The following is a 71,399-nucleotide window of genomic DNA, read 5'->3' on the forward strand; positions in this document are numbered from 1 at the left end:
TTTATATTATAATTATGGCGTGCTCATTTTATGTATTTTGATACGTATATTGTTCTCATTGCGTACAAGTAGTCATATATGTTCGACCAAGTGTAATTTTCAATCAGGGGTATAATGGACTATTTGCATGATAACAACCCAGTCCTGCAGCTGGAGCAGAGCTGTGTGCCAAACAATACTGTCTGCTCCACAAACTCCACGATGGAACTGCTCTATGATAGAGTTCGTGGAGCAGAGCTGGAAAAACGGGAGCGAAGTAGTGCCAAACACCCTCTAAAGGACGAGGCCTAAACGTCCCTTTTCCAAACATATTGCTATTTAGAGAGTAGAGCTGTAGCTACCCTGTAGCTTGGAGAAAATATATACTATGATATATCTTAATTTTCTATTTCACAAACATGTAATTATTACTTCTATATACTACTACTTCCTCTGCTAGCTCCAAATTATAAGTAACTTTAACTTTTTAGTATGTCTATTTTACTATGTCTCTAGACATACATTATATCGAGATATATAGTAACAAAACGATTTATAAATTGTAACGAAGGTAGTACTAACCAACTTTTCCTACTTGACGAAGACTGCATCAAAATGACATTATATAATTTTTTTTTATCAGCGAATATAGCTCGTTTATCATGAGAATTACATGACATAGCTACGATAGAACCGTCATAGCACAGATTATAAACCACCAAGCTGGTGAGAAACTAAGAAACAATAAAAAGGAAAGGATACAATAGAGGCAACACCTACAACCTACAAACTGAGCCCGAAAGGGAAAAAAAAGATACAACCAGCGGGGACCAAACAAATTAAAGGCCCATCAAAATTTTCCTTCACGTGCGCTCTTGTAGCGGGGACCAAACAAGTGATTTATATATATGATTCCACTTCAACGATCGATTAATTCAACACTGCCAAAATCTCAATCGACGTGGCTTAAACGCCAGCGTTGCATGATCACAAACCAAGGTTAAGGTGCTCTCTGTTGCCATTTGGCAGTCATGTCGCCCTCGGAATTAAGTGAAGAAGCTCCTGTTTTCTCTCAACATTGGTCGATCGGAGTACACGATTCAATTCAGTAGGAAGAACATCACCTTCTCCAAGATCCTAGGCATTATCACAAATTGCCATGCATGGGGGAAGGAAAAGGTTTCCCCTCTTGGGTGCATGCAAGCTAGTAGAACCCTAGCTCGCTAGCTAGCCTGTACTTCATGTCTCTCTTCTAGAGTGACAGATCATGCATGCCTTGATAGTTCATTAGGGCGGGCTAACACACATGTCACTGAATTCTAAGCAAAAAGTTTAAATGCGGCGTGAGTGAGAGACACTCAAAAGATTTATTAAGTGGTGTGGGGCACCGCCATGCCACGGATGCATGATACTCCACGCTGGGAGGTGGTGCTGTGGATCACAATCTATTTAGATTAGTCTTAAGGTCAGTCTCAATGCATAGTTTTATACCACAGTTAGCAAGATTATAAACTAGGTAACCGAGCCACATGAGTTTCATGAGAATGAAACTCTTCTCTAATGTGATGAAATTCTTTTATTTAATGATCATGCCAAGTCAGCAATTTTGCTTATGTGGCACCCTATTTAATGTACAGGATACTTTTATGAAACATGTATTAAGACTAGAGGTAATTTGGACTAAACCTGGCTGGGTCATGCATTTTATTTTATTTTTTTGAGCAAACCTGGTTGGGTCATGCATGCATGCATGTTTTCCTGCTGGGCCACACGGCAACACAAGCTATGATGTGGTCCAGCCCAGTTGCACAAAGGGTTTAGTATGCTTTTGTTATGGCACTTGGTTTATTTCTTATATTTAGCGTTTCTAAACTGATGATACAGGAAACGCATTGCACGTTTAAAATTCCCCTGAAAAATTCTAAGTGGAGAATACAATAGCCGACAGTATATAGAATTAAAATTGTCATTTTGAAACATTATTAATGATCTAGTTGATTTTTGAATGTCGTCCCTACCAACTCAATACAAATGGATTTTTCGCAAAACTAGAATGGGTAGACATAGAAATTAAAATCCTATACCAAACAAAAAATACTTTTAGACTAAAAAAATAGGGATCTTTTGTAAAATATGACCCAATTCGACCATCCTGTCAAGATTCTATCGTTCTGATGATAACGTTGCATTGACACCTTCACCCTCTCGTCTGTTGGTAACACCTATATATATAGTTTAGAAAGTGTGCCATCCAAAATTTATATTCTCACGATTTGAGTTGCCTGGTTTTTTTTTATGCTGCAAAGACATTTGATTTACGGTAAAGCTATATGTCACTTAAGTGTTTCTCCTGTTGTTTGCCCTCGATTTCTTCTTGGCCATCAGATCCAACGGCAGTTCTTCTTAGCCTTGTTTAGTTCCCAAAAATTTTACAAAATTTTTCAGATTTTCCGTCACATCGAATCTTAGACGTATGCATAGAGTATTAAATATAGATGAAAATAAAAACTAATTACACAGTTTGGTCGAAAATGACGAGACAAATCTTTTGAACCTAGTTAGTCCATAATTAGACAATATTTGTCAAATACAAACGAAAGTGCTATTATTCATATTTTACAAAAAATTTTGAAAGTAAACAAGGCCTAAGTTTGGCGGCTTTAGAAATGAGCTTCACGGTATATATATATAGTCAAGCAGCAAAGACTGTGGCAAGACAATTAGGAGCCCTAGCGATGATAGAGATGTCCATAGCTAGAGCTCGCTGCGAAAGCTAGAGCTCGCTGCGAAAAAAAAAGCTGCCACGACCGTGCAAGGTTGCATCTAAACCCTGTGTGGCCGTAGTAGGAATGAGGAAAAAGATGAACATTAAAAAAATTCAAGTGTTCCTCCTATAACACCCGAACCTCTAGTAGATATACTCTTGATTTAATTTACAGGAGTAGTAGTTAAGCCTTAGATCTTGTTTGGATGTAGTCAGATTCGAATCAATCCACGTGTGTTGGACTGGATTGGAGTGGAACTTGAACTAAATTCCATCTCAATTCACTCCAATTGAGATGAATCTGATAACATCCAACAGCTTATGTGTGTCGTGGTCCGATTTCCAGAAAGCGCCGCCACACATCGCAGCAGCGGCGCTCTGAACGGCCACGACGTACGTTGGCCGTGCCGAAAGCAGCAAGGCAAGCAGCTTACACGGCCGCACGGGGTCCCGTACGACCAGCGCAGGGCTGCTCTCGCCGGAGACGACGACGCGACCCGACCCGGGAAAGCAACGCCGCCGGTCACAGGCGGGGCTACACATCATGGTGTTACCACGTAAGCACCTCCCCCCGCCCCGCGGGCTCCACGTACGTCTTCCGCGAAACACCCTGAGGGACGGCGGTTTTGCGTTGCAACCCTCTGCACGGCGGCCCCTGCCGTTCCTTTTGTCCCCGCAGGACCCGGTGGGGGGCCCAATAGTTAGTCCCCTCTCTCTCTCTCTCTCTCGCCGCGTCGAAGCTAGACTACTCCCTCTCCTCCCTATATGTGCGTGCTCGTCTCCGAGGTCGTCGTCTTCTTCTCTCTCTAATATCTCTCCTCCTCCTCCTTGCTGCGGTGCTGCCCCGTGCCATGCTGCTACTGCTCCCTCCCTTGCTCTTCCACCTCTAGCAACTTCTTCCGCTCTTCCCCCCTCCTCCTTCTCTCCCCTCGCATCTCATCTCATCTCAACTCCTGTTGTAGCTAGCCCACACGAGCGGCCGTCGCGTCTGCGCTGCGGTCGGTCGTCGCTATCTGACGCGCGCGTCCCCGCCCCCGCAGCAAGGCGGAGGGGACTCAAGGAGCGAGTAGTGCACGGAGGAGCAAGCGAGGCGGCGCGCGCGCACGCTAGGCCGGGCCGGGCCGGGGCGGATGGCATGAGCCGGCGGCAGCCCGGATGGTCCCGGCTCGGAACCTGCAGCCGCCGCTCCTCCGCGACGCGCATGCCACGCCCTGCGCCGCCGCCGCCGCCGCAGGCCTCGGCGTGACGCCGACGGCGGCTTCGAGCCACATGGCACAGGAGCCCATCGACAAGCACCACAGCGAGCCGTCGACCAAGCCGCCGCCGCCTCCGCCGCCGCAGGAGAGGCAGCAGCAGCAGCAGCAGGCGGACGACCAACACACGCGCCACGCCCACGCCCACAGGGAGCAGCAGCAGCAGCTGACGCTGCGGCCGCTCCAGCCCGCCGGCAGCAGCCACCAGGAGGCCGCGGGCACCAGCGGGAGCAGCAGCGGAGGGAGCAGCGGCAACGGCGGTGCCGGGGACTGGCTCCGGCTCGGCCTCGCCCCGGCGTCCCCCAGCGCCGCAACGCACCCCGGCGTCGCCTTCGCAGCAGACCGCGCGGCGGGGCCGCCGTCGCCGCTGCTGCTGTCGTCGTCGGAACCGCAGCGGCCGCCGCCGCCGCCGCCGCTGCTGTCGTCGCAACGACCGCCGGGCATGGGCTTCCCACCGGGGCCCTTCCTGCACCAGGCCGCGCACGGCATTCCGCAGGCGTCCATAGCCCTGCCCGTGCCGCGCGCCGGGCCGCCCTGGCTGCCGCCGTGGAGCCCCTCCGCGGTGGCGCCACCGCCGCCGCCGTCGCTGATCCCCTTCGGGTTCGGGCACGGCGCGTTCTACACCCCCGGCGCCGGCTCCGGGCTCGACGCGATCAGGGTCGTCCTGCCGCCGTCGGCCGCCGGCGTCTGGTTCGCGCTCCAGGCCGCCCCGCACCAGTGAGTGTTGCACTAGTAGCCATGCGAGCATTTCATGTGTTCATATGTGTGGGCTTCTGTTGTGTTCGTCGTCACCTGTCTCTCTTTTCTTCTATCAATCTCCCTGTCGGTGGATCCGATAAATCCCTGCAAAATGTGGCGTATTCTTAAGGATTTTTTGAATCGCTTATTACTTTTGGCCGTCATTTTGAATTCGATTATTCTCTTCGTCACTTGCTTTTTCTGTTCTCCCAAAAATTAACTTGGAGCATTGTTGGGTTAATTTTCCTTTGGATTGATTCGTGCAGAGGGAGGGAGCCATTCTTGCCTCAGATTCCGAGAAGCTACCTACGGATCAAGTACTATTTATTTCTCATCTTCTTTAATCTGAATTCGATGCATCAATCAGGCATGGCATCCTGCATTTGGATTAGTGTAGGTTTTGTCAATGCTAGCACAAATTTCATTCATGCAGCACAAAATAAAAATCACATGCTGCATCATCTAGCTGCAGGTATTTCTTTTATTATTCTCTGTATTTATTTATAAAACTAATTGACCTTGTGATGCTGTGTTGCAGGGACGGGAGGGTGACAGTCCGGCTGCTGATCAAATACCTGGCCGGCAAGCTTGGATTGGAGGACGAATCAGAGGTGCGGTTTATTCGTATTCTTCATCACAATTCCAATCTCCTTCCTTGAAGCGTTGTTTGGGCTTTTTTCTTGCTTGCTTGCTTGCTTGTACACATGCATGCTTCTCTTTTCGTTGTGTGGTGCTTTTTTTTCTATCTTTATTCCCTTTTTTCCCCTCTCTTCACACACACTTAGCTCCCTCATGGTGCGTGTTTGCCGTCGGCCCCTTGCCTTGCTTTCCCAACATCGGTGATGAAAGGAACTCGAGAGCTAGAAAAGGGACTAGTTGTACCATACAGATGTGGGACTACACACACTTATATGTTTAATATATATGCATATATATATATATATATATATATATATGCGCCCATATTTTCAGTGTGTTGTTTGTATAAAATATATATACATGTACTCATGTTTTAAGTTTGTGTGACAACATCACAACATATGCATACATGTAAGTGAGTGAGTAGTAGTGAGGTCTTGTTCCTGTTGTAGGTGAGGGGTGTATGTCTTGGGGTGGCACATCACCCCCTTCTCTCACCACCACCACCGCCACCACTTGACAAGAGAGTAGCTCTCCTCTCTCTCTCTCCCCTACTAGCTAATCCATCCTAGAGAGAGAAAGGGAGGGGGTTAGATAGATGGTTAGTTATCACTGGCTAGTGATGGACCTTGGCAGCTTGCTGCTCCGTCCCTTGTGCATTTCTGGGTGCACAAAAGCTTTTTGGAGCTGCGTAGTAGTAGTAGTAGTAGTAGCCTTAGGCAGGTAGCTAAGAGCCCCCCATGAACACGCCTTTCTGTTCTTTCTTTTCCTATGCACCTCTAGGCTCAGAAAAATGGCCTGTAAGCTCATCATTGTTCCCGAGCCTTTTCTCCTCCGTTTCGTTCTCTTTTGCTTGTCTCCGTTCCTCCCCTTCTCCTGTGCACCTAGTAGTAGTGCAATGCAATGCCGCAGATGGTGGCGAGCGAGAGCGTGTGTACAAGAACATGCATGCAACAGAGCTACGACAGGGGCTAGCTAAAGATAGCTAGCTGTCTTCATCATCTCATCGTCCATCTATATATCTGTATATATATATATAGGGTACATGAGTACATACCACGTACAGCTAGTGCATCCTCTGCCGTGTTTCTGTATTGTGTGAGCAAAAGTATATTGCGAGCGAGAGAGAGAGAGTCTTGAGCGAGATAGATGGTGCCCTAGAAAGAGCCTCCTTCACCTACCATGCATCACTGAAAGCTATGCGCCATCCTCACCTCTAGCTAGCTAGTAGTAGCTACCTCACCGTATGGCATCAGGAAGAAGCATCAAGTAGGGCTTTCGAGTGTCTTCCCTCTCTCTCCGGCCGTATGCATGTGTGTGTGTGGAGAGAGAGAAAGAGAGAGTGTATGTGCACGAACAGCACCTCCTCTCTCTCTCTCTCTCTCTCACACACACACCATTTCTTGCTGCTCCATCACTGGGGGATGGATCCTTTTCATAATGGCTTGGAGATCTTGCTTCCTTTTCCACTCGATAGGCCTACCTTGCAAGCCTGCATATGCTCTCTCAGCAACTGCAATGATAGGCTTCTTTTTGTTCAGGACTACACGCGCATGTATATACATACTTACACGCATGACCGTAACTTTGTTTTCTTTTGATTGTCCACATTTGCACTACCATATATATAATACACTTTTCTTCCAAAAATATATACATGCCTGCCTGGCCTTTTTCACTTGCCTAGCTCTATTGTTTCGTCTCCTCGTCTCAGTGTTGATCAATAATCTCATGCAAAGTGAAAACATGAATGAATGAATAATTGTCATATGCACGGAATCTCCTTTCTTGTAGATTAAACCATAAATACTTCTACCTGATAGTGCTACTATATATATAGCTAATATATACCTGCACACACAGCACAGCTACCGGAGAAGTAGAGATGCCATACCCAATGATGAAAGGCCAGCTAACTTTTCAGGTGGCTAATGCGCTTGCTATTGTGCAATGTACGTATCCGACCTTAGAAAAGAGTGTCGTTGGTGTAGACGTATAAGCAACAATTAGATATGAAAGATGCGTATAGATACAAAACATATATATATATATATATATATATATAATAACTATAGGTACGGGCCTGCACGGTGTATATGTATGTGTGGATAATTAATCTATATGTGTGGAGGAATTGATGGGCTAACCACAGGTCTGAAGCTTAAGTACGTAGTATTATCTTATACTTGAGTGCCAAATATATATAATATACTTGTTCTAATGTGTGTGTCAGACTGGCAGTTCATATAAGTATACATGACTGTACGTACATGCATTCACCAGTGACTTTCAGTCGGGTCCTAAGAAGCTTGATTCACAAGATTATTAATTGAAATTAGTGTTCAGTTAAGCTGTATAAATTAAGGTACAAACAATCAGAGTAAAAGACCCTGTAAGTAATGCCTAGTACTAGTAACTGAATCCAAGTGATTACTGATTCGATTTTTTCTTTTCTGAGGAATTATTAGTAGCTCTCTGTGCAATCAAGGTATCTTATAGAGAAAGTGAAAAAAAGGCTCAGCTCAATGAAATTATTGTTTATCCAAGCTAAATGTCAGGGGCTTAATTAAAATTTTGATCATCTGTCAATTACATAATGAACAAAGATGGCATGGTTCCTCAAAACACATAGATGTAAAATTTGCTCACATTTTTGTATATTTTTCAAGTTCTGAATTAAACGCCATGCAAAAGTCTGAGATAAGTTAATCTTTATTATTTTAGTTTCCTAGCTAGGTCAGCCATAGCTCCAAAGAAAAACGAATATAATGCAATAATAAATTGTACCTGTTATTTCATCTGCATTAATAATATGAGAACATGATAATAGTATAAATAATACACAAAATGCAAGTCGATGATTAATGCCTACAAAATTCCTGGTGTCTATCGTCCTAGAATGATTCCAAGAACAAGTTAGATCCATAATTTGACCTTATTAAGACAAAGACCTTGTGAAAAAGGGACTGTAGCATCACTATTCGCTAATATGATACTTTTTCTATTTCAAAAATGAAGTGCTCATAACTCTGGAGTCCTATGGTACCATGCATATTTTTTGTCAAATGTCATCCACGATGGATGGAGTAAATGTTTTTGTTTAATTTTGTAGCTATCATCTGGTCTTGACTAGCTAGCCTAGCAACCTTCACCACCGACGTACGCCATGCAAAGAGAGCAGTTTCTTTTTCCTATACAAAGATGCCATGCATGCAGAATAAACATTTCTAAGGTCAACTTTGTCTCTACAAACCAATTCAATATTATCTAAACTTTTATCAACAATAATTGAGGCAGGAGGAGGTTAGTTCTCCTCTGTAAATTAAAATAAGAAGAGAGGTTCCTGGTTTTACTAGGTTTGAACATGTGTCAATCGTGAGTGGTGAAAGGCCCGCATGACTAGCTAGGGATATGATGCATGTGGATTTAACAATGCACAAGAATATGGAATGTGACCATGCTCTTTGTTATTAGGATATTGATGCGGGGGGGAGGGGTTAGTGACAGGCCTTAGCTAATCAAAAAGATTCCATCTATTTATGCTTTAATATAGTAGTGTACTGGAAATCATAACCAAACGGCTGCTCCCACTTTCTATATGCTTATGAATTGTACTTTCTTCTTTGTCTCTACTAGCTTGATGCTCTTTTTTCCTTAGTTGCTATCCTAGTCGTGAAATTAATGCAGCGGGCATCTAGCCATCACTACAGACAATTCTGAGAAAGGGAATTTGTGAGTGGTAGGATGCATGCATCGACTGATTAGTTTGTGATGAAGTGTGATGTTCAAAGTGATATAAGCATAACTACTCAAACAAAATACTACTATTTCTCCCATATATTAAAGAAAAGAGTATGAAATGATAGTGAATCCAAGGGATCTCATGTCGCTTATTTATTAAATTTTTCCACAAATGACCCCACTAGTAATTAAGTAGTAACACGTACGCCGTAGTAATTACTTTTTTATGCAATGATCGAGTGCAGCAAGCGCCTTTATTTGCATGGTAATATGCTGTCATGCTATCGTTGAGCTTACCTCAGACCTCACTCAGTTGTGAAGCTATAGCAAAATTATGTGCTTGATGTAGAGATGCATGATCAACATATTTTCTTTCACACACCAGACGGCAAAGATTAGATAAAGAGTATATATAGGCTAGCTAGATAGGTTAGATTAACACTACTAGCAGCAGCTGGGGTTATGTGTGTGTGTGTGTGTAGTTGTTAGATGACAAATACAAGGACGTTCAGTGCCGCATTTTGAGTGGAATATATAGTATTAGACACACGCATCTTATTAGCTATGGCCAATGAAATGCATCCACAAGAGCACTGTAGTTTTGTGCCCATATGATTGGCTTCCGATCGAAGTGAGAGATTGTGCATGGGAGTGGGGACAGGCATAGAACGCATGCATAAGTTTGTGTGGAGAGAAAGAGAATAAGGCCTTGTTCAGTTCGCAAAAACTGGTGAAAAACGGCACTGTAGCACTTTCGTTTTTATTTGACAAACATTGTCCAATTATAGAGTAACTAGGCTCAAAAGATTCATCTCGCGGTTTACAGATGAACTGTGCAAATAGTTTTTGTTTTCATGTATATTTAATGCTCTATGCATATGTCGCAAGATTCGATGTGACAGTGAATCTTGAAAAATTTTGTGAACTAAACAAGGCCTAATTAACATGGCAAGTTGCATATATATGGTGAAGGTTATAGGAAGCTAGCTAGAGCTAGAGAGAGAGGGGCATCACACAACATATAGTAGGAGTACTATACCACTACCAGAGAATGAATCGAAGGAAAGTGAGGCAAGACTAGAGACGGGCTGGTGAGCAAAAGCCAAGATAGAGGAGCTGGACCACTAGCTAGCTCCCATGCAGTGCTTGCTTGTACTATATATATTGCAATTCCCTCATGCATGGATCGAGCGGACGTGTCGTCCTCGTTGATTTGTACTGATTCATGCGTACGTGTACGGTTTTTTTTTAGTAATGCGTACGTGTACGATTGGGCAGCTGCTGCGATCTGTTTGGAGGAGCCTGGGTCCGGATGATATGGATCGATTAAAGCTAGCATTTTTTTGTTGCATTGATCGACCAAGCTATATAGCTGTAGCTTTAGAGATAGACAGAGCACTTAGAACAAGCTAGGGAGTTGTGGGCATGACATGAGATGAGGGCACTACTCAATCACTAGCTTTTACGTACGTACTCCATCTCCATGCTCGATCGATTCTCCTGCTTTAATTATAAATTGCATGCCACTTTCTCTCTCATGTATATGTGCATGCATGCATGCTTTCACTTGGGGACCATGCATATATATGCGCTCTCTCTCTCTCTCTCTCTCTTGAGAGAGAGAGAGAGAGTGAGTGTGTGTGTGTGTGTTTGAAGCACTGGGTGCACCTACCAATCAGGAATCAAGATGGAAATTACTAGTAAACCTAACGCAACTACAAATGAACACCTAATATACACGATTAATTAAGCTCACTCACCAGAAAACCGGCATTTATTGCATGCTCAAACGATGGCCTCCAATGCAAGGCCACGATTGTTAATTAAAAATTCAGAAGGACGAAGAAGAAGCAGCTGCATTCTCCATCGATGGATGGATGGATCTGATGTGTGTTAGTTGGAGGGTACTTGTTGGTGGTGGTGGCCGGCCTTCGATCGCCTATCTAGGAGAGTGGAGTAGAAAATATTCCCTGGGGATCGTTGATTGATGGATGCATGTCCATGCATTCATATGCCACATCGATCGCCAAGCCTGGCCAAACAAACGTGAGAGGTGCACTACCTTTCTCATGCATGCCTGCTGGCCTGCCCTGCCTGCCTGTAGACTAGTATACTCCATACTGGTTGGTAGACTTTGCGCATCAATCAAATTTTCATGCAAGCAAACATGCCGGCCTTCTATCTTTTTCTTTTTCTTTTCTCAGTCGTCTCTACTTTAGGTACGTGCATATGCATTACCTTATTTGAATTCGGATGCTTCAATTTTGAGGAATTCTACTAATATTAATTCTTGTTTTCGACAAGGCGGCAAAAGATTTTATGCTAATTTTATTAGGAGGAGAAATAATAAGTGTGGTTTGTCCTAGTTTTTAGAGTGGAATCCGGATTAAAAAAAACACACAAATTCCCTCATACAACTCAACGAAGAGACCAACCCAAACCTAAGACAACTCTCCCAATATCCATACATGTACATGTTTTTCTCCTGGTGAAAACCAAACGCTCATATTTAGGTATAACTCTATGAGCTCATACACTCTACCTATGAACACTAACATAAAAGGAGTAAAGGACTAGGCTCACAATGACTTAAACCAGGGCGAGCAATGCAACAACAAATCTAATTGTGCATATATGTACATAGCATAAATTAAACTAAATACTCCATGTGCAATAATGAATAAAGATAAAATTAATAAAAAAATATTCTTATACTGATTTGTAGGAGACGTATACATTAGCTCGTGAGTGTATCACTTTGATGTGTCTTGGTCGTTCGGCCGGCCGTGATCAGATATGACCACAGGATCGCAGGCCAGGCCAATTAAATTAAATGTAGCCATATGTGTGTGTGTGTGCGTAGGTTAGGACGCTCCTGTAGCTAGGAAATTGCACCCATCCAAAGGAATCAGGTGAGCCACCAAATTGCACATACATAGTATATGACAATAATTGTTGGTTTCGTGCACAATTGTTGTAGGGATGTAACGCATCATCATCTTTGCACATAATTATAATCCACACTACATGACAGCTAATTATTGCAAGGAATCTGATGATGATGATGGCCATATGACATACAGTATGTGTGTGTATATATTCTGGCCCGTGGTCTTTAAATAATTCTGCTTGATCGGCAAAGCGTCTCTAGCACGATCTAATAATACCGTCAAACATATTTACGCACGATCGAGAGCGAGAGATCCATGATCGATGTGATGACTAAAGATGATTCGAGTATTTGTATTTTATTTACTTGTGTATGTACAATAGGTACCTGCTCCTTTCCTTTTGTTTTGATGTGTGGTGCACTGGTGCATGATTAAGTTTTTATAACCCTTCATCTTGGCTTGGCTTGATTGGTGGATGGTATTCCGTGTAGAAAAATGTAGTCCCACATGCATGATCATGTTATACCTAGCTAGCGCTAGGCTTAGTTAATATTATTTTGATTCTTGTCCTATAGTTAGTTTGGGCTTTGCAGGCAGCGTTTACAATTAATGCTAGTTATTGTTTGAGCACTCTGAAATGAACTTTTTACCTAGTTATTCCTGAATAGGTAATTTTAGCTACTCTAACAGAAATGAACTAGCTACCTTAATGCTGGTGAAAATATATCTTTCTGAGGGAGATTTATTGAGTTTGCTGCACTATCTATGTCCTGTTATGCTAAATTCAATGAACAATTTGAATAACATATTTTACAATCAACAATCAACTTAAAGGTAGCAACCATAGTCCATATGCATATATATGCACTACTACATAAAACTTTATAGAGACGGTTGTTTTCAATTTTCGGAGGTGGGCATGCACAACCGCCTCCAACATAAGGTCACAATAAATGAGAATTAATAGAGGCGGTTGTTTGCCCGCCTCCATTAATCGATGAAAATAAACCAAAAAAAAGAAAAAACCTGCACGGGCCTAGGGCATCATGCCGCAACCGCCGATCCGACCGCCATGACGATGTCGCCGTTAATCCGGGCCCCGCGAGTCACTGCCGGTGGAGAGGGAGGAGAGGGAGGCCGCCACGCCTGGAGGAGCAGGGAGGGCCTCGCGCTGCCATCGTCGATCCACCACAAGGAGGAGCAGGAGGGCGGATTCGCCCTCGAGGAGGTGGCTGGATCCACCGTCGGCGAGGAGAGGGCTAGATCCACCACCACCGAGGAGGACAAGGCCGAATCCACCCCCACTGAGGAGGGGGGGCTGGATCCGTCGCCACCGAGGAGAAGGGCGGATCCGCCACCCCTGTGGATGTGGGGGCAGGATCTAGCTCCAGCCACCATCGAGGAGGGCGCCATCACCATGTACTGTCAGGAGAGGGGAGAGGGGGAGGGGTGGGGAGCGCCCCTAGGGGAGGGGAGGGGAGCGCGTGGGGGAGAAGGGAGTGGAGGTGGGTTGGCGAGGAAGAGAGAGGTAGCTGGGGAGCGAGTGGGGGAGAAGATAGGGGAGCGCTGCTGGCATGGGGAAAAGAGAGGAAGAAACGAAGGTGCTGGTGGCCTTCCAAACCCTAAGTCTTCGTATATATGACGAGCGTGATATTAGGCTGAGATATGGATTGTTTGGGCCAGATTTTAAGAGACGGGTCTTATAAAATAACTGCCTCGGTTAATGATTTACCTAGGCGGTTGTGTTATAATGCCCGCTTCAGTTAATGCTCGCCTCCATAAATCGATATGTGTGGCGGTTAATTTTAACCGCCTCGGTTAATCTGAGGCACACGGTTTGAATTGCCGCCCACCTCCGAGGCCTATTCTAAAATGCCTCGCAAAAGATTTTTTTTGTATTAGTGAAGTGTATGCAGATCAGTTGGAGAAGGTGAACAAATATTCTGCAAAGATAGATAACTTACATATATAGAGCATTTCTGGATAATTAGAATGTATTAATACCATATATATGTATACATTTTTAGTCCTGCATTTAATTGGAGAGATCGATGAAGTTAATATGCATTTGGGGTAGTTATTGATTACTAATAGCTTTGCGCAAAGTGAAGGTTTTCAAAAAAAATCTGTGCTATAGTGGAAGCTTACTAGAATTCAAGATTTTATACTTATTCCATTCATAAAGCTCATAACTAAAATTTTAAATTCTTGTGAGGTATTTGCCGCACACATATATGAAAAGACATATAATTTGCATCAGCATGCTATACCTGTATATAGTTTAGTTAATTTTGAAGAGAATAATTGCATAAGTAGTTCTAATTATCTTTGGGTAGGCTGTGATTGTGCTGTTTGTGTAGAAAAAAATCTGGTATGAAGTGAACAATTCAGGATTCAATTATGTTCACGACCAAAATTGCATCTGAGTGCCAACAGATTAATTTTCATTAATTAGACCTCTGTTAATTTGCATTTTCTTGCAAGAGGTAGTTTCCGTGAATCCATTTGAGATATATTTTTTTTATCATTAGCATGCTACAACGTTAACCCTTGTATGCATTTTTTAATGACAGTTCTTGAATCATTTTGTTTAAGTCATCTCGGGGAAGAGCTTAAAACTCACATGCTTGCTGCTCCTTCTCTTGTTCATGTTGCATGGTGTAAATATTTGATTGAAGTAGAGTAAACAGTAGCAAAGGAAAGAAGCTTATATTTACATATAACAAATTTGATTGGTCAACTTCTCTTTCTGTAAAGACTTTTTTCGTGAGTAACTCTCTATGATGACTTGTGTGCACAGGATTTGTCTAGTTTCGTGATACTATTATTTGTTTTTTAGGCAGTGGACGTATATTGGACAAAAATGTAGATCACTAATTCGGTGATGGATGTGGAATAACTATCAAACTCCTAATTTGTTTCTGTAAGACTGTATTGTGTCTATTCATAGTGGTACCATAGTGTTTCCAGTGTACTCTCTTGGCCCCGCATGCAAAACGTAAAAGTAACAATGCTTCCATTTTAGTACTATAAATATAAGCGTACTCTCTTAACAGTGACACATAGATGTTAAGTGTCAACTACTCTTTTATTATAGAATAAATAAAAATGGATAAAAACAAGAATGGGATGGTTTGTACTATAGGTGAATATATATATTGGAGTTGCATTCAAGGATTCATACCTTAAGATATATATTTTAGTCCTGTGGCACATGTGTACCAGAGAAAAACAGCCTTAATTGAATTGAAAACGCCCCATCTGAGTATTTGGAAATCACTTGTTTCTTTTTTTAACAATCGATTCCTGGTGCATGCTTGTAATGTGTATTTGACTCTGATCTGAGATGGAAAAGAGAGAGAAAAAGGAAACATATCAAAAAGAATAAACTTTGCCTTGGAAGATTGAATTGGCGTCGGTGGAGCTAGAGGGGGAAGAGGTTGAGGGGTTGGACTTCTACCTGGAAACATGTCACCGGAAAGGCCCCACTGGTGCATGCACATTCCAAATTAGCATCTGTACTGCAAAATCATCTTTAAAAAAGGAAAAAATATGCAATTTTTGGCAAAAGTTTTCCTGTCCTTGGTACTAATTATGGCTTAGAGTGCAATTATTATGTCAAATGCCATCTATTTTATTTAGTGAGTATGCAGCACGAGCTCTCTATTTTAGGATCTGCTATCAACATCGGCGATGTCGGTGGCGCTATGTATTGTACCTAAAAATTGAAAAAAAAAATCATAGTAGGGCCAGGCGTTGCTGTCATGCCATGGCATGTTAGGTAGGCAAGCAAAGCATGCACGGCCGGAGGAGGAGGCTACTACAACACCTGCACACTGGGGTCACGGGTGTGGGCGCTTCTTATGCTAACCTAATGCATGCATGCGTGCTCAAGGGCAGGTTTGAGGAGGAAGAAACAACCAACCAATCAATCAACGTTAACTGCTCTTGGACCCTGTTTAGTGCTTACTATATATACTACTAGTACTAATAGAAAATGTTCTGAATTTTTTTATCGTGTGGGCCGGTGTTCAGTATAGGCTTGGCGATTCATTGTTTTCAAGACTGTAAGCCATTGACTTGAGCTTGAGGTGTCTGGTTAAACAAATGAGGAGCGTACATGGCCCGTGAAAAATAATACAGTAAAGACATAGGCCGGAGAAAAAAAGGCATACAAGAGTTACATACAGTTTTGCATCTCAGATCTGTGCTTGGTAATTTTGAATAGTACACTTTGGGCCGGACTGATAGCTGTTGAGATCTGTGCTTTGCAATTGCAGCTTTGTAAGCACGTTTAGTTTGCTCTTTCTATAGTTTCTTTCTCCCAGATAAATCGTACATGCATGTAGTAGTAGGTTGTCTGGGCATCTCTCTCTCTCACACACACACATGTGGTTGTAGGGGGATAAGGTAATGCATTGCTATTATCGCAAACTAACAGGGGAATCAAACATCGGCGTCAGGCACCACTTAGTTTGTCTGGGCGTTGTAGCCTTTTGTGTGTTGTCAGGCACCAATCAGCCATGCATGGCCGTTGCAAGTTTTGCAGTTCCTATGGTTGTGTTTGTGTGCAGGGGAGGTTTGTTCACTTGGAGGAAAAAGATCAATCTCCAACCCCAATCACTTTCTCACTATTTTCCCGATTGTATTGGTTGATGGATCTGTGTGGAGTCATTCCGGAATAAAACTAGCGATGCTCTCCGCGCAAGTTTGAGCTTGTTAATTTTTCTGATTCTGATGACAGCACTGAACTAATCTGAAGTTACTGAACTGACGAAGCATGCATGCAATGCATTGTGTCAATCTGTGCAGGTGGAGATCACGTGCCGAGGGCGACAGCTCCCCGCGTTCCTGACCCTGCAGCATGTCCGGGACGGCATCTGGTGCCAGGGCGACGCTGCCGCCTCGCCGTCGGTGGTGCCGGACATGTCATCAGCTAACCACCTCATGGTTTTGCAGTACGGCAGAAGACCCTAGTAGACAGAGAGAGAGAGAGAGAGACAGACAGACAGAGGACCAACCAACCACTCCCCCCCCAATCTCCCGATGACACTCACAGAAATGTAGATTCTGGCACTAACCCTTTTGTCGGCACGGCTAGCTGTTGCCGGACCGGCAATAGGCGGCATGACGGACGACCACAAGCTCCCGACCGCCAGCACGCCACCGCCGCCCCATGATTTGCTGAAGAAGCAAAGGAGAGGGGTGAAGCTTTGCTTTCCCCTCCCCGGCAACGGTCGGCGGCGCGCCAGTTCATCGGCAGATGACCAGGAGGCTGTTCTTTCTCCACACAAGTGCTGGAGAGAACACAACAGCTTGGAAGTTGAGACAAGTTGTACGAGTACTGAAGAGTGGTGACTTGACTTCCAAGCCATTTTGGCTTTCATTCAGTTGACCTGATCTACTAATCCTCACTCAGAGTTGAGCCGTTACATTTTGTTAATCTCATCGCGGCTGCTCGCTTCTCTTCTTTGTTGTGGAAGCAGCATGCACGCATATGTCCCCCGTTGCTAATTAAAACACCTTTGTTTCAGTTTCAGAGGGCCAACTTGACACCTCACTGAGAAATTCATTGATTCATGACTTGACCCCTAGAGGCTAGAAGCTCTCTTGTTTCTTTTTTTGGTTCGTTCATTCAGTGGTTTGTGCCACAGCACTTCAGTTGTAGCACCTTTCATGTCACACAAGATGTGTACGTACCATTTGCCATCCTCTTATACTTAACTATTTATCTTTATTTAGCAAGCAGCTGTGGATTTTTTTCGTGACCAAGAGTCATAATTTTCCTTGAGGCTCCTACTTTTACTACATCTCACACAGAGAGTACCTCTGCATAATTACAATAATAAAATCTAAAAAGGAACAAGCTTTCTTCACCTTTTATTTCAACAAACAAACAGCCAGAGACACAGGTAATAGTACATTACAGCAACAAATTAACAAGGCGAATGGATCAATTAGATGGAACGCCACACATCGATCAGACGTCTAAGTGTCACCAAATCCCCCCAGGCTCCCTCTGGACTCTAGTAGCAGCAGACTAGCAGAGGGCAGAGGCCACTCTCGGGCGCCAGTAGCAGGTCGCCGTCATCAGTAGGACTAGGACTAGGAGCTGAAGCTGAGCCAAGAGTGATGCTGAGGTGAGGTCAAGACCTCCAAGCAACGGTACTACACTCTCGGCCGTATGTATCCACGTGTGTTGCCTTTTTTTTTTGCACTCGCAAGAAAAAGGTCAAAGTTAAAAATACAGGGCAAGACAGGAGATGGTTCAACGTACACTACTGCCACTGACTGAGAAACAATGGAGATGACGACGCATTGGGCAGTGTAATCAACAATCTCTTCTTCTAGATGTTGGAGCAGAAGTGGACTTCAGGATGATGAGGTTAACAGATGACGCTCTTCTTCTAGGCATTTGGAATGGAAGTACAAGCTCTGACAGCAGCACCTCAACAACCATCCGTCACCTGGCATGCACACAGACGATCGACGGGATCAAGGATAATGATAACAAGGCTGCACTCTGATGCTGCCTCGTATAGCACCTACTGCATGCTGCTGCATCAGAAATTCAGAATCCCTGAAAACGTAGTGTACCTGTAAATTCAAGCTTTTCCTTGGCGTCTTGGACCAATGCCATCTCGGGACGCTTGCTTTGCGTTGCTTTGCTTTGCTCAAAGGGATGATCAATGCCATCAGGCTTTGCGTATTTGCAGTGCGCTGCCTGCATCAGCCCAGGGTAAGCTTGACATCATCCATGGACGAACTGAAATGAAATCATCTCTGAATGAATGCAGCAACGGCGGCAGGTTGTCGGTCGATTCCTAGTGTTCTTTTTATTTAAATACAGGACGTAATGAGTAATGACCATGAAGCTGCAGAAACGCAACGCTGACTACTCATGCACCGATCGAAAAGAAAAAAGGAGGATTAGATTCTTCATCAACTGCAGCACAAGCTGATTGGAAGGCTGCTAAATGTGCCTTGCTGCCTGATCAGGAAAAGCCGAGAGGTGTTATAACTCGTTCGCTCACTGGTAATCAGGCAAGGGGATGCTGGCCGCGAACAGTGTCAGTTAAGGTAGATCGTCTTGGACAGACAAGGACCTTCCATCCATCAGCTTTCAGCTCCCGATGCCATGTTATCCGCACCCAATCGAATTGGGAGCTGCGGCAACTGCAAGTGGAAGCTCAAAGTTAATGTCAGGTTGTTAATTAACCCAGGAAATCTGCAGATATCGGCTATTCATTATTCTGATCAAATATAAGCTTCTGATGCCGATCGGGTTATGTATGAGGAATAAACAGGCTGACTTTTCGTCACCGATGAAGTGGAGGTTGGACCATGTAATGTATGCGAGCGCGTCGTCTCGTTCTCGTAGTCACACTCACACGCACTGTTTGGGGGAAGCTGACGGTGCAGCGGCAGCAGCGCACCAGCTGAGGCTGAGGTGATTGCTTGGGATCCATGCAATGGCCACGCAGCGTCGGTGTCATCGTCGTCAGCTCCATCATTGCTTCCAAGGCTAGAGAAGGAAGGAGAATCCATGGCGGTGGGTGCACTCGACGCGAGTGAGTGGTGAAGGCATTGCATTGCCTTGTGAAGTGAACAACTCAGCCATGGTTGACGACGAGACGATGGAACCAGAACCAGCAGAGAAAGATTAATCTTGTGAGAGAGCAGGAATCGAATGGCCACATGTACAAGCTTGCCCTGCTGAATCGACCACACACACAGCCCGTAGCAAAAGCGTATTCATAAACTCTCATCATTGTGGTTGCTTCCTTTCTCCTGCACCTAATTAATACGTTCTGTGTGTTTCTAGTACTTTATTAGTGGATGATGATGATGATGAACCTCAGCAGCAGCAGCAGCAGCTACGCCTGCTTGAATTGAAACCCACCTGAACAGAAGGAAGGCGGCAGGTAGCCGTCGCGAACTCGCGATGGCAGGCAAGCATGCATGTGTCAGGACACCGACGCTTCACTGGCCGCCACGCCACGTCAACCCACTTCCACTTTGTGGAGTCAGCGCCAGCGCGGCGACCGCCGTCGAAACGGCACGCCGCCGGCCGCCGCGCGCGCTCTCTGTTCCTGAATCCCTGATCGGCGTGGGCCGGGAAGGGGGAAGATGGGCCACATCCATGTGTGGGCCGAGTTTTATATGGGCTTTCAAAGTGACCCAAGGCCCAAATCACAAACAAGCCAACGAGATGGGCAAGCAAGCCTACCTTGTAACGAGACGTATATAAAGACGCCCACCGCGGCCTGCCGAAACCCTAACCATCCGCCGCCGCCAGTCCGCCGCCCTTTCCCAAACCCTACCCAGCCGCCGAGCAAGCAGCAGCAGCAGCAGCCATGCCGCCGAAGCTCGACCCGTCGCAGGTGGTGGAGGTCTTCGTCCGCGTGACGGGCGGGGAGGTGGGCGCGGCGTCGTCCCTGGCGCCCAAGATCGGCCCGCTCGGCCTCTCCCCGAAGAAGATCGGCGAGGACATCGCCAAGGAGACGGCCAAGGACTGGAAGGGCCTCCGCGTCACCGTCAAGCTCACGGTACAGAACAGGCAGGCCAAGGTCTCCGTCGTGCCCTCCGCCGCCGCGCTCGTCATCAAGGCGCTCAAGGAGCCCGAGAGGGACAGGAAGAAGGTCAAGAACATTAAGCACAGCGGCAACATCAGCCTCGACGACGTCGTCGAGATCGCCAAGACCATGAGGCCCAGGTCCATGGCCAAGGAGATGGCCGGCACCGTCAAGGAGATCCTCGGCACCTGCGTCAGCGTCGGATGCACCGTAGACGGCAAGGACCCCAAGGACCTGCAACAGGAGATTGATGACGGCGAGGTCGAGATCCCATCCGCTTGAAGGTGAAATTCGTTCAACCTCTCTTGTTATTACTGCTACGGTTTGCTCTTGCCAGGGTTGCAGAGAGATGCTACTGTTATTGATTTGTTTGTTTCATGTCATGGGAAGCTAATTGTTAGTATATATGTCTAGCTTGTTTGCTTGTCTGAAAACTGTTTGCTGATTTGTTGTGAGAGAAAGCACTGCGGAATGGCTGACAGATTTGTTGTGTAGGAACTTCAGCAGGTTCTGCTGTGCTACAACTCTTTTGTTATTGAGAAGACCATTTCAATATCCTGTTGAGTGAGCACTGTTTGTTTTTGCTAATAGTTTTTCATTGAGGCCTAGATATTAATTTAGTTGATCAATCCAATCATTATGGTTCATTTGGTCAATCAATAGTGGAAATAAATGGTTTTGTGCTTCAGTTTGAATGCGGAAATAAATCGTTTTGTCATTCAATTTGAATGTCGATGGATTATATAGCTGCCAATTTGGCCAAGATTTGTTAATGTTTTTTCCTTGTTTAGACATGATTTCAGTGTGGCATTGTAAATGGTTGTCCAAATTTCACCGCCTTCTGTTCAACAATGTATCTACCCTTATTGATCTGCAGAATGCCTCAGTCGAACCACATTGCTTATGTTCTATCATGAGATCCAACATGTAATTGATGTCTTACATTCATTTCTTGTCTACGCAGACTAGGCATCGAAGGAGACTACCATTGGTGCTGCTGAAGTGGTGTTTGTTCTGCATTCTGCTGATGTACCTTGCCAAGCAATGTGATTCCATCTGTTTTTGTCTAGCTATGTTAGTGTTATCTTGTGAGAGACCTCAATTTTACTACCACATCTTTGTTGGATGCAGAGTTTTAATCACTTTAATCGTACCTCGTGTCCCGGATAAGTTTCGTCTTCCTTTTTGATTTGAAGGTAGCCTTTGGTGATTGTGGTCTTTCTTATAAAAGGAATGCAGCCTGTCTCAACTGGTTTGACGAGCGAACTGCTTCAGCTACCGATTTTGGTTCTGTCTGAAAATGCTTGTGGACGTTGGGTTTTGTGGGCGTTGGGTTCGAGTTCGGGAAGTCTGATGGCAAAGGTAGAGGCCAATCGGAAGGCTAGGTAGGAATCCAGGCCGCGAGGATGGCAGGCCCGATGGGCGTGTGAGCCGCAATCGGTTTCCACGCAGGTGCAGTCCTGAGTGCAGGGGCACTTGGTGGAGATCCCCTATAAATTAGGGCTTGGGGAGTTGTTTGTTTGGGGCCCTCCTTTTCAAGGCTTGAGAGTAGGGTTTTTGCGGTTTGTGTCCCTCTTCTCTCGAAAATGTCAACCTTGGATCTTGTTGTCTCCTATCACTAGTAGCCATATCCACTTGTCATGCTCACCCCTTGTTTTCCGTAATTACTCTTTTTTTTTATGTTGCAAGCGAAAATCAAGAGCCATGATAAGCACTCTCGTGTGCTCCCTCACTCCAAACTCATCGATCTCTGTCCTCCTCATGGCGCTCCCTCACTCCAAACTCATCGATCTTTGTCCTCGCTCCTCATAGCAACGTATCGATCTCTGTCCTTGCTCCTCATGGCACGTTGTAAAGTCAACGCAACAATGAATCAATGATAGGAATGCAAGGAAACGGTTTAAGACATTTGACACAAAAAGTGGACATTGAAACAACAATAAGGACATCCACAACGTGTCGGCTGAGACCGTCTCTATGTTGGTTTTCTTGCAAAAAAAAGAATGTGGTCAGGCGTAGAGACGCAGCCCTCGTCGTCTCACAAGATGACAGAAGCGGCTCGATGAAGGAACCACGTGTTGTACGCTTCGATGGCTCGAAGGGCTAGTTTGTCCTGATGCTTGCTCCTAGAACCTGGTAGTCCAGCAAAGATTTCTACTACTGGTCCCTTGGATTTTTGGAAGCCTTTGTCCCCTTGATCATCTTCTTTTTTCTGGTCGTCTTCTTTTTGGTCTCCCTTGTTATTTTTCCTTGTGTATCTATCAATGAAGATGCCACAATCTCTAGTTGTGTGATTATCGTGTGGGTGCCATATGTAGTGCATATTCTCAATGACATCAAACTTCTTAGGTTTGGAAAAAGGTTCCTTTGCTTTGTCTATCATAGCTACATTGTTCTTGGGTCCTTGCTTCTTGTCTTGTTGCCCGTTGCCATCTGTCGGTCAGAGTTGCCTTTGTTGTTTTGATCTAGAAACCTCTCTCTAGTCTTTTCCACTGCAACGATCATCTTTTCCACCGTGTGTTTGAATTCTTCATTGCTCTGCGGGTTCTCTTTGTAGAAATCATGGAATTGCCACTTAGTTAGGATTCCATAGGAGAAAGCCTCGATAACCTCTTTCTTAGTGATGTCGTGTACTTGGGCACGTAATTCACCAAATCATCGGTATAATTTTCTAAGACTTTCACCACTCTTTTGCTTGAGTCCCTTTAATTCGGCTTGATTAATAGGATGTGTGATGATGCTAGCAAAATTCTCACAAAAAGGCTCTCTACAAACTTTGCGACCTCTGATCGATCCGGGCCTCAGTTTGTCAAACCATTGGAATGGCATGACTTCTAGCCTTGGGGAAGAAGAGTGCTTTGATGTCATTATCACCACAGGCTAGTTCAACTGACTAAGAGTAGATTTTGGGCCACTATTTTGGTTGTTTTGCCGTCATACTTGGAATGGTTGGAAGGTTTGAACTTGTCGGGCAGTCATACTAAAAGAAGTTAATTCACAAAGCAAGGGAACATGTCGAGTGTTCTGGCCTCTCTATACCCGGACCCTACTCTGCACTCTTTCCAACTATCACGCGATGGGAGTACGAGTAGTTTCAAGGAGCTATGGGAAACGGTGGTCTTCTTCTATTATCCTTTGGTTGCTCAATTATATTGCTTTGGCTTTGTTCTGCCCTGCTTCCTTTGTTGTTGTTTCCTGCTGGTCCCATCTCTCAAAAGTAGATCTTTGTTGATTCTGGTTGTCTAGTCTTTGCAAATCCTAGCGGGTTGTTCTGAGTGAGTTCTCTCGCCTTGTATCCTAGGGCTGCTGTCCGAATGATTTCTCAAAGGCGTTCCTGTTCTTCATTAGGATGAGAAATAGCCTCGAGTTCTTCATCTTACTCCTGAATTTTGGCATAAGAAGAGTTATGCATCCTTCTGGCTACACGCCTGTCTTTGTCCTCTCGTTTTGCTTTCTTCCTATTGTACTTGGCTAGATTAGACTCGTATTTGGTCCAGACTTCTTTACATTGCTTGCCCTGATGTTGGCATCCCTACTTCAACTTGTTCTTTCTTTCTCTAGCTCGCCTTTGGTCTTCAACTTCACTTTGATTCCCTTAGATCTCATGTGATAAATTGGATTTTAGTTCATCCGTTGACCTAACGTCGGGTGCTTCTAGAAGAATTAATGGTGATCTAGGAGGGCAAACCATGAATACTTACTGGGTACAGATAGCCTTACTTGTTCCAGAGTTGTTGAGGATTTTAGTGGCATATTTTGTGCTGTATAGCGAATCTCCTTCATGGTAAGGTAAGACCATTCTCGTGTTGACTAGCTGGATGTTGCTATCTTCAGTAATTGAACCCTATCAATGGATGATACAATCTTGCAATGTCATCGTTAGTATGAGTCCTTCTTATGCTCCTGTACGTTAGAGGTATTCTTTGCACTGGATGTTGAAGTTGTGCTTAATAAGACGTAGCCGCGTTGTTGAGTCCAACAGGAAAGTACTTGGCTTCTTGAGAGAATCTTCAAAAAATCCTAAGTTGAGTTCCTAGTATGCTGAGGCTATATTCTGGAGTCCTAGTGAAAAAGAACTCAAAATTGTGAGCCTTGAGAACTTCTCAACGAACTGATTTGTCACAATCGTCGAATCGTTGACCACTTCATGGGTCTCTGAATCCTTGAGAAGATAGCTTTAGAGCTTGCCATCACCACTCACCTCACAGATCTAGGACCTAAAGATGAAGACTGATCCCACTGGGAAGATCATGTTGTCGAGTCCATCAAGCTCTCGGATGTAAATCCACCAAAAGCCCATACCTAGCACGCCAGCTATCGATGTTTTACCATTAATAGCCTACCACGGGGGTACCCGGGATAGTTGTTCGGGCTTTTGTATAAGCTAAGTTTGACAGTTAACATAGAAGACAGTCGATTTATAATGGTTTGACCGTTTGAGCCCTCATGATGGAATAACAACCTTTACATCTAGTCATTGTTAGTCTTTTGCATTGGATTGATCGTATTATGTGTTTTGTTACATGGGGTGCTCATAGCCTTTCTTTATCTAGGGAGAGAAGGCTATAGTGCGGTTACAATCCTAGTCACATCCTTAGAAGGTGTCCTGGTTACATTACAGAAGGTACTTTCCATTAGGAATCTGGTAAGTTCGGTCAATTCTACTTGGTCTCGACATCATCTTCAGTCTCGCCTATCCTCCTTGTCTCATGGGCCAGGCCATGACCCATTGTAATTATCGTATCAATGAGGAACCCAGTAGGCCCCATACTGACAAACACCCTCACATATTTCCATAAATACGAAAATAGTGATGCCACAAATACGTAAATGAACACGACAAAAGTAGAAACAGGTTGGAACAAGACAAGATATTCCCCGTTTGTTTTCATCCCTAGTGCTATGAACCATTGGATGCGCATCATGATACGTGTACAAAAGCACCTCATACTGCGCACAATGCACATCCAACAGTCCACAACATAAGGCCATGTGCCCTTAATGGAAAAAAAACTGCGTTTAGGGATGAGGATGAGGACCTCGAGGTGGAGGGCCGTGCTCGGCCTTTATGATGGCACAGCAAGGAGGACGACCTTCAAGGGGGTAGAGTAGGCTCGACCTCGGTGGTGGTGTAATGATGACGAAGGAGGCAGGATTTGGCCACCAAAGATTGAGAGAGGTCGTAGGCCCATCGGTGATGGACCCAGTGGGTGCCAATGAAGGGATGGAGACAACTTGGCATGTAGGGGGAATTCTAAACTGGCGTGAGGTGGACCGACCGCAAAAAATATGTAAGAACCTTCTCTAGATGACCTCTAGGAACGAGGACTTGAGGAGGCGATTTGAGGACCACTAACTTTTGAGGGATCTAATCGGAGGGAGTTTGTTGTAGTGAGTTGTTCGTCCAACAAGATATAAACCTAAATATAATCTTGCTGGAGTTATTAATTTAAGGTCAATCTTTACAAGAGTTTTATTTATATAATTGCATTTAATAAGCTGCCACATAAGTAATTTTGATAATGTGGCAACGTTTTTAAGAAAAGAGAGAAAAAAATGATTTTCATGAGGATAGAACTCTCTTGACACGATTGCCAACTCTAAAATTAAGAGAACTATATATAGAATAAAACTATTCATTGAAAGTGGTTGTTTCTTGAAAATAGCACTACGAAATACACCACTGGTCTTAACATAGTAAGATGGAAGTTTGTAAATCTAAGGCAAAAGTATTTCAACGCAAATTCGTAACTAAGCTAGCTGGTCGTCCACATGCGTGTATTCATTCATGGATGCCTCCTCGCGTGTTGTGTCTATTTTATTTCTCCAGGGACATTGGCAGTTGGAACATGGCTGCCCAAACATGTTGGGGGTATGTAGATAGCTAGAGACGCTACAGCTTGAGGCTCTCGAGGAATCCTTCCCTTTTGGCGAGGGCACTGAACCTGACCTTGAGGTACTCAAACCTCGGGATCGATCTGTAGCGCGGCGCCTCGCCGGCCTTGAGCAGGAGTTCCGGGAGCGGCGTGACCATCCCGTCGACGGAGGCGTCCTGGAATACGACGGCCGTGGTGCGTCCCCTCTCGGCGTTCACCAACACCCTGTGCTGGACGCTCTTGTATGCGCCGTTGGTGACGATGTGGAGGATGTCGCCGACGTTGACGACGAGGGCGCCCGGCAGCGGGCGCACGGGGAACCACCTGCCGCCCCTCAGCATCTGCAGGCCCGGCGTGTCGTCCACGTGCAGCAGCACCGTGAGGCCGAGCCCGTCCGTGTGCGCCGTGTTGCCCATCACCTTGTCCGGGTGCCTGCACGCCGGGTAGTGGTGGATCGCCATGCTCTGCCGCTTCCCGCTGAAGGCGTCCAGCAGCGCCGCTTCGCCGACGCCGAGGTCCGCCGCCATGTAGCTCAGGAGCCGCCGTATGAGACTCGTCGTCTCCGCCGAGTACCTGTCAAGCGCGTGCCTAGAACGTACCAATCCATGGTTGGATCATGGATGGATGGAGCAAAAAAGCGAAAATTGGGATCATGAGCATGACAGACCTAAACGTGGGTGGGTTAGTTGGCCACAGCTCCATGTTCCTGTCTTGGACTGGCTGCGTGATGAGGATGACGCTCTCTGCCCAGTCAAGCTTGGACAACCTGCTGTAGTGGTGGCCGTACCCTTCAAAGCCATCTCCTCGGACTGCCACTGCGTTCTTGCTGTCCAGTGGCAAGCCGAAGAAGTCGGCAGTGTTGTCTTTCATATGCTGTATCACTCCTTCGTCAACTCCATGGTTTGTAAGCTGCAGAGAAAAAAGATCGATCAGCTCCAGGATTATTGGAGCATATATTATATCTCTCTCAAATAAACACGCAGAAAACAGGTATAGTATTGTAGTAGGCATGTTTGCTGACCTGAAAGAAGCCCCAGTTTCGACATGCAGAGCCAAGCTTGAGCGTCTCCGACGCAGATAGCTCCGGATCAAGAAGCCTGGCCATGTCGACGACAGGCAGCTCGCAGTAGCAGTCGTCGTCTTCACCGACGACGACGCCGGCACGGACCTCATCGGTTCGGATGTACTTCTCGGGGATCTGCGCAGAGTCGGTGAAGGCGTCCGTGATTTCGTCTCTATTGACGATCTTGTTGCTTGCAGTGGCAGCCTCCATTGTTGTGCCTCCCGTCCTTCTCTTCAGCTGTTCGACAGTCTGCAACTCTGCATCCAGGTTTTGTAGAGCATTCAGAGCTCGCCTCTTCTATTCTAGTATTAACCTGTTTCAGGCCTTGTTTGGATTTTGTCGGATTCACTTTCAATCCATGTGTATTGGTGTGGGTTGGGATGAAATTTAGTTCAAGTTCCACTCCAATCCACCTTAACACATGTAGATTGATGTGAATCCGACTACATCCAAACAAGGCCTCAGAGGTTTACTTTCTTTATGCGCACAGTTGCCATTTCTGTCCATTCAAATATTATCTATTAGTAAACTAGTAATGGGGCCATAGTGCGAGTCATGCTGTCTTTGCGTAGTATGCGGACCATATATATGCCTACAAAAGTTTTAATCAAATAGAAGTATAGAACTAGCAAAAGAGCACCCACGAGCACAAAGTGTACCCTATATTCTTTCCTATGATTGAGGCCTTTGTTTAGTTACAAAAAATTTTCAAAGATTTCCGATCACATCCAAACTTTGAATGCATGCATAAAACATTAAATTTAAATTTAAAAAATAATTAATTATATAGTTTCTCTGTAATTTAAGAGACGAATCTTTTAAGACTAATTATATTGTCAAATACAAACAAAAGTGTTACAGTAGCCAAAACTAAAATTTTCCTTAACTAAACATGGCCTGAATCTTCTCTCGCCCTATTCCTTGGTCGAGCAGAAGCTAATTTTCTGTCATTAATATCTCGGATTTTGTAATTCCGTAAAATCATTTATTGTGGGGCATGCGTCCGGTGGCACCATGGACGAAAGCCTTGACGATGCTGACACCCGTGGGCGTCTGTTGGGTGCGTCGTATTCCGCTCCAGCGCATGTGTCTTCCATGGGTGAAAACCAGGTCCATATCATGAATGAGCGACCGTGGGCCGTGGCCCTACTGACATCGTAGCCTTCCAGATGAGTCCCTGTCTCGGCCATGATGTCTCCTTCGATGAATAATCTTTGCTTCCCGGTGCACGGATGAAGGCCCCACAATGGTCAACCTCCATCATGTTGCCTGAGGTGTCCTCAGTCTCAATAACCCGTTTCAATGCACTGTTTCCAAAACAAATCTGCCGACAGGGATCAATGAAACGAATAATGAAACAACATTCATGCATGAGTTTCAACTTGACGTTTCCTAGGCTGGGCAAAGCATTTAATTACTGCAAAATGATTGGATCACATGCAAGATGGTGAAACGATTTAGCCCTCAGTGGAGATTTCATCCCGTTTCACCGCGTGGGAAACAACGCCTACGGGGTTTTACCATGGTGAAACTACTTCCTTCTCTCTCCTCTTCATTCATGCCAAAAGTACAGTTTTGCTGACATGACGCTCTAATAAATGTGCATGACATCATCGTGAAACCTCCACTGAGACTGGCCTTAGCACGATTAGAGGCATGGCTATATATGCATCCCGCTCGAGACCCCGTTGGTCAGCAAGCGGCCTTGTTTAGTTCCTTTTTTTATAAAATAGGCAATGTAACATTTTTGTTTATATTTGATAAATATTGTCTAATCATGAACTAACTAGGCTTAAAAGATTCGTTTCGTAAATTACAGATGAACTATATAATTAGTTTTTATTTATATATATATTTAACGTTTTATGCATGGATTAAAAGATTGGATGCAATGAGGAATATAAAAAGTTTTGCAAAATTTTTTTGGAACTAAACAAGGCCGGAGGAGGTGGTGGGCTGCTAAGACCACGGGTACATCTAGCGCCCGGACGTCCGGCGGTTAGGATGCGTCCGGACGCACCTCAGAAAACAACATCTGTCTAGAAAAAACAGCGTCTAGCATGCGTGCACGCGTCCCACCCTCCACAGCACCCCATCCCCCAACCGAATGCCATCTCAGGCGCACAAGCCCTCCGCCGCGCCCCCATCCGGAGGCCATTGTTGCGCCATGCAGCGCCACGCCCGTCTCGCGTTGCAAGCGGAGCATGCGCCTGCCAAAAGCAACAAGAGGGGAAGGGCATGTGGCGCCTCCATTACTTATGGACCACCAGCGGTGTTGTATGGACACTGCTAACTCCAGGAGAGACGATGTGGCAGAAGGTGGGAGAAGAGGAGATGTAACATCCGATCTATTTTTAAAACATCAAAATATAACGGTTGCAACAAAACAACAAGGCTATTGAAACACTTCAAACATGCTAATGAAACACTTGAAAATGTAGCAAAAGGTCAAGGTAAATTGAAACACTTCAAACATGCTACTGAAACACTTGAAAAAACATCTGAAATGCACTTTAAACCCATTGCAACTATATATGCAAACATCCAAAATAAACGCATTCAACTTCTGAAACAATCCAAAATATACTATTCCAACATATGCAACATGTCCAAACATTCCTCAATCTACTTTTACAACATCCATATGATTCAACCGCAACATAACTATAAAACTTCCGAAACAATTGAAACAAGCAATTGCAACGTAGAAGGGGGAGAGAGAAAGCCTCGCGCGGAGAGCACCATGGCTGCCGGATCTATGGGCATTAGGGGTTCCTAGTGGGGGAGGACACTGGTGTGGGGAGGGTGCCGCCAGGGTGGGGGAGGAGGGTGCCTGGGGTGGGGGAAAGAGGATCCGAGGTGGAGGGAAAGGAGCCACCGGTGGGGAGGAAGGAGATGTCACAGTGGAGGAGAAGGACGCCGAGGTGGGTGACGGCGCCCGCTGCCAACCAGGGAGGAACCGACAGCACGTGCGACGGGAGGGGCGAGAGGCGCGCGAGCCACGGAGCTGAGCGAGCGGACAACAGCGTGGGATGAGGCATGCGGCGCGGCGGAGCCTGGTGTAGCGAGCAGGTGCACATCCTAGGAGGGAGCGAGCGGTTACGACAAGCAGATAAGGCCGTGGATGAATGGATGAGGATGCACATGCGCTGTAGCCAATCGAATCGTTATGTGCCACGTCCGGACATGTCGGACGTTCGAGTGAAATCATTACCGTAAGACCAAGGTCTTCAACCCGACTGTTCAAGCACAAAACATGAGGATCACAGACATGCCACAGGGTCCAGACCCTGTGGCTTTGGACAGTATATCAAGGCCTTTCTTTTCGCTGCGCGGTTGTCGCCCACCAAACAGGAGGCCCTTCAGGCACTCTTCGCTCCAGACTTCGATCCGGTTGCTATGGAGCTAACTCTCACTAGCTTCGAGCATGATGCTTTTTAGCTGCTGAGTTCAGTTCCTGTTGCATGTTGCGTAAGTACGTAGTTTCTTTTCTTATGTATTGTAATCACAACCTTGTGAGCTTATGTATTGTAATCACAACGTTCCGGCTTTAATTTATATAACTCTCCTTTTGCTTAATGAATACCATGCCAATGGCACGTTCGCTATTTTTTTTTAAATATTAAGCTTCAAACTTCAACAAAGTACAATATGAATTGTACACTAGTAGGAAGGGTCTGAGCCTCTGTGTAAAATTTTAATGATCTCATATGGTCTCCCTAAAGCGTGTAGTATTAAATATTTTCTCTACCTTAATAAAAAACACGTAAACCTTTTGTGGTGATAGAGGAAAAAAATAGTTCAAATGCACGTGTCCTTATTCTTTTTAACGTACGACGTCGACTAGTAATTTATGTATCACGGTAATAGATTAGATGAGGTAGCACACATGATAGAAATTTATACTGATTTAGGTAAAGTGCATCTATGTCCAGTGTAGATGATGATCTTTACTGCTTGTGTGTCATGCACGCGGAGTTGATGCAACTAGGAGTTCAAAACAATATTGTATCTTTTTTTTAGATAATGGACAGAAACCTGTCCTCTATAACTACAGCCAAAGTTTACAAGAGCCATTAGATTCTAAGCCTCAAAAGAGGTACGCAAAAAAAAAAAAACATAAACAACAAGACCAAGAGAGCTAAACTAAGCTTCCAACTTCTATGCCCCATGCTTCAAAACTGCTTTAATCTTGTGTGGCAGCAATCCTTCGCATCCTAGTTTATTTAAAAACTATTGATTTTGGGCCTTAGGATTGTGCACTAGGAATTCTTCACATCCTCTTAGAAACTCGGATCCACGCGTGAAATTGCGACGGCAACGCCTTCAGGAAGGAACACGATGTAGGCACACAACTACTGCCCGTCCAACATGGACAATGATTTCAGCTGCAAGATCCACATTGAGAGAGGAGGAGGTGCATCGACAACCTCCTCCAAGGAATATGGCTCCCAAAGATGTCGTCATCAGCCTAACAGCCAGACAAAAGGCTTTCACCTAGCACCCAACCCACTTCCAACAATAGCATGCTAATACCCTGCAAGATATAGTGTTGATGACTCTACATCGACCACGTCCACTACCTCACAATCTTGCACACCAACAATACCAAGGGGATCACAAACCCATCCATATCAGGAACAAGTCTGAGCTTCAAGGAGCCATGGAGGAGAACCACTGCAAGGAGGACATCGCCAAAGGCCAGCTACTGGCGCAGAGGGCCTACACCACTTGCTACATCTGCTCTGTCGTCTGCCTCATAGAGAGCCCACCCTTGGCTCCTTCCGGATCTAACCTCACGGCCGCCAGATCCAGAGAAGGGCGCACCAGATCGACTATAAGGCGTCGTAAGAAATCTAGCATTGGTCATCATGTCATGCTGCTGTCATTGAGCCCAGGGGCATGAGTCTGGCTGCAGGAAAGCTAGATCTGGTCATGAGATAGACCTTAAAAGTGCCACCGATGAGTCAATGGAGGCCCTCCGACGCCCACACAACGAGCTCCTAGAACACTAGTGAACAATGATGATTTGTGCCCTGTATCGCCAGTAGCTCTCACGTTGCACCTAGGTCCCTGTAGTAGAGGTCGTCGGTGTTGTGCCCGCTGCCACTGCCGTGGCACAATGCGGGGAAAGGAGCCTCACCGTCGTCATCCTTGCACTAGTGTAGGCTTCTGGCCGCATGCTCTATTGATGACAAGGTTGGGGAGAGCACCGCGAGGTGGTTTCTAGCTAGGGCGGCAACGATTCTACCCCTGCGGCGCCGAGAGGAGCGACTAGATTCAGTATGCTATAACTGAAATATGTCCAAACTTTTAACTTAGAATTTCCAAATCTGAGATCCACTAATTTCTTATACCCAGAACAATGTATCCAGGGTTGGAATTATTTATTTATAGGATAAGGTCTATCTATTCAGAATCTTGATTAGGGCTTTTACCCCTTTTTATATAGTTCGGAGGATAGGATCAAATAGAGTCCTAATTTCCCCCTTAATGAAATATACACGTCAACAGACGTGTTCTTGAAAAACGTAGAGTCCTAAGACTAACTCCAACATCACCAACCCAAAACAAAGACCCATTTGATGATTTAGGTCTTACCGTGGCAAAGGGTTGAGGACCTAAAATTTACTAGCTCCAACAGCCAACCCAAATTGAGACCTGGAAAGAGTGTGGCCCAGCTGGACTTCCTGGCATCCTCATCCACAATGGCAAGAAAGGGGAGTTGCCAGATGTGGCGGCCGAGCTCCTCCACTACTGTAGCACTCTGCTCCTCGGGCTCCCCTCCCGTCCGCTCCTCTGGCTCCTCCCCGCTGCTCCTCCGGCTCCCATTCTCCCAACCCTGCCCTCGTCCATGGGAAACTCCCTCGCCTGCTTCTAATGCACGAGAAGCGTCACCGGCCGCCGCTGCCCCATGGTGCCTGCTGCGCTGCCCTCTGACCCTGCCTCCGATGAGGGCCTCGCCACTCTTGCTGCTATGTCCGGGCGGACAAGGTGCTCTCCACGCAGCTCTCCACCTTCGTTCTCCTCCTGCTGTTGGATGACTCCACGACCTCGTCCACTGTCGACGAAAGCTAGTCGGCAGTCTACCTTGGGGTATACCCACGGTAGTAGTTTATCGGTAGACGGTGCGCAAACTACGAACTCAATGGTGATGCAAGACACGGACAAGCTTTTTATCCAGGTTCGGCCGCCGTGTGGGCGTAATACCTACGTCCTGCATCTGGTTGTATTGGATTGAGAATAATGTGTCCTAGGGGGGTCCCTCGCCCCTCCTTATATAGTCCGGAGGGCAGGGTTACAGATCTGGAAACTAATCCTAGTCTGTTACAGTTGCCATAGATAGTTCGATATCAATTCCTATTCTAACCGACTAGAATCCTGCTTGATCTCCACGTCTTCTTTCCTTGCACGAAACTCCGAGCAGTCAGATCAAGCATCGATCTTGTCTCGTAATGGGCCAAGCCTCCTCGCCCAAGTCTGGCCGTGAGGGCATAGGGGTTTATACCCCCACAGCTAGTCCTCGAACACCATGTATTGTGATGTAGCACGCCGTCTTGAGCTTCTTCGATCAGTCAGTCTTGACATCTTTAATAAGCAAGAAAATCACCCAAACAGTTGCAAAGGTATTTTGACCAACTCAGAAGACAGTTGACCAACACTGACGTCGAAGAAGCAGGTTGTTCGAAGAATGCATGGTGTTCTAAGTTAAAAAAGATTTTTCCTGGTGAAGTGTGCCCACTTTACTTTTCTGAAAAGTATAGACCTCATAAAAGCAAGCATATTCACCGCAAGGTGAAGTTGCCCACTTAGTCTCCGAGCCTAGTAGTAGGTGGCGTAGACACGTGGTGCCAGGGTCAAAAGAAAAGTCCTCAGAGAAATTCTGAAACCAAGATGCATCGCCAGATGCATCGTACCGATGTAGTCCGCGAGCCTGGTAGTAGGTGGCGTAGACACGTGGTGCCAGGGTCAAAAGAAAAGTCCTCAGAGAAATTCTGAAACCAAGATGCATCACCAGATGCATCGTACCGATGTAGTCCCTGAGCTTGCTGGAAGGCGAAGTATAAGCCTTGTAGCAAGGTCTAAAAGATTAAAATTATCCAGTCCCCGAGCATCTTATGCCTGTTTGCCATCGGATAGACTTATCGATCAGTCCCGAGCAGATAATGCCTTGGTGATTGGTATAGTCCCTAATTCTTCCAAGCTGGCGGGCTGGTCGACCAGTCCCCGAGCGTGCAGTGCTCGGTGGTCGATGCTGCCCCCAGATCTCCGAGCTGGCGGACCGGGCGACCAGTCCCCGAGCACACAGTGCTCGGTGGTCGGTGCAGTCCCTAGATCTCCAAACTGGCGGACTGGGCGGCCAGTCCCCGAGCATACAGTGCTCGGTGGTCGGTGCAGTCCCTAGATCTCTAAACTGGCGGACTGGGCGGCCAGTCCCTGAGCATACAATGCTCGGTGGTCGGTGCAGTCCCCAGGAACGTCGATCCTCCACCAATTTTTGTCTGTTATTTTGAAAAAAGCATCTTACCACATAAATGAGTGACGTGACGAGACCTCCTGACGCATTGTCAGATGGCTGCGTGAAAAGGTGCGCCTGGTAATTGTGCAGCCGCTCTTTGTGCGGTTCGAGAAAAGGGAACCATCAATTATACGAAAAAGCCGCCGTATTAACTGCCGGTAATTGTTGAAAGCCGAAACGCCGCGTCCGCCACTGGGCTCGCCCACTTCCCAAGAATGCAGGAAGTGGGAGGGGTGGAGTTGTTACTTATAAAGGCTTGACATTGCCCCCCGTATTGCTTACCCTGCCATTGCCTTCAAGCTTTCCACTCTTGCCTTCTGCAACCACCATCAGTCCGCCCAGCTCTCATCCATCCTCGTAGCGTCAATGGCGAAGAGCGACTCCCAGAAGAGGGCCGAACTGATGGCTAAGGAGTGGAAGAAATCTCGGAGTAGCGTGAGATCCCTTAACGACCTCGTCGGCATGGGGCTACTGCACAGCCAGGAGCTCGGTGGGTGGAGGGCGCCAGAGGGGGAGAGCTACCCCGACCCCCGTGCCGGTGAGATAGTGGTTTTCGAGGATTTTTTTCAAGAGGGGTTTTGGGATTCCCGTCCATCCTTTTCTTTAGGGGCTTCTTCTTTACTATGAGATCGGGATCTGCAATCTGCACCCGAACTCAATTCTTTTTATTTCGACTTTTATCCATCTGTGCGAGGCCTACGTTGGGATAGAGCCACACTTTGATCTTTTCCGCTACCTTTTCTGTTTGAGAAAGAAGGGAGCGGTTGGAGGCTCCAAGATTGCAGGTGGAGTATACCTCAATCTCCACGACGGGATGAAGAATCGGTACCTCAGCTACCCGTGGAACACTTCTCTCACCGAATGGTACAAGAAGTGGTTCTACATCAGGGAGGAGCCGGGCAGCTCCACGTTCTGTGACGTGGGGTACATTCCCGAGAAGAGGGTCAATTGGACGGATCGTCCAGAGTTCACCGGCCAGGTAGAAGACCTGATGAAGCTGATCAACTGGTCGCATTTAGACGGACTAGGGGTGGTCAGCAACTTCGTCTGTCGCCGGGTGATGCCCTGCCAGAAGAGGGTGCACTCGGCATACGAGTATGCTGGAAGCCAGGACACGACCAGGATGAGCCCTGAGGTCCTGGAGAAGGCGGAAGTGCAGCAGCTGCTGAACAAGCTGTTCAACTTTGCGGACGACAGCTTCGTTCGCAGTAGTGATCGGGTGCAGGCCTTCAAGCTGGGGCGACCAGCTCCCAAGGTAATGTTGCGAACTGATTTTGTTTTCCGAGTACTAGTTATCCTAGTTGTTGATTTGTCTTTTATTTTTGCTGTAGATTGGAGACGTTGACCGGTGCGCGGTTTTCGTATCACTGGCACCCGACATGGAGATTCCCGCGGGTGAAGCCCCGCCAGAGAGCGACGCTGCTCGGTGTACTCGGTACACCAGCAGTGAGGAAGAGCAGAACCATCCCGCCCCGACCACCGAAGACAGAGTGGCGGGGAAAAGGCCGCTGGCAGCAGACCCCTCCCTTGTGGAAGAGCTGCCGGCGGAGAGCAGTCAGGCGCCAAAGCGCCGTCGCCTCGTCCGGATCACCGACGTCGACGAGGAGGAGGAGGAGGCCGCGCTGTCGCTGGTCCGGAGGCCGCGCAGTCGCCCGGACATAGCGCCGGCCACCACTGATCGGGTGACCAGCGACCCTCCTGCACCGCGCGTCGTGGAGACGGGGGCGCAGGCGCCAACCGGTAGGACCAGGAGGAGGTTCACCGCGACACACAGGCGATCTGACCTGTAAGTGCTTAATCTTACTTTTGTACTGCGACGTTCTACGTTTTGTTGCTGTTTCTAACATTGTTTAAATGTTGTTTCGTTATCTAGCGCGGCGTCGGACGTCAACCCCGACCAGGTCGCTGACCAGAGGCCGACCGAACATGTAGCCGCCGCTGGAGACGCCGCGCCGCAAGCCACGGAGCAGCCTGTGGTGACAACCGCTGCTACGAGCGCCGAGGAGCAACCGGCCCCGGCGAGTGCCGCGGCGAACACCCCGATGAGGGATGAAGAGGCAACGAGGACCCCCCGAGTAATGTTGTGGGGGAGGAAGACAGAGTCCTGACACCTCCAGCCGGAGAAAGGGTGGTCCCAACACCGCCCCGAGCAGAGGCCTCTTCATCCGCAGGCTCCCCTGGCCTGGACCAGGGGCCAGTGATGCCTGCAACTGCAGCCGGTGGCAGTGCAGCGAACGAGGAGCCCCGGGTGGCCTCTGACGACGACATGGAGGAGATCCAGGGTCATCCCCGTGACGGCCGCCAGCACGTCTACGTATGGCGCCAACACGGGGACCACTTTATTGGACACGAGAAACTCGCGGAAACGGAAGAGGCCGCGAGGGTGGAGCGCGCGGCCAAGCGTCTCGTGGACGAGGTTAAGGTAAGTGGTCCTCTGTGCTGCTCGACACTTATATGTTGTGTTACTGGGTTCGACATATGTTCTTCATGCAGGGCGCAATGAAAACGGCGAAGTACCGGAAGAGGTGCTTCGACCAAATCGAGGGGATTGTGGCCAAGAACAAGGCCCTGTCCATGGAGGTGGACCGGCTTCGGTCAGAAGTTGGGGAGAAGGTGGCCGAGATAAGTGCTCAGGAAGAGCGCCGTCTCGAGCTTACTCGGCGTTTAGCCGACCAGTATCGGCAGAGGACAGGTCAGTCGCGCACTCCGAGCAGCTGTATATTGCCGCGTGGTTAATTTTGCTGACCAGGGGATTGCTCTTGTAGAATTGGAGGAAGAGGTTGCACGCCTCCGACAAGATAAGGAGCAGCTCGGCCAAGAGCTTGCCGGGGCGCAGGAGGCCGGGCGCCGAGCAGGCGAGGAGCTAAGCCACAGGAATCGGGAGCTGTCTGGTAATAACCGTGGAACCCCTTTTTTATTTGGTTGATCAATGTTCCTTTCCTTGTTCTTAAACTGACCTCCCGCTTGGTTTGTAGTGCTCAAGGTGAATACCAAGAAGCACTTAGACGAGCTGGTTAAGGATCGGGACTCCTGGAAGACTAACTGCATTAAGCTTTGGAAAGGAGTGGCCCCGGTTCTGGACTTGATCAGTCTCGAGCTTCCTGAAGACCAGCCCCGCGCGCCGAAACTGACGCCAGTCGAGAAAGCGCAGCGGGCATGGGACTGGCTCCAGTAGTTCGTCAAGGACGCCGGAGAGTTCGCCGGCGCACATGTCCTCAGCATGGTGCGCGCCCACTATCCCCTGGTCGACCTGTCCAAGCTGGAGAGAGGGTACCCGAAGGAAGTTGGCCCGTAGGAGGCAGACAACCTTCGAGCTGGCGTGCTAGACTTGTCGTCGACGGTGATCGGCGACATTAACTTACGCGGGACGGCCACTCCCCCCGACTAGCTGGGGTCTGACAGATCGGCCAGGGAGTTGTCGGGGGCGTCTATTGCTGGAGATGGGTGGTCGACGCCTACGGTCTCGACCAGCCAGGCGCCGGTAGCTCCGACCCCTTCGTCCGGGCAGCAAGGCCAGGCGGGTGATCAGCCCGAGCAGTAGGCCTGTAGGATAGTCTGTAGGAGTAGACTAGTAGCCGCCCGGTGGGATGTTTATTGTGAACTCTGTATGTAAAGTTTGTAATAAAGTTTGAATTTTGTCATGACCATGAAATTGAGCGCTGTAATGTTATCTAAGTGACGTATCATTGTGTTTTATTGATAGTCGTTAAGAATCTTTGGCGCAGAGGAAAACTGTTGTACTCGTCGGAAGCTCTGCGTGTAAACAATACATAGCGAAAAAGAAAAACTTTTATTATTGCTGATTATAAGAAACTTACAAGCAAGAGGTACTGGAACTTATGGATAAAAACGGCGCAGTTTGTCTATGTGCCAAGAATTAGGCACGCGTGTTTCATCTGGATACGCCAGTCTGTAGGATGTAGGGCGTGTGACTTCGGTGACCACAAAGGGTCCTTCCCAAGGTGTGGATAACTTGTGCGTTCCTTCCTGGCTTGTTTTCCACTTGAGTACCAGGTCACCGACCACGAAAGAACGGTCTTTGACGTTCTTGTTGTGATACCGCCTGATGGCTTCGAGATACTTTGCTGTTCGAAAACATGAAATTAGACGTTTTTCCTCCATGCAGTTGATTTCGAGCTCCCTGGCGTTGTCAGCCATTGATTGGTCGAAGTTTTTAACTCTTGAAGACCTGAAGGTTATATCGGACGGAAGTACTGCCTCGGAGCCATAAACCATAAAGTAGGGTGATACACCTGTATTGCGACTGGCCTGTGTTTGGAGACCCCAGACCACGGCCGACAATTCTTTCATCGATCGACCAGGCACTCTGTCGTTCTCGGTGTACAACCTTTTCTTTAGGGCATCAATGATCATTCCGTTCGCGCGTTCGACTTGACCATTTGCTCGTGGGTGAGCTACTGACACGTATTTTACGACTATGCCTCTGTCATCGCAGAAGTCCCAGAACGTACTGCCAGTGAACTGAGTACCCAGGTCGGTGATTATACTGTTGGGGATCCCGAATCTGTGTATGATTTGATTGAGGAACTCCACAGCCTTCTCGGAGGTTGCTTTGACTAGTGGCATGTATTCGATCCACTTCGAGAATTTGTCAATTAACATGAAGACGAACTTGAAGTTGCCGGGAGCCGGTTTACATGGCCCGATCATGTCAAGGCCCCAGCAGGCGAAAGGCTAGGATGACGGAATAGTTTGAATCTCATGAGCAGGTACGTGGGTCCTTTTGGCGAAGAACTGACATCCTTCGCAATGTCGGACCAGTTTTTCTGCGTCGGTTACCGCGGTTGGCCAGTAAAAACCTGCTCGGAAGGCCTTCCCGACCAGTGTTCTAGAGGCTGCGTGGTTGCCGCAAGATCCAGCATGTATGTCGTCTAGGAGCTTGATGCCATCCTCTTGGGATATGCATTTGAGCAGCACTTCGGAACTCGCATTTTTTCGCATAAGTTTGCCGTCCACCAGTATGTAATTCTTTGATCGTCGAATGAGACGCTCGTTCTCCGTTTTATCCTGAAAGCCTGACCCGTCTGACATATACCTGATGAACGGGGTGCGCCAATCACGGATGCTGGTTGTCGGAGTAGCGTCGTCTATGAGCATTGCCTCAATAGGTTGCTTTTTGACTAGGTCTGTGCCCACACTTGGCTCATGGATGTCCTGGACGAAAACACCTCGCGGGATCTGGGCCCGAGATGACCCTAACTTTGACAGCGCATCCGCTGCCTAGTTCTTGTCCCGGACCACGTGGATGTACTCTATGCCATAGAAGTTGGATTCCCATTTGCGGATTTCTTTGTAGTAGAGATCCATCTTCTCGTGGGTTGCGTCCCATTCCTTGTTGAGCTGGTTGATAACTAAAGCGGAGTCGTCGTGGACGTAGAGGCGTTTGACTCCCAACTCAACGACTAGTCGTATGTCGTGTAGGCATGCTTCATACTCAGCGACATTGTTTGACGCCGGGAAAAGGATCCTAAGGACATAACGCAATTTGTCCTTGTTAGGCGACACGAAAAGTATCCCAGCGCCGGCGCCGTCGATGTTCAAGGACCCGTCAAAGAACATTGACCAGTGGTCGGAGACGTCGGAAACAGGAGGCTCGTTGAGATCCGTCCACTCTGCGATGAAATCGACCAGGGCCTGAGACTTGACTGTGGTGCGGCTCTGGAAATCAAGGGAGAATGGGCATAACTCCATTGCCCATTTTACAGTTCTGTCGTTGGCGTCTTTGTTGCGCAGAATATCCCCAAGAGGGAAACTGGTGGTTACCAAGACCTGATGGCCATCGAAGTAGTGCTTTAGCTTCCTCGACATTATTAGAATGGCGTATATGAGCTTCTGTATTTGCGGGTATCTGGCCTTGGACTCATTTAAGACTTCGCTTATGAAATAAACGGGTCTCTGGACCTTGTAGACGTGGCCTGGCTCGTCTCGCTCGACCACTATTGCCGTGGAGACGACCCTGTTGGTTGCTGCAATGTAAAGAAGTAGGTCTTCATTGGGCTGAGGCGCTGTGAGAACAGGCGGTGAGGTGAGGAAAGTTTTGAGCTGGGTGAACGCAGCGTCGGCTTCCTCTGTCTAGGAGAATTTTTCCGACGCCTTCAAGAGTTTGAAGAAGGGAAGGCCTTTTTCTCCTAGTCTTGAGATGAAGCGGCTGAGGGCGGCCATACATCCGGTGAGCTTCTGAATGTCCTTGACATTCTTGGGTGGTCGCATATCGAGCACTGCTTTGACTTTTGAGGGATTCGGTCGTATGCCGTCGCGGCTGACGACGTTGCCGAGTAGTAGACCAGAAGGGACCCCAAAGATGCACTTTTTTGGGTTAAGCTTCCACTTGTATTTGTTTAGTGCCTTAAACGTTCGGTCTAAGTTGTCGATTAGGGTGCTTGCGTCCCTTGTTTTGACGACGTCGTCGTCTACGTAAGCCTCGACGAGGTCATCACGAATCTCGTCGTGGAGGCATTGCTGGATGGCCCGTTGATAGGTGGCTCCGACGTTTTTGAGTCCGAAGGACATGGTCGTGTAGCAGTATGCGCCGAAAGGAGTAATGAAAGACGTTTTGATCTGATCATCTTCCTTTAGCGAGATCTGGTGATAACCAGAGTAGCAGTCTAGAAAAGAAAGGAGTTCGCATCCGGCTGTCGAGTCGACCACCTCGTCGATGCGAGGGAGACCAAAAGGATCTTTAGGACAGTGTTTATTGAGATCAGTGTAATCAACGCACATTCTCCATTCATTATTCTTTTTGCGTATAAGAACCGGATTGGCGAGCCAATCGGGATGATACACTTCTTTTATGAATCCGGCTGCTAGAAGCCATGTTATTTCTGTCCTAATAGCCTCCTTTTTGTCACGAGCGAACTGTCGCAGCTTTTGCTTGATGGGTCTTGCGGTCTTCGAGACATTTAAGGAGTGCTCGATCAGGTTTCGTGGGACGCCGGGCATGTCTGCGGGTTTCCATGCGAAAACGCTTATGTTGTCCCTTAGAAACCTGACGAGCGCGTCTTCCTATTTAGGGTCCAGGTTGGCGCCGATGACGGCCGTCTTCTCGGGGCTGCCTTCGACCAGCTGTACTTCCTTGTACTCCTTGGATTTTGAATTCTTCCTGGCAGTCTCCTGCTCGGGTAGTCGAAGCTGGTCGGGAGGTAGCTGTGCAGCTTGGGTTGCTGTTTCTGCCATGCGAATTGAAAGGTCAATTGCTTCAGTGATCTTGAAGCTCTCCTCCTCGCAAGTATATGCGGTGTAGACATTGCCTCTGACAGTTAGGACACCCTTCTCTGTAGGTATTTTGAGGACCAGATATGAGTAATGTGGAATTGCCATGAACTTCGTCAGCGATGGTCGGTCCAGTATGGCGTGGTAAGTTCCGTTGAACTCGGCGACCACGAAGTTGACGAACTCTGTTCGAAAGTGGTCGGACGTGCCGAATTGGACAGGCAGTGTTATCTGTCCGAGGGGCACTGAACTTTGACCTGGCAAGACTCCCTAGAATTGAGCATCGTAGGGCTTTAGCTGTGCGGGGGTTATCTTGAGAGCAGGCAAGTTGTTGCCAAAAAGGATGTCGATGGAGCTTCCCCCGTCGACGAGCACACGCTCGAATCTGATGCTGTTGATGCAAGGATCTAGTATTAGAGGGAAACGTCCTGGTTCCGGGATGGTGGCCCACTGGTCCCTCCTGCTGAAGGAGATTTCCCTGTGTGACCACGGAGGAAATTTCAGATCTGCGATCAGGCCATCCGTGCTGTCTATGTTGAGGCAGGCTCTCTTTAAGAGCTTTCTTTCTCGCTTAGACTCGATGGAAACCTTGCCCCCAAGATGGAGTGGACCACGTCGGTGGGACTGACATACTGGTGTCGTGGGTCCCTATCCTGGTCCTCGTCCTCATCTTCATGATCGTGCCCGTCTTGTTTCCCATTTTTCTTGGCGGGGTCGTCTTGAGCAACCTGCCGTGTGTAGATGTTTATTAGGACGCGACATTCCTCCATCGTGTGGTTGGATTTTGGATGCAGTTGGCATGGTCCCTTCAACGTCTTGTTGTAGTCTTCCTGGTAGTCTCGCCGCGCACTGGGACGCTTGACCGTATTCACCTCGTGGTCGTGGTCGCGAGGGCGCTTGCCTCTGAAGTCGTCACGATTGTCACGCCGCCTGTCCCAGCCTTCTCGGTTGTCGGGGCGACGATGGTTCCTGTTGTCAAAACGACCTCGACTATCATCTTGTCGGGGAGGCTGGTCGGGACCTCTCGCATCGTCGCGGATAAGTTTTTCTACGTCGTCGGCGTCGGCGTAGTTTTTGGCCGTGGCGAGGAGCTCGACCATCGTTGTTGGCCTCTTGCGTAGCAGCTTGTTCCTTAGTGCTTCATGGAAGCGTAGCCCCTTGATGAAAGTGGATTTGGCCTCGTCGTGGGAAATTTTCGGGATCTTAAGGCGCATATCCGAGAATCGTCGGATGTAATCGCGCAGAGGCTCGTTCTTCCTGTCCCGTATCCTTTCGAGGTCGTATTTGTTCCCAGGCTGCTCGCAAGTGGCGATGAAGTTATCGATGAATGCTTGTCGTAACTCTTCCCAGGAGTCGAAGAGTCCTCGGGCAGGCCTAGGAGCCAGTGGTGACCGGCCTGGTCGAGGACTACTGGGAAGTAGTTGGCCATGACATGCTCATCTCCTGTTGCTGACCGGACGGCGATCTCGTATAGAGTGATCCAGTTTTCTGGGTTTTCCTTGCCGTCGTATTTTTTGAGTTTCTCAAGTTTGAAATTTCTGGGCCACACGACCTGGCGGAGGTGTGAGGAGAACTGTCTCAGGCCCGGGGGGCCGTGCGTTGCATCGTACTCAATACGACGCAGGTTTTCGTGGGCTGCTCTCTCCGTGGCACGCGTGTTGATGCGGTCCCGGGCATCTTTGGGAGGGATGTTGTATCGAAGATCCCTGTGCTGGTTTACTTCCTGACCACGCCCGCGATTCTGCTCGCGATGGCCGCCAGCATCCTGACCGCTGTCGTCACGCCGTGAATCTTTTCGATGGTTGTTGGGGGAACGGCTGTGGTGGTGCCTGCTGGGTTGTGGTGAGGTCCGGCTGCGATAAGTCTGGTCGGAGGAGACCTCTGTATAGGAGATAGCTTGGACCCTCTTGAGCAGAGTGGCTGTCTGTCCCATCGCGGCGATCAGGTGTGCTCGAACGCTGGATCGAACGCCCTGGCATTCGGGAGTATCAGGCAGTCGATCTAAGTTGGCCATAGCGACAGCCACGTTGGCGCTTGGCGTTTTGTAGACTGGCTGATCCCCGACCATGTCGAAAGCATCGGTGAGGTTATGTGGCGGGAGTTGGCATTCCTCGTCCGCGCGTCGTCGGGCGCGGTCAGCATTGCGCTGCTCGCGGAGCTGCCTCTGCTCGTCTGTTTCTCCGTCAACGACCGGCTCGTCAGCACTGACATTGAAAACGAGGTCTCCACGCCGAGGTGGAAAGACCGGGAAGCGAGAGAAACCCGGAGGATACGGTGGTAAATCCAGGTCGTAGTCTTCGTCCTCGGAATTTATGACTTCGGTAGGAACGAAGCCAGTGCTAGAGTTTGTGCTGGAAGCCTGGCTGTCCCGTAGTTCTCGGATCATCACCATGTTGACGTAGTGACGAGCTGGTCGATTGCTCCGCTTTGGCAACCAACTAGCCCCGTTGAAGAGAGATTGGATGTGTCGTGAGTAGTGAACGGCCGAATTATTCAGCCCGTAAGGAGAGCCTTGATCTGGACCAGCCTCGAGTTTGACGGATCGTCCTGAGGGGGTCGAGGTTATTGTCAGAGACGTTCCCAGTTGTTCGTGTGTGACGACACGAGTTGGCCGGTGGGAGTTGTAAAAATCCGTCGACGTGGCTTGGTCAGGCTAGCGCGAGATCCCATCTATTAGTCGGGAAGCTTCGAGAAGTTTGAGATCGGCGCGATCGAGAGCTCGGAAAAGGTCCGAGCCATCGATCTTCTTTCCCCTGTAGCGCGGAAGCGGTGGTCGGGTGCTCGGTGCCGGTGTCCGCGTGGTCGGAGCCGATGCCGCCGTCATCCCAGATCGGATCTGGGTTTCTTTCGAAACCGTGACCGTGGCGCCACCGCCGCGGGTTGTCCACGTAATCTGGCCGACGGTGAACGTGAGGCCTTCAGGCACGGCCGCGGAAGCTGGGAAGATGACCATCTTGTTCGCTAGGAAAGTTGTACGCACACCCCCTACCTGGCACGCCACTGTCGACGAAAGCTAGTCGGCAGTCTACCTTGGGGTATACCCACGGTAGTAGTTTATCGGTAGACGGTGCGCAAACTACGAACTCAATGGTGACGCAAGCAACAGACAAGCTTTTTATCCATGTTCGGCCGCCGTGTGGGCGTAATACCTACGTCCTGCGTCTGGTTGTATTGGATTGAGAATAATGTGTCCTAGGGGGTCCCTCGCCCCTCCTTATATAGTCCGGAGGGCAGGGTTACAGATCTGGAAACTAATCCTAGTCGGTTACAGTTGCCATAGATAGTTCGATATCAATTCCTATTCTAACCGACTAGAATCCTGCTTGATCTCCACGTCTTGTTTCCTTGCGCGAAACTCCGAGCAGTCGGATCAAGCATCGATCTTGTCTCGTAATGGGCCAAGCCTCCTGGCCCAAGTCTGGCCGTGAGGGCATAAGGGTTTATACCCCCCACATCCACCACGGCCGCCTCCTCTGGGTTCGAGAGCTCGGAGTTGTTCGCCGATGCCAAGGCAGCTGCCGTTGAGCTGGCTCCGGTCACTCCCTTCCCTCGGTAGTGGGCCTAGTGTTGCGTGGATGGAGACGCAAAGAGACGGAATGAGGACGCATATTTGTGTGGTGTGTCACCCGACCCAAAATGGCTCCTGTGTTTGCCTGCTTTGTTGGAGCCTGTTTTTTGCCCCTAAAACACTGTGCAGGACGTATTTTGAGTATGGGTTGCGTAATGGCTATGCTATTGGAATCAGTCTAATCAGTTTACATGTTAGCTTTCTAGTTTGTTAGTCAGATAAAGTTGGTTTGTAAATACATCTTGTTATGTCTTGTCTACTAAGTACATGAGATACACATTCGGTGTTTGGGACTTTGGGCCTTTCGTTCAGCACGCTCTACCCAACCCATCTTAGTTAAACCTTTTTTCTTTCAAGGGTTGTTTTGCTAAAATTTGGCTTATGTGATACTAATATTGAAATATTGTGAGAGAAAACACTCTTTTTTCGGTCCATCTTCATCCGTTTTAAAAAAACATACCCCACTCAAATAAATGTGACTAAATAATCATCAGCAGAGTTGCAGACTAGACAGACTCACCGGTGCCACATCGCACAACTCGATGTGGTATTTTGAAAAGTAAAGTTCATCACCGGTCCTTAAACTTGTTCGGGTATGTCATCCCAGTCTCTAAACTCGCAAAATAACTATTTTGTTATCTAAACTTGTACGACTGTGTCATTCTAGTCTCTAAACTTGGAAATCTCCCGTATAGGTCCTGAAAACTTGTCCAGTTGTATCATTCCGGTCCCTAAACTTATTTTTAAGTCTCATCTAGATCAAACTAGGATAAATATAAAAACTCTTTATCGAAAAATTACTCATAACTTTTTTATATGAACTCAAATGAAGACAAATTTTATATCAAAATTGTAGCCAGCAATGTGATCTACAACCTTGTAGTTGAAAAGATTTTAAAATCATTTAGGATCAGAAAATCATTTAGGGTCATAAAATTATTTAAGGACCACAAAATTATTTAGAGATCGGGATAACATAGCTGAACAATGTAGGCCTGAGTCTATTTATATTTTATTTATTCTCCTCTATTTAGGATCCTTTAGATATAGATGTCGGCGGCACGGCTGGTGGCCGCCCTCGCTGGGCACCCCTCCCCCCCTCTGGTGGCGCGGTTGGTCACGGCATGGCTGGCCTGGCATGGACACTATGGCAAGAAATTATGTAAGTGGATGCTTTTTTGATAATTTCGTTCTTTTTTTCTGTGCATACGTACTAGAACTTTGTTTAGCATATAGAGCTGAACAAACAGGAAATATTGGGTCATTGAGTGGACATCTGGGTCCAACAAAGTCCAAACAGCCTCCGGTGGACGCCTACCATGGATGGATGACGCGTGGAGCAAAAACTAATCATGTGGCCACCTATATATGAGAGGACCTACACTATAGTACGGGGTTTTGAATAAGCACGGCCGTGCATGTGAGCACCCACCAGCTTCCAGCTCCAAGCGCCAGCACGGCCGTGTCCACCCAATTTTATTCCAAGAAGAAGCCAATATGTCTTCAGACGTTACGTTTGAACTAGCAAAGAGCACCCACGCGTGCAACGTGTGTTCATTACTGATAAACATTTGATCATGAGGCCTGATTGGTTACGAAGGAAGATGCGAGACGCAACTATCCGCGCATGACTTTTTGGCCTTGTTTAGTTCGCAAAAATTTTTAAGATTTCTCGTCACATCGAATATTTGATCGCATGCATGGAGCATTAAATATAGACAAAAATAAAAATTAACTGCACAGTTTACCTGTAATTTGTGAGATGAATCTTTTGAGCCTAGTTACTCCGTGATTGGATAATGTTTGTCAAATAAAAACGAAATGCTACAATAGCCCAAAACAAAAAATTTTCGAACTAAACAAGGCCTTTGTTTCAAAACTAATACGTAGTGTGAGTACAACTCATCATTGAGTGGCCAAAGTAGTCAGAAAGCTCATAAATTTATGATTGTACTTGCTGTATGTAAACTAAACTAGCTGTATATCAAGTGTTTCTCTTTAATAATAACTAGAAGTATATCCTGCGTGTTGCTGTGAGATTTTTTTTAAAATAAATCTGTTATGATATTCTATATATATATTCTGTGTGTATATATATATATATATATATTTGACTTGCATGCTATTTTATTGTATTAGATTTGGTAAAAAATTGCTAAGCTAATAGAATATTTATATAATAGAGGAATAGATGATGAAACAAATATCGTATGTAAATGACTTGTATGTTAATAGATTAAAATTTACATGATAGAGATGACATGATATTTTTGTAATTAATAAGGGATGACATGGACTTAGTGGAGAATAATGTGGACAACTTGCATGAAGAGATATAACATTTAGTGAGATGACTTAGTAGAAAATGATGTGGACACCTTGCATGAAAAGAGAAATTATTTAGTGGGGTAGTATATGATTATCTTTAACTATAATAAAGCGCCTTTAAATTTTTGACATGATACAAACAATGAAAAAGAATGGAAGTAGTATATCTAAAAAATATGTTTCCTACCGATTCTAAAAAATAATTTAGCAATTGATTCAGCAAACTCTAATTATCTACTAACATTCATTTGATAATAAACCTCTAAGCCTAGAACAAAACGGCCCCCACATCACCCCTGCATAGGCAACTCTGGCGGCGGCCACCATAGCCCCGCGCCCCCGCCGCTAGCCCTCTTTTCCCTTCTTGCCCCTCACCGCTACCAGAGGGGGTAGTCAAGAAGCCCGCGCTGGTGGCGAGACCTTCGCCTAGGCATGTGAGTTCCTCTATGCGGGTCGTGCTTAGTGGCCATGGTGGGCACAACACGGTGGCTGCATGATGGAGGAGTAGTTGGCATGGCACTAGCCGCGCAGGAGGCGCCGCGGAGGTGGAGTAGGCTGCACAGGGTTTGTCTTCTATTTTGTGGCTGCTGCTCACCATTGTGGACCTTGCCAGCAACTATGGTACACGACGACAGCTGCGGTGCCTCCGAGCAGCAGATTTGGTTCCCTGGTCACCGGATTTGGCCTTCTCAAGACCAAATCTAGTGCTTCTATGGTGGCAGCGATCTGCGGCATCGTCAGAACTCGTCGTGATGTGGTGGTTACGCTGGTTGTGGGGCGTCGGGACCATGGCGGCATGGACGGTGATGACCAGCTAGTTTTTGTGGCTATCGCGCAATGACGGTGAGGCGAGCATCAGCCGAGCAGGCCACACTAGACTCCCTCATTTCGGTAGCGACGATAGTGGCTATGTGGCATAGGGCCAATGAAGGCTGTTGGAGTCCTTGCGTGGCATGGTTGATGCAGGACCTGCTTTGCAGGGGTTGGGATGTTGGTGCATTGGGCGACTAGGGCTTCTTCTGATCCTAGACCTCTTCTCCCTGCCATATGCCTTCCCTCTTCTTTGGGTTGGCTTCCATGGTGGAGCTGATCGGTTCTGCTTGCTGTTGGCTGGTTTTGTTGATTTTGGCAAGCGGCAGACTCTTCGCCAGGCTTCTTATGGTGTTTCTCGTGGCCGGTGTCTCTAGAGGAGGTGGTTGGGCGAGGCTGCTGTGATCCATTGCTGCACTCTACCTCCCTTGTAGGGTTTGGTGTTGGACGTTGCTTGAGACCAGGCAAAAGCTTGGATGACGACGTCTATGGACATCGTTCCCCTCAAGGCATTCTTTCCTACCTCTCCTCCTACCGTACTAGATGTTGCAAGTGAAAACCTTCTCATGGTGGCTACCTTGTTGGTGCTTTTAGGGTTGTTTCCTCTTTGGAGGCATGGCTAGGCTTCCCAATTTCGTAGTTGCTCCTGTTTGGCCATGGTGATGCCCTAAGCTTTGTTATTTGGTCTAGCCTGGAAGGTTATCGTGTTTCAGTTGTCTTTGTTAGTTGTTAGTTGAGATTCTACCAAGTTGGAGCAAGTAGTGGCGTGAATTTTGATAGTTATCCAAATGATATACCAAAGTTGTTTAGGATGAGTGGAACACTTTACTCAATTATATGGTGTCTAGACCTAGTTTCAATTTAAAAAATGACAACTACTCTGGTACTCCTTTTTTTCTAAAATTTGCACAAATCTCAAAGCACCTAATTAAATAAATTAATTATTTTATTATTTTGCATGTGGGTCCTGCCTGAGCTCAGCCCGTCCAAGCAAAGACCCGAGTCTAGCCATCCAATCCCATCCGTTAGTGGCGTCCGAGACGGCGTCGGCAGAAAAAAAAAGTCGACAGTGGCAGTAGGCAGTGGCGGAGCCAGAAATTAGGTATAGAGGGGGCCAGACATATAACATAGTAGAACTTCTAATAACATTATATATATGCCCGTACGTTGTATCAGGGTTACAAATTTTTGTCCATGTCTACATTGATCAGTTTGCAGAAAATAATAGAAAAAATCTAATAACCTTAGTGACCGGACGCATGAGCTCCAAAGAGTCAGTGGTCCTGTTCACTTGAAGTTATTAGGACTACTTTTCAACTATAAAATAGTGTTTTTCTCTTATAACAAATCAACATCAGCAACAGCTATTTTTCAACCAGCCAAATAGAGCAAGCACATGGATCTGGTTTTCATATCGGAACTGGGTAGGACGCACATGAATGAGTTTCGAGTGAAAGATGATTCGTATCAAATGCATGAGCAGGGTTCGAGACTTGGTACATCACCAGATAGATGATGATGCTATAGTCTTTTAAGGTGTAGAAGAGAAGAAATAGGTAGTAACCATGATTAAACCCTGTATGGAACACATGACTATTATATTTCTGTATTTTTTCATCTAAAATTTCTATATTGGTTTACACCTGATTATACCATAAGATTTAAAATAATGCTATTATTTTATTCTCCAAGTCCATGGCAATACCTGATTGTTCTATTCTACTCTGTCCATGCATTACAAATGCTCCAAAAGAATGGTCGTAGCCAAATATCTATATATAGAATAATAGCTTAAGACATATAGAATAATAGCTTAAGACATATTAGCGCTAATGAAACGAATGACAGCTGAAGTTGGGAGGGGCCACGGCCCCTGCTGGCCCCTCCCTGGCTCTGCCAGTGGCAGTAGGGATGCTGGTTGTTGACGGTCCTTAAGTATCAAATTTAATTATCAAATAAACAAAGAAAAGGATCCAAATGAAATCAACATCCAGACTTAGGGTTTTATTTGACAGAATTCCACGAGTTTTGGTGTTTGTCTATTTCTGCAGAGGGTTATCAGGAAATACGGAAGAAAGACCCACACGTCGGGATTACATAGAGATATTAACGTGCCGCGCAATTATCTTACATCTAGAAGACTCCAGAAGCTACGAGAACGAAGCGGAGGCAGAACGGGGCCTGGCCCAGGTCCCCCGCCCTGGAGACCAGGGCACCCGCCCTCCTCTGGAGTCCAATCAAGACTCTCTTTCGGGATTAAGCTCCACCGACCTAAAGGATCAAGGATAACCGTTCAATCAATATCGGTTTGATCCAACGGTCCATATTTACTTGGAAGGACTATAAAACCAGACCCCCTGGCCCCTGGAGGAGAGAGCCTCTCAACCCTAATTCATTATTCATCAAGGGAGAAGAAACCTCTGATCAAGCCTAGAGCCACCACATCAATTAGACATCTAGATTAGCATAGCTACATAGGATTAGAACTGAGTCAATCTTCGATTGGTTTCTGAATCTGTCAAGAGGATTCTTGGTAATTCTCTATTGTTCTTCAATTGTTCATCTTTGTTCTTTAATATTATGAATATGACTTTGTTCTACTTCAATATATTGGTTATGACTTTGCTCTACTTGTTTATATTCACAATTATATTGTTCTTAGTTTATCATAGTTATATACTTGGCTTAGTTAGATTGGATTTATATACATGTTTAGGATCATGTAGCGTTTATCCATCGGATCCATGGGTAAATGATAGATATTGTGTAGGCGTGGTGCTTATACCGTATTTATCTGCGATTGTACCCTATATGCCAGATCACGGGGTAGTTCGTGGTAGTGACAACTCCATTGATTCTTATATAGTCCCCCTCTCGTGTATTGGGCTGGCAGAGCAACATTATTACATGGGAGTGATTACGATGTTTCTCATATTCCTTGCTAATATCACTATGCATGGGCGTAGTCTTATCTCACAATGATTGCTAAGTATAATTGCACTAACTATGATATGCTAGACTGTATAGTTAAGAATAACTTAGAAAATATTCTTGTAGTTCGTTCTAATTCCATGCTAATGACTTGCTAGAATATCTAATTGAGGTGCTTATCATATTTACTATGTGGCTAAGTTATGCTTATCAGATTAATTATCTTTGTTACTATTCATTACTTTTATCCTTTATGTGACACTTATCCCTGTACGAAAGAGTTAGATAAATATTCTCAATTATACATGCAATGATAGATACTCAATCTTATATTCCATTCTATAATCAACATTGATGGTTACTAATCATTTTCCAGTGGTAAAAATATAAATAACGATACATGGAATACTTCCCGGTTAAAATGCTACATCGGTATTAATCTGTGCGCTTGCAGATCCCATTTGTTATTTATTTAGATGAGCAATTGTATATTTCAATACCGCGTCTCTCATGTCATGCTGCGGATGACAACTTGCCTTAAGTGGTATGAGGGATAGGTTTGACAGTTTTTGCGCCGTTATCAGAATTAGAAAACTAAGTCTACTTTTGTTAATGACGTTAAGAATATCCAACACTGGTGCTGAGCAGAGGCGGGCGCGACCGCGACGCGCGGGTCGTCGGTGGCGCTGACGAGTGCGAGGGGCCACAGCAACAAGGGAGTCGCCGGTGGCAGGAGGGGCTTCAAGTCTGACCCTTCCGTGGTGCCGGCACTCGACGAGTCCGTGCTCATCTCCGTGGCCGCAGGTCCCGTGAAGCGGTTCACCAAGGACGAGGCGTTCCGCGCCTCGCTGCGCGCCGGCATCACGTCGTGCCTCGGCGACTCCAACCAACGCGTCGTGCTGGACCTTTGCGTGCACGCGCAGACCGTCGAGCGCGCCGCGACAGAGGGTCTGGACCCGCGCGACCTGAAGCGCGCGTTGTTCAAGCTCCACAAGATGGCGTCGCTCAAAGGCAAGGACGCGGATGAAGTAACCGCAGAGGCGGGCGTTCCCTACCCGCGTCTCGCCGCGTGCGCGCACCTCTACATGTCCGTCGTAGAGGTCGAGGTCGGTCTTTTTTTTCCTGCCGACGCCGTCTCGGACGTCACTAACGGATGAGATCGGATGGGCTGGATCCGGGTCTTTGCTTGGACGGGCTGAGCCCAGGCGAAACCAGATGCAAAATAATAAAATAATTAATTTCTTTAATTAGGTGCTTTGATATTTGTGCAAATTTTGAAAAAAGAGAGTACCGGAGCAGGTGCCTTAAAAAATTGGGCAGGCACTTATGTGTTTTCCTTGCTTCGTCTAGTACAAATCGCGGCAAAACCTTTTCCATCCTTTCTAAAACAAAAATAATAAACCTCTAAATGGATGGCCTCTTTCATTAGGAAAAAAACTTAAAACAACTCGTTAAAACTGCATTTAAATTACCCACAATCATTTCAAAAGTAGTCACGTAAATTTTACATTGAAATTACTCGTCATTGTGATTATGAGGATAACCTAAAATTACTAGTGAATAATTTGCATTTTCAATTATCCATATTATTTATGTCCCTAGATCAAGTGAACATGTATATATACATTTTGCACGGTTTTGTAATCATGAAAATGTTTCCTTAGCAGATCACATACACTGTGACAATAGATTGTGTAAGTGGTTAAATTCTATGTCCTCACGGCCTAGAAATTTGTTCGGCATGTCAATGTGATGTATTCTGAAACAAGGTATAGTAATTTGCATTGAGGGAGACCTTGCTGCGCCACCGCCACACAAGCACGCTGCTAAATGCTAACTACTCCGCCAGCAGATTGCCAGCCTTGCATGATCTTGGTGCATATGCAGAGAGAAATCTTTATTTAATCTGTTCATGAGAATGTGTCACAAGCACAAAGTACACCAAATGGATTGAGATCACGCGAAAGAGAGGCCTGATCCACGGAGCCTCTCTTCCATGGCTGTGTCTAGACGACGCGCCATCTCAGGTGTCATGTGATTCGCCCAGTCTCCCGCCTCCCCTCTCCTGAAGTAGGAGTTGTTGACGAAGGCATCTTCACGGACGCCTTGCAGGGAGGATGACGACGACGATCCTGAGCCAATCCGGTTCACCTCTAGAACTTTCAGCTTCTCGAAGCTGCAGAGCCTCACCACGTCCATGGCGACCCCTGCTTCCTCCTCTGCCGGCGAGAACGGCCGTCCGAGAAACCGCGCCAGCTTCATGACGTTGCTGACTGGGTCGCGCAGCATTTCTTCGTACCTCAAGAACAACACCGTCTCCGGGCTCGCCTTGCTAGCGTTCCAGTACCCAAGCACATGGTCCCAGATCGGGCCGCTCAAGCAGCTTCCCTCGCAGGCGGCCTCGAACAGGTCGGCAAACGGAAGGTCGGGTCGAATCTTCCGGGCGAAGTGCCACACAGAAACCAGCATGTCCTTAGGCTCCCTGCCAGCAAGTTGAATTGTTGTGAAGAGCATTCAGTGATTATTAGCAGATATATATATATATACTATTAAGAGCTTAGGGCTTTCAATAATTATTGGAAGCCCCAACCAAAACCTATGTTTTCTGGTTGCACCAAACCAGTTTCAGTCCACCAGGCCGCTGGCCCATCTACCAGCCCACTAAACCCACCTTCTTGGGCACTATATATTCTCCAAAACCCTAATCCCACCCAGCCACCCTGGCCGCCACCCCTGCCATCTGCCGACACCACCCTCGACCGCGGCTCCCCATCCCCAATTCGCGACGGCGCACCATCCTCGGCCACGATCCGCGGCGGCGTGGCACCCTTCCCCAGAGCGGCCCCACCCCGCGCGAGCGCATGGTTTCGTCCCGCACCGGCGGTGAGCACGGCCGCGCCTCCCAGCTGCGATGGTGCAGGCCCCCATCCACCTGACGGTGGCCTGCCTAGCGCGCCATGACGTCAAGGCAGCGACCGAGATCATGGTGGCACGACGCGACCTACGCTGAAGATGCCCCTCGGCGGCGGCGCGACCATGGTACTCCGTGGAGGTGCTGGCGTGCGGTGATCCAGATGGAGTTTTGGCAGGGACAACCATGATGACCCGCAGCGGTGGCAGCATCTTTTGCCGAGGCGGTGGTCGTGGAAGTCGACCTTCTTTGGCTGCATCCTGCTCACTCGTTCCTCGCGTCGGCATCTCCTGCTCAACGGTATGTGATGGTGGACCCCCCCTCCCCTCCCCTTGCAGATCTTGTAGTGTGGTAGCTGACTGGAGTTTCAATGGCTACAACCAGAGCGCACATCAATCTCATCTTTGGACTGACTAGTTTGTAGCTGTTGCTTATTGGTGCTCGATGACACGCCCTGCTGCTGTTCAATCTTGGATGAATGATTATTAGTTTGCATCCGAAAGGGCCTGCAAAGCCACTACAAGATTTTATATTTCCTTATTTTCTTAATCTATTCAAGGCACTACAGGATTTTATGCAATTTAGAGATGGATAGAAATTGAAATCTTAATGCATAGAAATAGACTTCTTTTTCATATAAGCTTGAGAATTTTCTATGCTTAACCTTGATATAGTATGAATTAAATTGAAATTTTAATTTTTAGGTGTATAGAAATTGAAATATTAATTTCTTAGATGCATAGAATCCTTATGGACGCATTTAAAATGTTCATATTTAGTCTTGACTCTATGAAATTTGATTGCTTGTATTTTTTCAGATTTGGAACATAAGGTTTGGCCCACCTACAGGCCCCCACATTGATGAGGCCAGCCGCGTGGCCCTCGACGCGCACAGATTTGGTCACGATGGGGCTTCATCTGACTGCAGCCGCCCCCCCTATTAATTTTCAGTATGCTCCACTATGTTAATTTCTATGCATTTTTAATTTTCTATACATTGTTAATTTTCTTAGTGAAATTGATTTTCTACGTATTGTTAATTTCTTGTATGCTCCTCCATGCTAATTTCTATGCTTCATGTATGATGGATGGTGTTAGTTGGAGATGAGTTCGGCGATGGATGTGGATGGATTGTTCTATGCATTGTTTGGCATTTGGGTTCTATGCATTGTTCTTCTATTAATTATACCCCCATGTTAAGTTCTTGTATGCTCCCTCTTGTTCATGTTTCTATGCACCCACTCAGTGATTTAGGGGGAGCATTCTCGCCTTCTAGGCTTTGGTCGCATGCTCCTTTCAGCCTGATCCACTCTTGACTATATGTTCTGTACTTCACGAGTTATTAGGTTTTTACACATTCAAATTCACCTTGACTATGAAATTTGATTGCTTTTTTTTGTAGATTTGGAACATGTGACTAGAGGCAAGGAGGATCCTACACCTACTGCTGCAGCTCCCCCAGGCTCCCCATGTGTTCTATGCTTGATGAGTTAGGTTTTTACACTTTTAGATCAAGCCTTTGACTATGAAATTTGATTGTTTTTTTTTGCAGATTTAGAATACGACACATATCAATTTTGTGTGCTTGCATTTCTTGATTGTTCAAATTATTCATGCTTAGTTTTATTCATGCTTAGGTTTCTACGTAATTTTGATTTAGAAAATTGATGTATCCCGCGAGAGACACCTGGTGAGTTTCTATGCATGTGGATGGATTGTTCTATGCATTTTTTGCATGCTGATCCGGAGGAAAGTAATAGTTTTTATATTTGCATGTATAGATTTAGATGCATGGTGAAACTTTGATTATGCTTAGTTGTATTTGTTTCCACCCTAATTGATTTCAAATTCTAAATTTTGAAGAAGTCTGTATACATTGTGGAGCACTCTTTTATGCACTGTAGAACAATTCGACATATATTGTTTGAGTAATTATCTCTATGTACCTACGCAGTCTTGGATTTTTGGTTCAGATGCATTGTGGAGCACTTTTCTCTACACTGTTAGAATAATTATCTGCGCACAATTCTTCTATGCTTAGTTGTATGGGGTTTATCTAATTTTTGGTTGCAGCTTGGATGAATAGGTGGTTTGCATGAAATGAAAAAGCTATCAACGCAAGTAAGCAGGATTTCTATGCTTTGATTTTGATTTTTTTACGCATTTCTTTGACATTATGTGTAATGAATAAGTTTTTGTGCAATTGACTTTGGATCTTTATGGCTTCGTAGGTTTCTATGCTTGATGAATTAAGATTTTACACATTCAGAACCATTCAGGTGGCAAGTTCGATGGAAGATAGCAAAGGAGCAGCACAACGCGGCCAAGGATTTTTTTCATTTTATTTGTTTAATTTAGTGTTCTTATGCTTGTATGCATAAATTTCTATACACACAATGGAGCACTTCTATGCATTTTTGTATTCTTAATGCTTGTGAGCATAAGTTTCTATACATTGTTGGAGCAGGTCTATGTTGTTTTTATGCAACAATAAATTCACTTTTTATTCATCAAATTATTAAATTCTTTGTAATGCCAGCACGAAAAATATTTAAGTGTATCTTGATCATTGAATTTATGAATATGGTAGTTTATCACGTGCTATTTTTTTAAAATTTTAAATTTTTGAGAAGACGAGATCGTCCTTATGTTTTACGTGTGCGGTTTTCATGTTCTATGTGTTTTGTATACATTGTTTTCTACATTACTTATGCATTCTCTCTAGAACGCAAGGTGTGGTTGGACGCAGTCACGATTTTTCAAATCAATAATATGCAGGAGGGAGGGTTTTTACGCAACAATGAAATTATTCTTATTCACCAAACCACTAATTTCTATGCAACGTTGGCGCCAAAAATTTTTCTACGCATTTTGACTATTTGATTCTATGCATCTAATCGTCATCACGTGCCATGATTCAAATCACGGTTGTGTAAGATGAAATGTCCATCTCGCGGCTTTAGATGGTAACAAAATTAATATTTATTCATCCAACCACTAACTTCTACGTAACGTCAGCACCAAAAACTTTTTGTGCATCTTGGCCATTGATTTTATGCATCCAATCGGTCATCACATACCATGATTCAAAAGTCAAAGTTTAGAGAAAGACGAGATCATCTCCATATTTTACACGTCCAACCTCTATGTTTTATGAATTGTTCCTATGTTAGTTATACACCCTATAGTGAGGAGCATGATATTGGTGGAGGCAATTACGGTGGTTTCGTGGAATATCTATCTGGCAGAGAAGTTTTTATGCGATAACAAAATTAATTTTTATTCACCCAACAACTAATTTCTATGCAACATCGACGTAAAAACGTTTTTTACGCATCTTGATACTTGATTCTACGCATCCAATCGGCCATCACGTGCTATGATTCAAATTTAAAATTTATGAATTTTAAATTTTTTCAAAAAAATATTCACAATGGATCTTGAATCATGCACAAAAATATCAGGAGTTTAATGGTGAAAACCGTTTTTGAATCAAAAGCTTCATTGAGGAATTATTAAGAAAAAATGGACGAGATTAGAATGGATGCATACATGACTGCATGTGTCAGCTTGTGTCAGTACGTGTCAGGTGCAGTTAGGTGGAACGACTAACTCGCAGAAAGGTTTTGGTAACGAATTGATTTTAATTCATACAACCACTAGATTTTATACATTGTTGGAATAAAAAACTTTCTACGCAGTCTGCCCTAGGATTTTATGCGTTCAATTGGTTGGGTCCCCAAGGAGTCCACCACCTGCGCGCATGTCAACTCCGTAGTGGGTTAGGTGGGACGGCTGGCTGGGGCTTTCAATAGCTATTTGTAGCCCTGGGCTCCCAATATACCAACCCCCACGTGATAAACTACCATATTCATAAATTCAATGATCAAGATACACTTAAATATTTTTCGTGCGGGCATTACAAAGAATTTAATAATTTGATGAATAAAAAGTTCGATGGAAGATAGCAAAGGAGCAGCACAACGCGGCCAAGGATTTTTTTCATTTTATTTGTTTAATTTAGTGTTCTTATGTTTGTGTGCATAAGTTTCTATACACACAATGGAGCACTTCTATGCATTTTTGTATTCTTAATGCTTGTGAGCATAAGTTTCTATACATTGTTGGAGCAGGTCTATGTTGTTTTTATGCAACAATAAATTCACTTTTTATTCATCAAATTATTAAATTCTTTGTAATGCCAGCACGAAAAATATTTAAGTGTATCTTGATCATTGAATTTATGAATATGGTAGTTTATCACGTGGGGGTTGGTATATTGGGAGCCCAGGGCTACAATTAGATATTGGAAGCCCCAGCCAGGTGACTACTCCACCCAACCCCCACGAAGCTGACGACACGCATGCAGGTGGGGACCCCTAGAGGCCCAAACGTTCGGATGCATAAAATCCTATGTCAGGCTATCCAAAAAGGTTTTTATCGCGACAATGCATAAAATCTAGTAGTTGTATAAATTAAAATCAATTCGTTACTGCATAAAAACTTCTCTGCAATCTGGACGTTACACGTGACACCAGCTTGACATAGACTGACACATAGTGACACATGTCTGCATGCGTGCGCCCACTCTAATCTCTTCCGTTTTTTCACGATAATTTCTCAACAAAATATCCGATTCAAAAACGGTTTTCACCATTGAACTCCTGATATTTTTGTGCACGATTCAAGATCCACTGTGAATATATTTTTTTTTAAAAAAATAAAATTCATAATTTTATGCACTATGAGACAGTTTTATGCATTCGTCTACGAATAGATCATGTGAGTGAGAAACATAGAGACGACCTTGTGTTTTTCAAAATTTGAAATTTGAATCATGACACGTAATGGCCGATTTAATGCATAGAATCACTGGTCAAAAATACGTAGGAAATTTTTTTGCGCCAACATTGAATAGAAATTAGTGATTGGATGAATAAAAATTTTGTTACCACATAGAGATCTTGTCTTCTTCAAAATTTAAAATTTGAATGGTTGGCACGTGATGACTGAGTAGGTGCGTAGAATCAATAGTCAAAATGCGCATAAAGGTTTTTAGTGCTACGTTCCATATAAATTAGTAGTTGAATGAATAAAAATTAATTCTGTTGCTACATAAAAACCTCTCTATGAGATGGACATTCCACCTAACACAACCATGATTGTCTGTAACAACATCATGCTTCCTGTTATAGAGGCCTATTATAACCAACACCGTCACTACCTATACCCACACCATTCTTTGCACCAGGATATGTTTATTTAATAGAGCAACAATGTATAGAAACCTTACACCATACTTCCCTCTAGGGGAATGAAACATACAAAACACTACACACTAGATGTGGAATAATGTTCCTAGCTCACAACATGCATAGACACTAAGTCAACCAAATATTGAAACCCAACAGAATTTACATAGAAACCAATAATTTCACTCATGTCATCCAAGCATATAAACACAACATATGAAAAACTAACTTTTTACATTAACCCATCAACTATATTGAATATCACACTACGCCACCGTCACAAGCCAAGGAAATTGTGGACGTCGCAAGCCATGTCCTATGATGTCCGAGCCGCCATTGACCTCACACCAAATAGAGGAATCCTTTCGATCATCCTACACCACAACAAAGACATAGAAATATGTTTGAGCAAGCGCAAAAACCCTTACGGTGGTAAAGAAACATGTTTTAGTACGTGCGAAAACCTTATAGCTGCAAGAAACACATAAACATGTCTTAGTAGGCACAAAACAATGTAAAACACCCAATAAAATCCTACCCTGTGGGAGATTATTTTATCCAAAATCATGCCAACCCCAAACCGAACCTGAATAGTAAACAAGACAAATTTTTGTTCTAGTCAGATAATGTGCTCCAATAATGCATAGAAATGTCGTTCGATAATGTATAAAATTATGCTCCAATAATACATAGATTTTTTTTTAAACAATGTATAAAAAGAAGCATGAATTACTAATGATCATTAATTGTCTAGTATTTTTAGAAATTAATATTGACCATCATAAATAAATATTTTAATTAATTAGATTGCCAAATCATAATTTAGTATGCATAGAAACTTATGTATGCAAGCATAAAAATAGTGTCTCTAAATGGATTCATCAAATTACATAGAAAACCATGTTTACTAGAGATGTGGGGAGGGCACCGTTGTTGGATGCAAGATGGGGACCATGGTCACTGAGGAAGAGGCGCAGCTGCCATTACCGAAGATGTTGGGGAAGGGGTCAGGGGCTCGACGCTCATGGCCTGGGCTTGAAGCCACGACACTGCCGCATCACAATTGAAGAAATATGTCCCAACATTAAATATAAATGTGCTCTAGCAATGTATAAAATTATATTCCAACAATATATAAAATGTGCTCCAACAATGTATATAAATCCACATAATTTCTAGCTTACACAATGGCTCAAGAAGCATAGAACCCAATACAATCCTCCCCAGTGGGGGATTATTTTATCCAAAACCATGACAAACACATCCCAAAAACATTATTCTCACTTTGGAGACTTATAATTAGGGCCTGTTTAGATTGGGAATGGAAATTTTTTGGGTGTCACATCGAATGTGTCGGAAGGATGTCGGGAGGGGTTTTTACAAACTAATAAAAAAATAAATTACATAGCTCGTCAGAAAACTGCAAGACAAATTTATTAAGCATAATTAATCTGTCATTAGCATATGTGGGTTACTGTAGCACTTAAGGCTAATCATGCAGTAACTAGGCTTAAAAGATTCGTCTCGCGATTCTCAACTAAACTGTGTAATTAGTTTATTTTTTTATCTATATTTAATGTTCCATGTATGTGTCCAAAATTCGATGGGATGGATGAAAATTTTTTTGTGGGGAACTAAACAGGGCCTTAATAGAGGAATAATGCATAGAATACAAAATACTGTCCTTTCTAGGGGATTACTGTACTAGAATCATGGCGGCAACCCAAACAGTGTATAGAATTGTGTACCAACAATGTATAGAATTTGTGTAGAAGTGTACATAAAACTATTACAATAATTTATGTCAAAGTGTTCTAATAATGCATACAAGTGTGCTCCAACAATGTATAATTGTGTAGAAATGCACAGATAACTGCTCTAACAATATATAGAAATATCCTCAAAAAATCACAAAGCATATATTTTTCTAGAAATAGATGTCGAGATACTTGCAAATAATCTAATTTACAATTTGTATTTAAATCATATATACACACAATCATAAATGAAGTAATAAAAATTTAACATACAAGGTATTGCATGCCGCCAGGAGTTCGATTTAACAGGTTGTGTGTATAGAAAGTTAAGTATGTAGGCACAAAAATAATGTCTCTAAATAGACGCATCAATATTACATAGAAAACCATGTTTACTAGAGATGTGAGGAGGACGTTGTTGCTGGAGATGCGAGATGGTTACCATGGTCACTGAGGAAGAGGCGCCACTGCCATTGCCAGAGATGTTGGAGAAGGGATCGGAGGCTCAGCGCTCATGGCCTGGGAGGGCTTGAAGCTATGACACTGCCACATCATAATTGAAGACGTGTGCGAAACACAGAAATATATCAAATATATCAAATACGCATAGAAAATCATTTTTTGACCGAGGCATGTGCAACGTCTTCTCAAGCTTCTTGCCATCTTGCTCCTTCGGCTCCACGACCTCGGCACTTGGGCGAGCTATGGTGCTCCCAACCACCGCTCCTTCAGCTCCAGGGGATCCTGCTGTTCGGCGTCCCTGTCGCCGACAGCGTCCTTGAACGGCACCGGCGCCGTAGGTCCGGCAGGAACGACGCTAGTAGAGGCCATGCTAACCAGTTAGGTTAGGCTTTCGAATGATTTTCTTGCACGTCGCCCGAAGATTTAATTTCCAAGCTGTAGCTGATGTAGTATCATATATATATATATATATATATATATATATATATGAAATTTCCTTTCTACACCGACGTGTAGCTACTCCGACTCGGTAGTACACGCACGCGAAATATCCCGCAGGCAGACGCATGTAACGGCAATGACGGCGTTCCATCGATGTCGCTCGTGTTTACAGAAACTTTCGTGGGTGAAAATAAACAAACCCGTTAATCCAAAGTATATAACAAAATCAACCATCATTTACGGCATCCACAATGCTCGAACTTGAGCCCGTCCCCGCTCCATGCTGCCGCAGCTCATATTCCTCTCCTCCCTCCACTGCAGCTCGTATTCCTCTCCTCCCTCTCCCTCCACCTTCAGTCCCCACCGGAGATGCAAGCATCGCCACCGTCGAGGATCTAGCGTCGCCTGTGGATCTAGCCGCAACGCCTCCTTCCCTGCCGAAGGCGGTGGCAGGGCCTCTCCCCTGGCGGATCTCCTCGGCCGCGGCGAAGTTGGTGATTCCTCCCGACCTCGACTTTACCAACGGCGGCGCTTCCACCCAGCGGCAATGCTCTCTTCTTGCTCTATTCCATGGTGTACCCTCCCCCCACCCCATGGATCTAGCGGCGCCCCCTCCTCCATGCCCTTCGATCTGGCGACGAGCCGCACCAGGGGCTGTGGCGGCGGGGCTTCCCTCTCCCGGCTGCAGCTGCGGTGGCTTCCTCATCTCCCCTGATGGCATCCACTTGAAGGAACTGGCATCCGGCGGCTCCATCCCTGCCGAGCAGTTCCGTGCCTTGTGCTGGCCGCATGCGTCGTCTCTGTCCTAGTAGCATGCTTGGTCCGGGTCGCGTAGTTGCCGAGCCAAAAGCATGCTTTGTGTGGCAGCACTGCCGCTGAGACAACGTCGATGGAATTAAGTTTGGTTGAGACAGTACGTCCTAATTTTTCCTGATATGATCCATTTGTTTACTGTAGCTTGCGAATCTAGGGCAATTGATTAGCATATTGGTACGTACTTTTTCAGGATTAGCGTATCTATACATACTTTTTCATATTAGTGTATCACTTGATACAATTTAGATTATTCTGTATCACTTTGATACTTGTCTTAAACCTAGTTATCACGGATACTAATTTGTTCCCTGAGAAAATTTTTCACATACTAATCCAAATTTGCATACTGTAGTAATCTCAATTCTTGCTATCTAAATTGGAAGACATATATTTGTTCTTCTACCAAAGTAGGAAAGTATGATATTATACTAATAAAGCTAGGTTCTGAAGATTTCCAAATAAGCAACATATGCAATTTAATAAAGTTAATTCATGCAGGTTGCGAACCTACGTTTTCTGAACTGATGGCAGCCAACAAAGTGGATAATTAGCATTGGAATACCTGATGAAGTGAACTTGCTATGTAGAGTATGAAGTATGTGTACATACAGTATATAATATTTGTATATACTTAGAATATGAAGTATGTGTACATACTTATATATATAAAGTACGAACTTTGATTATTTCCTTTCGGATGACTAGGAACAATATTCTTACTATAATCTGATCAAAGAATAGTACATCAATCGTCCAGGAGAGGATCTGCATCAGTGTAATCACGCTACTTCTTTCTTTTATCTATAGATAGATGAGAGTATCATCTGATACTCTTTTTTAGATGAGATCAAAACATCAATTGATAACTTTTAGATTTGAATATCCTCATATACTTCCTTTGTTACACTGAGCTATCACTTCATACTTTCTGGGATATGTTTGTACCACTAGATACTTTTTTAGATTATAATTGCGGCACTTCTACATTGTTCTATATTTTTCTAAAGTGGTATATTATATGTTCACATTTTCTCTTTGTATTTGTTCATACTATTTTGGTCCAAATAACAGTACATACTACTACAGTATCCATGTATGTACACATACTCTCAGGAAACAAGTGCTCATACAGCAGTCCTAAAAAATGCGGACGAAAATACATACCCTAAAGATAAACATTAAAATATTTCTCTAAGTATATGGATATACTCCCAAATACAAGTGTATAAATATACTTATTTTTTCTTATTAAAGTATGCGTACATACTTGTTCACGTAAAACAATACAAATTAATATTAATATATACTCATTGTCCTTATTAAAGTATGCAACCATACTTCAAAAAATTAGATATATACACATACTACTATTTATAATGCACACATTTCAAAAAGATAGTAACTAATTGCATGCCAACCCAAGCAAATAATTTAAGCTAGATCCGTTTTTCATGGAAGTGATCAACATGTGTCAATGGATTTTTTTCTGATATACATACTTTCAACCCGACCCGTTAAACACTCCCTGGAGCCTTCCGTTAACGTCCGCAGGACTCCTACCCTCCCGTAAGTGCGAGTAGCTACTAGTACGAGTAAAAAACACTCGTCATATATATATATATATATATATATATATATATATATATATATATATATATATATATATATATATATATATATATATATATATATATATATATATATATGACGCGGTCACCTGTGACTGTGAGAGCACCTACACCACAGTACGGGAGGCCTTGTTTAGTTCGTAAAAATTTTCAAGATTTTTCGTCACATCAAATCTTTGGTCGTATGCATGGAGCATTAAATATAGACAAAAATAAAAATTAACTGCATAGTTTTTCTGTAATTTGTGAGATGAATCTTTTAAGCCTAGTTACTCCGTGATTGGACAATGTTTGTTAAATAAAAACGAAATGCTACAGTACCCAAAAACAAAAAAATTGCGAACTAAACAAGGCCAAGCACGGCAGTACATCGGGTTGAGCACAGGTAAAGCTATTTTTGTACTAAAGCATGTGCTCCCACTCTCTCTATCACTGGATTCGCATTGAGAAGTGTGCAAACACTACACATCTCAATGCGAATTATTCCATACTTGCCTCGTGCATAAAATTTAAACTCCATCAATATTACCTTCAAGACATGTTGTGGTTGGTGAAGACCACTGTCCTTAATTCTTTGTGAAACTCCACGGCACAAACATTTTCTGGGTTCAGTGCGGGCAAAAGTGACAGGGGGAATTAGTCTGTTGTGCATAGTGTTAATTAGCCATTATATTTTTTTTCTAGTATAATATAAACTGATCGACAACTCGGTGGTTATTGGGTCTGTTCTTTTTCAGAAATAGATAATGTTCCACGCGTTTCTGCTTGGAGAAATTTTGTATTACTATATATAGAGGAAATTATTGCGTACCTAATAAGCACGATCCTCCTGTAAAGAAGAAACCAATTGGCTTGGGACCTAAAACTTTATGCATCAATATTCTCCAACATCGCAATGGTTAAATATGTTGTCAAAATTCTAAACCTACGACAACTATATGTCAAGGGTTAATTCATTAACTATGGAGGGACGGCTGAGTTAGAAAGAACCACCAGTACAAAGGCATAATGTACAGGTGGCTGGTAATCTATTTCTACTTATGTTTTTCAGCACCGCCTGCGCTGGAGGCTAGTAGAAATGTATCATTTCTACGAGCGGGTAACTAAGAACCGCCTGTAGAAATTCATTTCTACAGGCGGTTCAGTTTCTATAGGCGGTTCATTTCTACAGGCAGTTCAGTTTCTATAGGCGGTTCAGTTATGTGAACCACGTGTAGAAATATTTTTATAGAAAATACAAAATCGACTTTTAAAAATAGAAAAAAAAGATTTTAATTACAGGAAAGGCAAGTCGTGCTTTTTTCATGTAAAATCACGTGCTTCGCGGCCCGTGAGATTCGAACATGAGACCTTGCCATTATGCATAGCCTCCTCTACCACTCCACCCATCACTCAATTATGTCTATATTAGAGTTTAGTTCCCCACATATTATCCCAAACCAAACATATATTGATTATTTGAGGCCCTAAACGGATTCCAATGGAAAAGTTGTCAACTATAAAGTTTCATAACTTTTCAAGACCTACAACTTTTATATTGGTAGTTTTTCCATCCAAGGACATTTACAAAATTTGAATTTCAAATTTAAGAAATTCAAACGTAGTTTTCGGCAACAAGATGATGTCAAATGAAAAATTATCAACTACAAAGTTTCATAACTTTTCGAGATCTACAACTTTCATTTTGACAGTTTTTTCAAACGAGATCATTTGAAAAACTCAAAAAATTCAATTTCAAATTATTTCTACAGGCGGCTTTCTTAAGAAACCGCCTGTAAAAATATGATTTTTACCGGCGGTTTCTTAGGAGACCGCCTGTAGAACTACATGATTTCTACAGGCGGTTTTGTTAGAAAAACCGCCTGTAGAAATATGATTTTTAGTGGCGGTTCCTTAGGACAACCGCATGTAGAAATGCATGATTTCTACATGCGGTTTTGTTAGGAAAACCGCCTGTGAAAATACATCTTCACAGACGGTTGGTAGTTCTGACACCGCCCTTTTTATACCACATGCGCGTGATAACTACAACCGCCTGTGGTATAAAAAGGGGGCGTCGGCGTTGTACTCTTTTCTACTAGTGAACGCCCCCTGCCTCGCATGCGTCCTGGCGGGCCTCGCCACCACTGCGGCAGCTGCGCCTCTCCCCCACCCAACCGCACCCCGTCTCCTGCCCCTCCCCCACGTCCCCATCCCCCCACAACCCCCTCCATGTGCGGTGGTTTGTCCTTCCGGCTCTCCAGGTGGCTGTCCACCCCCAATCGTCTCCCGCCTAGGGGGTGGTGCTATGCCGCCTAGCATGGTGAGCACCGTCGCCGTGTGGAGCTAGTTTGTAGCGCCACGAGTCTCAGCGTGTTGTTGTCACCCATGGCCATTACGGTCAAGGTTGAGTCTCAATGATCTCTGTAAGTTCCCCTGCTTCTGGTGGCTCTGCTCCCTACTTTTGTCTCTTATCTGAATGACCATGTCTTCAAGTTTGTCATCTCTACTAAGCTAGTTGGGTTCTTCCTCTGCCATCTTCAATCCTTTTCTTGTGAGGTGTTCAAGCTCAGTGTTTATCTGTGGGGTTCTGGAGGTCTGATCCTTTGTCAGGAGTACAAGCAGTTCCTAACTAAAGAGGAATTATCCTAGTCGATGGCTCATTGCCATTCCTCTGTAACCCTGGCCGTGCAGCGTTCTTATGACGAAGTGGCCAAATCACCAGCGCATCTTGTGCCACTTACTGGTGCTAATTGCATTCATGTTGGGTCAAGAAAGGACCAGGTTTCTATTTTTAAGAGGATTTTGTTACCTAGAGTCTCTATCTTTCAAAGGTTTGAGCCCAATGTTCATGAAGAAAGGCACAAGGTTTCTAAAGAAGAAATGGTTTTGGGGGTTTGTCAGTGCTGTCCTTGGTGCCTATCCACTAGCCACCAATGTGAAGCTTGTCGATGGATGATTCTGTGCTATGCATGCCATGAGTGATGAGGACATCACTCCTTTAGATGCACCCACTAATCCTTCCACCAATATGCAAGGTCCAATGACCTAAGCTCGAATGCACCAATTAGATTTTGCGGTGAGCTCATTCTTAAGTGATCTTTTTCATATTATCGAGAATAGATTACTATCTAATGATGTTATTTTCCTTAGAAACATTAGAGAGGCTGATGAGGAAGTTGAAGGAAGCAATGGAGGCAAAGATGACCAGCTAAGACGTGTAACAGAAGCTAGAGGCCCAGTGCAACTTGAATTCAAGTTTGCCTCGGCCTCTAGGATGAGTCTATCATAAAACTAGTCATACAGACACATCTAGACTCTATTTTCAATGGTGCATATATGGATGGAAAGATAATTTGATAAGGATTCAGAATCAATGGGAATTATCAAAACAAGTCAGCATCCCAAATCTATCCAAGTGTTGTCACCATATGTGGTCCAATGGGCCGTGTATCATCTTTGAGGATGTTAGGTGAGGTCCTTTGTTGGTATTTATTAACGCACATAGAAAATTCTGCAAGTGCATGGATACTGTTATAGCTTTTACCCGAGAGTAATTCAGAGTATCATATTTACTAGTATACCAACTAGATTAAAGTAGGGGTAAGAGATAAATGATAAGAGTTATCTAAAATGATACACACACATAGGAGAGTTTCATGATAAAAGAGTAGTTTAGCTAAATTGAGAGGACAACAGGAGAGTTCAAGTTCCTATATACTTCTCTGTTACTTTGGTTCTATGATAACTAAAGCCTAGGTAGATAAAGTGATCATACTCAATAACATTTTGGAGTAGCAATACCTTTCTAACTCTCGAGGGAGTGAGAAAGTGTAGTTGGGGGAAGCTACCTAAAGCTCTGACACCAATCCTAATGTGATGGATTACAATGGCCTAACAGAGCTATCACCCTTGGGGCTACCACAACTAACCGTGAGATTGAGTGCAACCTCAGGTAACCTATAGTCTAGACAACATGTCTATTGTATGGATTATTATTCTAGTCACACATAATAACTATAGCACACAATGCAAGCAGATATCCAATGCTAAGATATGATAACTATATTACCCATACACATGAAACGCATAAAAGTAATAGAGAAGATAAATAGATTAAAGCATAAGAGATGAGGACATGACACCTAGGGATACGACCATTGATTATAATGTGTGCTCATTCCAACATTTGCATAGTGATTTTGGGTATAATTCATTTGGTTCCAGATGTACTTGTTGTTATTTGATTGTAGGTACAAATATGCCTCAAAGTGCAAGTCCATCAAATTTCAACTTTTGGTTCATCGGTAGCCCGACAACACTTCATTGGAAAAGCCATGACTCATCCCTCTGGAGTGTGATCAAGGTTAATAAGCACATGATGGAAAGCTTTCAAATAGATCTGGTTCCACTTCAATATCACGCCGACAATGTCTGTGAAGCAACGAGATACTCTATTATTGTTTTTGCCAGGAGGTACATTGTGAACTTGTTTTTCATACCTAGGACCCTGATCCACGTGGGAGCACACCCCCAAGGAGATGGTAAACTCACCAAGGAAGACCTTTGATGTCATTCTCCTTAGCCACCTCCTTAGGAGGCTAGCAAGGGCGTTCAAGCAAAGTCGAAGGCGTAATCTAACTCGAGTTTGAGTCTGCCGCATGATGGGTTATGAGGACACTACGCTAGTCAGAAAATAAAAATTTCAACCTCATAAACTAGGATCAACTGCTAGTTATGGATCACAAGATTACCACTAGACGCGCAGGTGCAGTAGACGCGAATCGATGTAGTCGTGCGCGTCACAGCAGTGCCGTGCAGTTGCATGGTCGTCTGTCATGTCAATCCCTCTCGTGCGGTTTGTCCTTGTGCTCTAGATGCAGCACCTCCGAGGTATCCCACATGTATGGGAAGAAGCATCGTGCCTTCAGACTGCTAGGTCTATGAGGAGCAATAGGCACAGACATGGGTGAGCGGTGGCAGCTATCAAATGGCATGTATAAACCCTAGCCTCCCCCATCCTCTCTTTTATAGGTGTCGCCTAATCAGCTCCAAGTTGGAGGCCCAATTAGAAAACCCTCCAACCCAAATTAGGCTTTCAGCCCATTAAGCGTGCGATCCTATAGGTTTACATACATATAGACATGAGCCGAGTACTCCTACTCACTCAATAGTTAATAGCAGCCTCTAGCAAGGCATGACAACTCCTATACGCATGCAAAGATCATATCAGACAAACCACTACAAACATATACATGTATTCCCTTGCCACACGATATTTGGTCCAACTCATGGGTTAACACTTAACCCAAGCATGGCCATGCATTTGTTGATCCGATCACTTGAGTGATCCAGTGATATCTCTCTCACATAGAGAGGGGCAAGTTCTATCTTGATTATCTATGTCTCATAGCATGTTTCCCGACAAACCCGAAGACCACCTTTATAACTACCCTATTATGGAGTAGCATTTAGTAGTCCCTAAGTAGGTCGTTTCACAACTTGAGAACATATGATAATCTCAGGTCTAAGAACATAATGTACATGATACATAAAGAGATAATAAAAACATCTCATGTTGGGTCAGTCAAGCCCCGTGTCATACATGCGCCCACATTATTATCTCTATGTCTATGAATTGTGAAACATAGTCATCAACTAATACATGTGCTAATCTAATATTCATGTGTGTCCTCACATGAACTCTAATCAGGGACAACTTTAGAATAACCATACAAGTAAAAGAGTTTCACAAAGATTCACATAATTGTCAATTGATACAAGTTTGTCTATAATGGATATTCATTGAACTCATAATATATATCATGGATACAATCGTAATATCATCATCTCTATGATTACCTCTAGGGCATATTCCCAACAGTTTCCACCATGTCATGGGCCCACTTCAGCATCATCAAGACTCACATTCACGCAAGGAATCACTAACATAACAAGACAAGACAAGACTAGAGCTGAAGGGTCACATCTCTTGCTAGTCCTGAGGACTGACAGCGTCACCTATCAAAATTGAAAACATCATGATGACGATAGCAAAGGAAGATGAAAAGATTCAAGACCTGCAACCAAGCTGCAATTGGGCTCCACAATTAGAGCTTGTGGTAGCCTAACATGTGTCCCACGGGTAGAGCTCGAGGATTCCTTAGTACTCCTCGGATGCCACGCTTGGGGACTACTCCAAGCCTGGCGCTGAGCTCGCAAATGATCACACATGTCTTGCAAGAAT

General features: G+C 45.2%; 4 protein-coding genes and 3 long non-coding RNA genes across 11 annotated transcripts; 4 read left to right on the forward strand and 3 right to left on the reverse strand.

The window, feature by feature from the left end:
* LOC8072020 (protein enabled homolog) lies at nt 3,443–17,720 on the forward strand. Of its 4 annotated transcripts, XM_002446299.2 has the most exons (5): nt 3,445–3,741; nt 3,869–4,713; nt 5,001–5,051; nt 5,273–5,345; nt 16,818–17,720. In XM_002446299.2, exons 2-5 carry the CDS (start codon nt 3,899–3,901, stop codon nt 16,980–16,982), a joined length of 1,104 nt encoding a protein of 367 aa, XP_002446344.2. In that variant the 5' UTR covers nt 3,445–3,741; nt 3,869–3,898; the 3' UTR covers nt 16,983–17,720. The 4 variants fall into 4 exon arrangements, with proteins under 4 accessions (XP_021318396.1, XP_021318397.1, XP_002446344.2 ...); XM_021462721.1 differs by lacking the exon at nt 16,818–17,720 and adding an exon at nt 14,845–14,974 and having other exon boundaries at nt 3,443–4,713; XM_021462722.1 differs by lacking the exon at nt 16,818–17,720 and adding an exon at nt 8,486–9,938 and having other exon boundaries at nt 3,443–4,713.
* Nucleotides 17,859–20,144, reverse strand: LOC110436234. 2 transcript variants are annotated; one of them, XR_002454040.1, is made up of 3 exons: nt 19,040–20,144; nt 18,603–18,729; nt 17,859–18,472 (listed from the first exon to the last, which is right to left on the reverse strand). It is a non-coding gene; the product is annotated as an uncharacterized LOC110436234 (long non-coding RNA). The 2 variants fall into 2 exon arrangements; XR_002454039.1 differs by having other exon boundaries at nt 18,603–20,144.
* On the forward strand, nt 20,275–21,847 carry LOC8072021 (60S ribosomal protein L12-1). Its single transcript, XM_002446300.2, has 2 exons — nt 20,275–20,865; nt 21,546–21,847. Exon 1 carries the CDS (start codon nt 20,363–20,365, stop codon nt 20,861–20,863), a length of 501 nt encoding a protein of 166 aa, XP_002446345.1. The 5' UTR covers nt 20,275–20,362; the 3' UTR covers nt 20,864–20,865; nt 21,546–21,847.
* LOC8072022 (protein SRG1) lies at nt 26,202–28,058 on the reverse strand. The gene is made up of 3 exons (XM_002447677.2): nt 27,479–28,058; nt 27,125–27,366; nt 26,202–27,045 (listed from the first exon to the last, which is right to left on the reverse strand). Exons 1-3 carry the CDS (start codon nt 27,728–27,730, stop codon nt 26,475–26,477), a joined length of 1,065 nt encoding a protein of 354 aa, XP_002447722.1. The 5' UTR covers nt 27,731–28,058; the 3' UTR covers nt 26,202–26,474.
* Nucleotides 53,863–54,420, reverse strand: LOC8070844 (flavonol 3-sulfotransferase). The gene has a single exon (XM_021463556.1). It carries the CDS (start codon nt 54,418–54,420, stop codon nt 53,863–53,865), a length of 558 nt encoding a protein of 185 aa, XP_021319231.1.
* Nucleotides 54,624–57,332, forward strand: LOC110436143. Its single transcript, XR_002453845.1, has 4 exons — nt 54,624–55,117; nt 55,636–55,767; nt 56,220–56,938; nt 57,049–57,332. It is a non-coding gene; the product is annotated as an uncharacterized LOC110436143 (long non-coding RNA).
* On the forward strand, nt 63,332–64,541 carry LOC110436623. The gene is made up of 2 exons (XR_002454432.1): nt 63,332–63,642; nt 64,044–64,541. It is a non-coding gene; the product is annotated as an uncharacterized LOC110436623 (long non-coding RNA).

The sequence above is a fragment of the Sorghum bicolor genome, chromosome 6 (assembly GCF_000003195.3).
Source record: "Sorghum bicolor cultivar BTx623 chromosome 6, Sorghum_bicolor_NCBIv3, whole genome shotgun sequence".
Lineage (NCBI taxonomy): Eukaryota > Viridiplantae > Streptophyta > Magnoliopsida > Poales > Poaceae > Sorghum > Sorghum bicolor.

Excerpts from the sequence above, each read along its gene's own strand:
- LOC8072020 (XM_021462720.1), top strand. The coding sequence starts at position 3,899 with ATGGTCCCGGCTCGGAACCTGCAGCCGCCGCTCCTCCGCGACGCGCAT. Across the intron at positions 4,714-5,000 it reads CTCCAGGCCGCCCCGCACCA|AGGGAGGGAGCCATTCTTGC; the intron begins GTGAGTGTTGCA and ends TGATTCGTGCAG. Across the intron at positions 5,346-16,817 it reads GATTGGAGGACGAATCAGAG|GTGGAGATCACGTGCCGAGG; the intron begins GTGCGGTTTATT and ends CAATCTGTGCAG.
- LOC8072021 (XM_002446300.2), top strand. The coding sequence starts at position 20,363 with ATGCCGCCGAAGCTCGACCCGTCGCAGGTGGTGGAGGTCTTCGTCCGC.
- LOC8072022 (XM_002447677.2), bottom strand. The coding sequence starts at position 27,730 with ATGGAGGCTGCCACTGCAAGCAACAAGATCGTCAATAGAGACGAAATC. Across the intron at positions 27,367-27,478 it reads GAAACTGGGGCTTCTTTCAG|CTTACAAACCATGGAGTTGA; the intron begins GTCAGCAAACAT and ends TTTTCTCTGCAG. Across the intron at positions 27,046-27,124 it reads ACTAACCCACCCACGTTTAG|GCACGCGCTTGACAGGTACT; the intron begins GTCTGTCATGCT and ends GGTACGTTCTAG.
- LOC8070844 (XM_021463556.1), bottom strand. The coding sequence starts at position 54,420 with ATGCTCTTCACAACAATTCAACTTGCTGGCAGGGAGCCTAAGGACATG.